Source organism: Nelumbo lutea, chromosome 1 (genome assembly GCF_056320005.1).
Source record: "Nelumbo lutea isolate HS-2025 chromosome 1, American lotus-T2T, whole genome shotgun sequence".
NCBI classification, from domain to species: Eukaryota; Viridiplantae; Streptophyta; class Magnoliopsida; order Proteales; family Nelumbonaceae; genus Nelumbo; species Nelumbo lutea.
Genome location: NC_142684.1, coordinates 148771453 through 148843541, shown reverse-complemented (window position 1 = coordinate 148843541; position 72089 = coordinate 148771453). Strand labels below are relative to the sequence as shown.

Below are 72089 nucleotides of genomic sequence, written 5' to 3'. Positions count from 1 at the left end.
GAGTGTTTAATAATAACAAGTTAATAACTACTGGTTTGGTATGGGAGGTGGCTTGTGGATCGAGTCGCAGATTGAAGGCCCACCACACGGAGTCAATTTTCCGACGCCATGTCCGGATGCACGTAACACCGTTGCATTAGCATTACGCTCAGCCCCACTGACGCTATTACGCTAATGGGCTGGTTTTCAGTCCCTCGCGTGAGGGGCCCATTGCCATTATTGATTGGAGACCCTTTTACTATTTAGCATGCAATGTATATGATCTCGCAACGTCTGTCCCCTGGGGACAGAAAATTTTCTATTCCAACCAAAGAGAATCGAACACGTTGCTCTCCTCCTTTTACGTATCAAACTGACTCCAGACCTGACGGCAGTCTGGACTCCAAAAAACCATGAAATTCAATCAATCCTTTTCCTTTCTTGTTTGTTCCCTCTCTCTTTTCTTATCCTCCCTCCCTACCGCCCCAAAGCTGAGAGTCAGAGAGACCATTGACCATCACCGATTCTCTCTCTCTCTCTCTGATATTTTCTTCACATAACGTTATTTGCAGTTGAACCCATTATCTTAACAAACCTAATATTCTTCTTCATCTGCTCTCTTTGCTTTTCTCTCTCGTATCCTCAAGCTCAAATTCAAAAGACGCAGTTTCAACACCAACCCTATGGCCTCCCCAATTTTATTCATCCTCTTCGTCAACTACAACGGTCCCTGCAGATTATCGATCTCTAGTACGACTGTCCCACTGGCCGCAACTACAACATAATCCGGGACCGGCTGGATCGACTTAAGAAGTTCAGTGGAGTGGCACCGACTAGAATGGTGTCAAAACACAGATTGTAGTTGGAATTGCGTCTTTCACAAGTTCTGGAACCGCCGCTTGTGCTGGACTTTGCGAAGTCGGATGTGGTGAATAAAGAAAAAGAGAATAGGGGGTGAGCAAGCAAAGTAAGACGGAAGTCGAATACAGGCATACATCAACGAAAGTTGTTGAATGGAATAACTACAATTAAGTCTCCGGTTGCTCTCCCCAATCGTAATGGTGTTGTTACCAAGAAATGGGGCTATTGTGTCTTCTCCGGATTCGGTCCTGGTGGCAGTTGAGGATCCAGCGGTGGCAGTTGTCGGTGGATTTGCCGTGTTGGGGAGTTTGCTTGCGATGGTTTTGCTTTAAACAACAAAAGCTTAAAATATATTAAAAAGTTTTCTTTCGGGTTTTCACTTTCAGCATTCTTTTTCTTTCCTCCATATTTACATGTAGTTAGCTTTCACTTATCAGGGAAACCTAGGTTTTTCATTTATATATACAGGGTTTGCAACTTTGGTATAATAGAAGTAAAAACGGCAATTCTGTGTTTCTATGTATGACCTCTCTCTATGACTGAGAAACCACCATTGAGATAACAAAATGCAGGATCCAAATCTACCTTCTTATACATTCACTCATCAAGCAATCAAAATCTAATTGCAAGTCCTTTGTCTGGTGTTCACATTTGTTGGTGGGAACTGTCACCTTTCAGAATTAATAGAGTACCCCACCTTGTACAGTTGTACATTGCATGAGTCCTGGGGTTCTAATCCAACGGTGGGTTGCTGGAAAATATGTCCTTTGCCGATGAGAGGGAAGAAATGGAGGGGCCGCGAGTTGAAGACAAGGAGAGAGGGAAGAAGAAACAGAACTAGAGCGAATGGAAGAGGGAGAACGAAAGAGGTAGACAAGAGGGTTAGGCGGGTTTACAAATTTTAAATTATTTTTGAGTCCAGACTGCCGTTAGCTGCCAAGCGCCAGGACTCCGTCAGTTTCAAAAGAAAGAGCGGAAGGTGGCGTGTTCGACTCTCATTGGATGGGACAGAAAAATTTCTGTCCCCTGGGACAAACGATGCAAGCTCCGCATCACACAGAAATGCTGAGCAGTGGTAGAACATCAACATATGGCCATGTGAACATGAGACGGAATCCAATTCAATCACAATTCTATGCCTCGCCTACCATTAAAGAGGAGCCCTGATTCTCTTTTATGCAGCTGGATGCGTGTTTCACTTTTCATGGGTGTATATACGATTTTGTTTTTAGAAGATAGTCTCCCTAAATTACGATTTGAGTTTTTTATTGTGAAAAATTCAATTTAGTTCGTTAAAGCTTGATTTTTAAGGCTCGTGAATCTAATAAGCTTTTACAAGTGTTATTTATATAATATTTATATATATATTTATATATATAAATATATAAATAAAAATAAAAGTGTTATTTATATAATATTTTTATTTTTATATAATAATAATAATTAGTTTTTATAATTCTTAATTTTTATATGTCAAATAAAAAATGATTTTTATATGTATAATTTTTATTTTTATAAAACATTGGGCTTATAGTTGAGCTCGAGCTTACGAGCTTTTGACTTGAGCCGAACTCAAGCTCAAGTCTTTAGTTCGAATCTAGCTCAAGCTCAAACCGGAATAGCTAGATATTAGGCCCTATTCAGTTTGAATCCACCCCTAATTGTATGTACATTCGCTTTTAACGATGAATGATGTTTTTCTTAGTATTTGTGAATGATGAATATCCTAACCACTAGCAATATCAGTGCCCTTTTGGAAGGCCCGAAGTACAACAACTTCTAGTTTTCTGAGGTAGGCCTTGTATGGATAACCTTAAGATATATTTGTGAAAAATCCTAAAAGCCCAAATTTAGGGCCCATTTTGTTCATGGAAATAGAGGTTTGGAACTGGAATCAAAAGGAGCCTTTTTGATGAGATAGGATTAGTTGAATGCTTTAGCTGTTTAGTTGGCTGTAGAACTAATAATAACACTCCACACCAGTCATAAAACACTCATAACCATTCAACCTCTTAGTATGGATCCTATGTATTTTATCATTGGTGTGGAGCATTATTATTGGTCCCACAATCTGCTATACAACTAAAGCTTTTAGTTAATCCAAATTCTATTCCCATTCCAACTTGGTTGGGCGGAATTGGAATCCCATTCTCATTCCTGATGGAATGGTATTCCCCCATTTGAGGGAGTAGTCATTCCCTTCCCCTCCCTTCAGAATGAAATCTCATTTCAACTGATTCTAATTTTCATTCCTATTCATGTTTAAACCAAATAAACTATGGAAATAGACCATTTCAATTCAAGTCCGATTCCAATTTGGACGGTGAATCAAATAGATCCTTACTATCAGTTAGTCTTTTTTTAGCATCTTTATATAGCTTTATGTGAAGTGCCTCAAAGCGGCTTAACCAACTTAGCCAAATGTTTGATTCAATATGTGTTTGGTATAGATTTTGTTTATTAAATAAATGTTTGTACTTGATATGTCTTCAAAATCAAGAAAAGTACTTGATAAATTGTTTATTGACAATTAGATGCCATTAGGCGCCAGATCAGTAGAACAGTGAATAAACTCTCAACTGTTGGGGGAAGCGTTAAAATGAAACTTCCCCCAGTAGTTGGTGCACACATAAATCAAAACCTACTTTTGTGAATATCAATGTATACAGAAGAACATGATGAGAAAAATGTTAATTTGGCGATGACATAACAACGTTTTGATAAATGCTTATCATGAAACATCCACGGAACGAAATGATTGTGCACGATCTGTAAGCTCCTAGTTGGAAGATGACCTGAACCTTAGTCGTGTAGCGAGTTGGAGTAGGCTGCAAGACAGAGGATCAGAGAACCCCGGGTGGCTAACTCGACGAGGTCGCTTCGATGATTAAGTCAATACTGGGTTGTGCGAGCTAAAAATTTGTATGCTAGTAAGTTAGTGAGCAAATAATCGTGCGTACCTGAGTCTTGGGGGTTGATGCCCTTATATAGTTGGGTTGTCGTAGGTCTCGCGAAACAGTCCCGGAATCTTCGGCTCATGACATATGGATCTGTTCCGCTTTGGTAGGAGAGCAACGCATCAGTTGATGAGGTTTATCATTTTCCTCCAATTTGGGCGGAGAAAAGGTAAGGCCTACGATTACGCAGCATGATCCTGGATAGTTCGGAGTTCGCTGAGAAGTTTTTAGAATTGATTACGTGGCACCTTAGTGTATACATGTACCGAAGTGATTTTGGCTCCAAGGCAACCGAGCACTCGAAATTCCAGATTTGTTGACATGACACTTCGTGCTGAGTTGTCATCCCAGTAACAGGCCACATCCAAATATCCTTCACTTATTAGGTCCTGACAAATACCCCTCATCACAAAACATACGCCTAATCCATCCCAAATGCACACTCAATCAAGAAATCAAGGAAAACTCTAAGCAGCTTACATCGAGAAAAACTTTGGCTCCACATCCGACAACCTGGGCTGTCATTTACCTCGACAGCCAAATTTTCCCTGCCTTAGATCTTGGCGTTTCTTCCAAGGGATCATATTGAAGTTGAGTATGGTCATTATGAAACCCAACTTGAGGATGAACTGTTTTTTCCTTTGGATTAAGGGATCAACCTGTTATCATGTTATGTCATCATCAATATAAAAATGTTTTAAAAAAAGAATAACGCAAAACCCGATAAACTCGTCGAACAGATCAGACGGGTTAACAGTTCAGCTGTGCATGTTAGACCAAGTCTCAACCGGGTCAACGGGTTTTTTTTTTTTTTTTTTATTTTTTTATAACATAATGGGTTAAAGGTTGAGATGCAAATGAGAATTGTGATCGGGTCACGAGAGGCCACTGATCCTATCGGTCAGGTTCACTGGTTCAGGTCAATGAAGGATAGATTGATATATAATGTGAATTGACCAAACAAATGTGGTAGTTGGAGACTTGGATCGGTTTGAAATTTCAAGTGGCGGTGACTTAAAAAATTAAAAGAAAATGAAGATTTTTTCTTTTAACTAGAAAAGCGATTTAAATGTTCTCACCTAAAAGCCAACTTAATGAGTTGTAGAGAAGAGAGTGCATATAACCAACCATTACCATGGTTTTTATTATTTCAAATCACCTGACCAAGGCTATGAGCATTATTTCATTATTTCTGCATTATGTGTTTTATTTAGGTGAGAATTGCGATGAGGTGAAGATGTTGCGACGTCATTCACCTTTGATCAATAATTAAAGTCATGAATATATTAAAAATTAGGGTAAATTGTGATGAGGGCGGATTTGGACCTCCAATGATATTGTGACACTTGATACCTCATGCCAATTAAGTGCAGCCTCTTGACAATTAGACAATTCGAGCTCATCACTTATAGGTAATTCGCCACTAGGTAGTTTGCCACCAGGCAGCTCACCATCTTGTAGCCTGGCACTTCAGAACAACTATGTGACATCCGAGACCACTTTGGCAACAACTTGCCTTTGCTAAGTTGATGGTGTCCTGTTAGGCGTAGCTCGGCACAGGCGCGGCCTGGCGCAGGCGCGGCCTGGCGCAGGCGCAACCTGGTGGCCTGACCCTGGTGCGACCTGGCCTTGGCACGAGCTGGCAGCCTGGCCCTGGCACGAGTTGGCGGTCTTGCACAAGCGCGACCTAGCGATCTGGCCCAGGTGCGATCTGGTGGCTTGGCCTTGGCACGTGTTGGCAGCCTAGCCCTGGCGCGATCTGGCAGCCTGGGCCACGCACCAACATGACAACCCCGAAGATCTCATCGTCGTACCCTGCGTTTTACGAGATTGTGACTTGTAACGGCTATATTAGCTCACCCACTCGTTGACTTAGGCGGAAATGGGCAACCTTACCAGTTGGTGGCTTTATCCCCCACCTAACACGAAAGCAGGTCCTATCACAGCGGGAATCCAGGAACTGCTCCACCAAACCCGCGAGGACTTCAGTGTATAAAGGCCTCACCCCCCCCCCCCCCCCCGGGGTGAGAGGTGATGGTAATCCCTGCTTTCTAACTCTCTCATTTTCTTATATCCTTTTCAGCTTGCTACTAAGTGCTGACTTAGCCATTGGAGTGACCTCGCCGGGTAAACACCTCTGGGTTCTCAGATTTAGTTCTCATAGGTCCCTCAGCTCCCGCCGCCTACAAAGATGAGCAGATCTTCGCCAGCAGGGAGTAGCCAGTTTAGTTCCCATTGTTGCTGGTAGCTAGATCATCTCCTGTAGGGAGTAGCTGGGTTGCGCTACGCTAGGGAGCTCCACTTCATCCCCTAAGTCACAGGCCACTTGGGAGCAAACGAGCTGACGAGGTACTTAGCCAAAAAAAATTGATACGTGACCATAAACCGTTACATCAATTGGCGTCGTCTGTGGGATCACGCTACAAAAAGTTAAGTTGTCATCCTACGAAAAGTTAAATCCTCTTCTCCTAGAAAGCTAAGTCCTCACCTTTTTAGAAATTGAAACTCTCACTTTATAGTTTTCATTTTTTTATGAACTCAAAGAAACTGAAGCTCTTGCTTCATGGCTCTAAGGCGCCCACTTGGCGGCCTGGCACATGCGCCGACCTGGCACGGGTGCCGACCTAGCGGCCTAGCCCAGGCGTGAACTAACAAACTGATAAAAGATTTCCTCATCACTTAAGACCCAATCGCCTCTTCGGCATGGGCAACCAAGTCCCAATCGCCTCCTTGGCATGGGTACTTAACACCTAGTTGCCTCTTCGGCATGGGCAAAGTTCAGGAGTGGACAATAAGTCACTCCCAAAGCCTAAGGGCCACAATACTGCTCAAGACCCAGTTGCCTCTTCGGCATGGGCAAAGTTCAGGATTGGACTATAAGTCACTCCCAAAGCCTAAGGGCCACAATACTGCTCAAGACCTAGTTGCCTCTTTGGCATGGGCAAAGTTCAGGAGTGGACTATAAGTCGCTCCTAAAGCCTAAGGGCCACAATATTGCTCAAGACACAGTTGCCTCTTCGGCATGGGCAAAGTTCAGGAGTGGACTATAAGTCGCTCCCAAAGCTTAAGGGCCACAATACTACATAAGACCCAGTCGTCTCTTCGGCATGGGCAAAATCCAGGAGTGGACCACAAGTCGCTCCTAGAGCCTAAGGGCTACAGTACCGAACTGGAAGAGACTTCAGCAGCTTACGGGCAACTCGCTTCCAAGCAGCTCCTAAAGCCTGAGAAATTGAATCAGCATTTACGAGCTCGTCGAATTATGGGACAAAAGGAGAAATCTACTCCCTTCGCTGAGTTACTTTCAGCTCGGGAGTGGGGGCAAATGATGAGGGCAGATTTGGCCCTCTAGTGACATTGTGACACTTGGCACCTCATGCCAATTAGTGCAACTTCTTGACAACTAGACAGCTTGAGTTTGCCACTTATAGGCAGCTTGCCACCAGGTAGCTCGCCACAGGTAGCTCGCCATAGACAGCTCGCCACAGGCAGCTCGCCACTAGGAAGCTCGCCACGGGCAGCTCACCATCTTGTAGCCTGGCACCTCAGAACAACTAGGTGACACCCGAGACCACTTTGGCAACAACTTGCCTTTGCTAAGTTGATGGTGTCCCGCTAGGCATAGCCCGACAAAGGTGCGGCCTGGCACAGGCGTGGCCTGGCACGAGTTGGCAACTTGGCCCTGACGCAACCTGGCCTTGGCACGAGCTGGTAGCCTGGCCCTAGCGCGAGCTGGCGGCCTGGCCCAAGTGCGACTTGGCGGTCTGGCCCAGGCGCGACCTGGCGGTCTGGCCCAGGCGCGACTTGGCAGCCTGTCCTTGGCACGAGCTGGCCCTAGTGTGAGCTGGCAGCCTGGGCCACACGCCAACCTGACAACCCCGAGGAGTTCACCATCATACCCCATGTTTTATGGGATTATAACTTGTAACGACTATATTAGCTCACCCACTCCCCGACTTAGGTGGAAATGGCAACCTTACCAGTTGGTGGCTTTATCCCCACCTAACACGAAAGCAGGTCCCGTCACAGCAGGAATCCAAGAACTGCTCCACCAAACCCGCGAGGACTCCAGTATATAAAGGCCTCACCCTCAGGGGCGAGAGGTGATGGTAATCCCTGCTCTCTAGCTCTTTCATTCTCTTATATTGTTTTCAGCTCGCTACTTAGTATTGACTTAGCCATCGGAGTGACCTCGCCAGGTAAACACCCCCAGGTTCTCTGATTTAATTCTCGCAGGTCCCTCAGCTCCCGCCACATAGAAAGATGAGTAGATCATCGCTAGTAGGGAGTAGCCAGTTCAGTTCCCGTCGTTGTTAGTAGCCAGATCATCTCCTGTAGGGAGCAGGTAGGTTGCACTACGCTAGGGAGCTCCACTTCATCCCCTGAGTCACATACCACTTGGGAGCAGACGAACTGATGAGGTACTTAGCCAAACAAAATTGATACATGACTGGAAACCGTTACATCAAATTGCAAATTGTCATCTTGTATTTCGGGGGTAGTGATACTTAACCCTGAACATTGTTTAAAATAAAAATTCCTTGAATTTTTTGGATTTCAACATTTTCCCTATCCGATTAGTGGAGTTGATGGAGAGGTATTAACTCGCCTGCTGGTAAAGTTTCTAACTAATTGTAGTATAGACTTGGGATTGAGTCCTACATTCACCTACGATGGAAGGTTTAGCCGTTTGGGGGGAGAAATACCGTGTCGTGTAGTCTATTACTAAGCACCACCAACAACGATAATAGTAGGCTAAGAATGAAGGTAGAATTACAAAAGTTGAATATTTGATGGACCTAAAAAAGCTATCAAAGCGATTGAGCATCTTAAAACACAGTATCTTTTATGGGCTGGGTTATTGTGCTTCCAAACCCTCTGACGATGAACTTTGTTTCTTTTTGGGCAAGGTTTTGGAAGTACAGTAATTGAATTCAAAAGAGATTGTGCTTTTGCATGCTTTTTTTTTTTTTTCAGTTTGATAGATTTTTCTCTCAGCCCATGGAACCTAAAATGCACGATTTAAGTCCCATTTGGTTTGTGGGAATAAGGGTTTGGAATTGAAATCCAATAATTGGTTGCGTGGAATTAAAATCTCATTCCCTTATTTAGTGAAATGGCCAATTTTTTATTTCGAATCAAATCCCATTCTAACTGATTTCAATTCCTGAACCAAATATATTATCAAAATAGATAATTTCAATTCCGATTCCAATTCTAATTCTAACTGCAAAGCAAACAAACCCTTAATTATTTTAACTTCACCGTCAATCCTGATAATGGAATAAGGGACAAAGTTATTCTGAAATCCAAAAGTTGAGGGGTCTTCACCGCAAAACAACTATGTTCAGGGTGTTAACGGGCTAAGTATCACGACCTTTTAAGTACAGGGTTGAGGGTACTGGTCTTAAAGTAAATGTTTTGACTTTTAAAACAGATAAAATACAAAACATGGTCTCCTTAGTCCTTACTTTTGTAAACAGGCCATTTTACCCTTCCATCCCATGATGCCATAATCTGATTGTATAGGATAAGTTGGGGCCAGTTAGTAGGGCTTCACGTGCTTCATTTCAAAACCTCTTGCCACGTGGAATTATGTCGTAGACTTAGAGTCTTACCTGCAATAGTTCAAAATTCAAACCTTTTGCCATGATGCTATATGCTTAATGTAGATATTTTCTTTTTCAAAAATTCCGTTAGACCAGATATGATTATATAAGAAAGTACAAAGCTGTCTGTTTCCGAAAGTTATGGAGCGTGTGTAGTCAATGTTCTATTTCAAGAACTTCGGACGCAATCACACAAGTACCTTACCCATTACGCCATTGATGCTATAGATGTGCAAGCAATGAGTCCGGATCTTCTCCACGTACAGCGCGCCTCACACCGACCTTCTCTAATTTAAAGCATAGTTGATTGGTTTTTTTTTTCTCTTTCTTTGTTTTTGCTGTTTTCTTTGTTTCTTTTTGTTGTTTCCTGTTGGCCTGTGTCATGAATACAATTTTTTATCATAATACAGCATGCCTCACAGCTAAGGGTGAGCAAAAAAAACGAAACTGAACTGAAAAATTAATTAACTAAATTGACCGTATACATATATTTCTATATTATATATATTTATGTATATTATATTATATATATTATATTATAAATTAATAAATATGTATTATATATATAAATATATATTCATAATTTTTTATTATATATATATTTTATAATATATTGGAAAAATTAAAAAACTAAAAAACCGACAAACTGAACCGACTGGTTCCGGTTACCGGTTACCGGTTACCGGTTTTCCAAAAACCGATAGTACTAATTTGGTTCTGAAAAATGCCAACTGAATCGTGAACACCCCTACTCACACTGACCTTATGTCTTGATCACACATCGGGATCTGCTAATCAAGCTTGTATGGCCATATAGCTGACCACCGCATGAGAAGATAACACCAGTCCATACACACGCAAAACACTTTGACATGTGTGGGAAACTAATGGAGCGGTGTTAAGCCTCATAGTTAGCTCCCAAAAATATTTCAAACTCAATTTCCAAAAAAGTTCTCTCTACTTCGTCCCTGAACCTCGTCTTTGTCTCCAAATACTGTTCATCTCTAAAATCTTAATCACCATCTCCTCATTTCTCCCTCATTCTCTCTTTGCATCTTTGAACTTCTCTCTCTTTATCTCTGAACACGATTCACCATTTAAAAATCTGAAACCCTAATCACTTCTTTGAACCTTATCTTCGCAACTTGTAATCCGATTATCTCAACTTATTGGAATTTGATTATCCCTGGCATTTGCAACTACCGTCATTCTACTCTCGTTGGTGCTACTATAGGCGAGTCTTTCAAAACTTTTCCAATTTCCTTGTTTAATTTATACTTTTACCTTATTTCCCCTCTTTGCTTTTGGTTGAAGGAATATGGTACTAGTAATCCAACTTCCCTAAATTTCTTTTATTGGATTTTAGACATCTCTTGTTGTCATTTCTTTAATGGATAACATCGATTTCGTTTTATTTATTCTTTTTTAAAATTTAAATGGAAATGCTAGATTGGTTAATTGGATGGTTAACAAACCGACGAATGCCTTGAAACATATGTGTCCAAGATTATTTACAATAATCTCAACCCTGAGAACAACAGATCCACTAGTTAGGTGTATATTTCCAAACGATTGAGAGTTGTCGTATAAGGACTTTATTTACACAAGTGCTCTGAGAAGCATTGTTCTAGAATAGGAGGTATGGACTTTTAATCATAGTGCTTTGAGAAACATTATTTATTTTTTATTTTTTATTTTTTGCATAACAGGTAAGAATATTTGCTAAGTAGTGCCTACAAGTCAGATTCCTTCAAGTTCTGGAGCATTTGCACTGAAATATGTGAACCATCACTGCAAATGTCCATACAAGCCAAACACTACACAAAAGATACCTAGCCAAGATAATAAAAGACAAGATGTACTTCATCTATGCAAGTAGAAAATGTAACTATTTTGGATGGGGTATCTCTTATAATTTTGATGAGCTGTTTGAATTGGCACATGCATCAAATAAATGGATAAATGAACTAGTAGAAGAAAGTGGATCAAAGAAAAAGAGGTTCTAGAACAATTTGAGAAGGAAATATCAGTATTAGAGGACAACTTTATAAAAGCGGTTTGGGAAGCATATAGTTGTTGTCATTTCATTAATAGTGGTTTTAAAGTAGTAGATTTTCACTACTGGCATGGTTTTATTGCTCCAATGGAATGAATGCTTTTGAGTGGTTGTTCTTTTTCAACACTAACACTTTTACTAAGCCACCACTCCAAATTCATCCTAATATATGTTCTCAACGAGTCCAATTTCCCGATCTAAATTGCGGTCCTCATTCCTTAGATACAATAATGGTTTCAAAATTTTAAATTAACCATTGTAAGAGCACCCAGAAAGTTGATTCATTCATTGCCCTAGGTTAACCCACTATGTGCCTAATTGTGCAAAGTAACATACTATACCGTTCCTTCCAAAATTATATAATTTCTCATAGAATTTATCAAGTTCCTACTTGTTCAAAATTCCAAATAAATGACTATAATACTAATAAAAATAATAAATCAAAGTAGGAGCTAGAACACCCTTTAGCATTATTCCATAAATTAGAATTGCTACATTCCCACAATTTAAATACAAAAGTGGATCAACTAATTTGAGAAATAACCTTTTGTTTTGATAATAAAAATTAAAGGATTATATTTTGGGATTCAAGGTACAAAATAATATCGTAAAAGGTTCCAATACAATCTTGGCATCTTTAATATCAAATCATTATAAGCAAAATGATACTCAATGTAAGGTAGAAAATAGACTTGATGTTTCATCTTTCAAGAAGCCCCAGCAGTTAAAATGGCAGTTAAATTGTAAAAAGTAACATTTTCTCTTTAATCATTCACTTTAGTCAAAATATTGCCATCTCTTGAGTTTATAAGCCAAAATGCATCGGATGCTTAAAGTGATTCAATTACTATGGCTTTGTTTGTGAACAAAAACCCCCAAAGTCCAAGTTTGCCTGTAAAAAATAAGAAAGAAATGTGAGAAGAAGCCAATAAAAACTATGAAGAAGACATAAATAAAATATATCAAACAAGGATATTGACATAATTGAAAATATACCTCAGTAAATTTGTCACTCATTTTTTATCTTGTTCTTCAAAACTGTAATGGCACATGGGTATCTGTTGGTATGACAATATGGTTATATAGTTTGTGTCCCATTTATTTAAGTCGTGACTAAAGAGTGATAAAAAAAGCTTGAAAAGTCTGGGCTCGTTCAAACTTTGGAAACAAAACATTTTTTTAGAGAGCAAAAAATCTTTTTCATTAAAAGACTCACCTGTAGTAGCTTTAATGGAGCAATGCGATGGTAGTTGTGAATGCTAGGAATGATTGGATTGCAAGTTTGGAAGATAAGGTTCAGAGAAGTGATTAGGGTTTTAAATTTTTAAACGGTGAATAATGTTTAGAGATAAAGAGAGAGAAGTTCAGAGATGCAGAGAGAGAATGAGAGAGAAATGAGGAGATGGTGATTAAGGTTTCAGAGATTAACAATATTTGGAGACAAAAATGGGGTTCAGGGACGAAGAAGAGAGAATTTTTTCTGAAATTGAGTTTGGAATTCTTTTGGGAGGTAAGAGTGGGGCTTAACACCCCTCCATTAGTTACCCACACATTCCAAAGTGTTTTGTGTGTGTATGAACAGGTGCTATCTTCTCATGCAGTGGTCATCTATGTGGTCATACAAGCATGTTCAACAGGTTCGGAATTTCTGACTCATTTTCAATGCATGGTGAGATGTGGTTGTGACGTTCATGTGAGGCTGCTCTGCAAGGAGCAGATCCCAATTTGCAAGTAACCATTTTAAGGATTGAATTTTATTTAATTTTTTTCAAACTTGATGTTTAAATTTTGGCAAAATCTATGGTGTATTTATTGTATTGTGCAGTAAAAGGCAATGTTTTCGAATCGCCATTGACCCGGACCATTAAACTGTTCAGCCCAGGAACTGTTCAAGCAATCGGTTCCATTTTACCCCAAACCCAATCTCTGGCCCAAAACCGTTGAATTGGTCAATGACCTATTGACCCGGGATCAAGCCATCGACCCATTTAGTGGTTTTTGGCCATTTTTTATTTTAATTATTATTATTTTTAAATTTTCATTAGAACTGGCCATTTGTTCGAATTGAACGATCGAACCATCAACCTAGAAACTGGTGGCTAGAACGATTCCAGTTCCGGGTCAGTTTTTAAAATATTTGTAAAAGGTGTGAGAATGTGATGTGAAGTACAATATAGGGTAAAAGACTTAAACCTCCCATAAGTTTCAAGATAAATACTATATATATACCCCTCTAGCTTCTCTAGGAAACTAACGGGATGGCTGATGATTCTATCAATTATGAATGAAGTACTTATAACCACGAACAAATAATTCACCTCCTTTTTTCATCAAATCTCTATATTTGAAGTTCAAATAAGTGAAATAATCCGAGCTTCAAAACTCTGTCTTCTATCTTCGGTTTTAAATTTTCAGGAACTTGTTGACTTAAAATCTTGGTCAATGTAGAGGTTTTAGCACTAATCACTGCTTTCTTTTCCAAATAAAATATATATAAACTTATTAGACAAAATGCTCTGCAAAAATACTCTTGTCAGGAATAAACCTTTAAGCTGTGTTTTGGTTTGAAGGAAAAAGTAGAGAAAGAAAGGGAAAGACAAGAAAACCTATACAAGATTTGCAAAGGTTTTCCTATTTTTCCTTTCCTTTCCCTACCTTTTCCTTTTTCTTTCCTTTCCTCTCCTTATGTTTGGTTTGAAGGAAAAGATAGAAAAAGGAAGAAAAAGGTATGAAAAGCCATACAAAGTCTACTTTTTCCTTCAAACCAAAACACAGTCGTAAAGAATGAATGTTAAACTATCAAAATCAGTAGAATGCTCTTCCATAAAGATCCATACAAATAGAGGACCAAATAGGAGGGCTTATGGTTATTAGATGTAGGGTACTTTTCTCTAGTTGGTAAAGCCCGTTGAGAAACAAACGCTATTGGGAGGAAATATGGTTTGAGTGCAACAAAGATAGAGATAAAAGCAAGCATTCAGGTGATCTTCAAAGCTAGCTTAGATCATATCAATGTGAGGGACCGGCAAAGCAATGCATATGTTAGAGATGATATCAAAGGGCAAATATAGTGGAAGGCAATGTCATAGGATTTGATTGCTGGTTATGGCCTTATGTGGATCAGATGTAAATTAAAGACATTTGTAAAGAGACAAGAGCCACGTTCTCAGTTAAAATAATTCATAGGCTCCACCAAACTAAGGGCCCATGTCTCTTCAGGATGAAATGAAGCTTGTCTCAGAAATGATGGTTCATTAGAGTCTCACAAAATGGATGTTATGGAACTTATGGGCATCTAAGAAAGTAATCTTAGGCATATGTTAGTTCTAAGTTGTAAATGAAAAGGGTAAGATTGGGTTTTAAAAAATTGATCCCTAACTGATGCCATGTGAAAATGGAATGAGATGGAGTGTTAATTAAGGGGAAGTTTTTGTCCCGTGTTACCTTATATTAAATTAACATGGAAGGACGTGAGCCAATAAAAAGTAGACTCTATTGGTTGAGATTTAAATTTAACATGCAATCAATATTTGGAAGTCAATGTAGTGAATGCGTGCAGCTTTCATGAAATAAGGAAATTAAAATTGATAAAATTTTACCCAAATAAAAAATGCATGCAATCATGATTTTTTTCATGACTTTTTCTAGCACAAAAATATAAAAGACAAAAACAAAAATTTCACTTAATTGTGTAGAATGCCCCTACTAATCACATGTCCACAGGTTGGAAAAAACAACCACAAATCTTAAATTATTAAAGCAAATAGATAATCCAAGACAAAAGAAAAGGAGATCAATAGTAGTTGTTTTCTTCCATATATAAGAAATGGGACCACAAAAGCGCATCAATCTATAATTCCAACACACTTTATGTTTAAACAACATAACCCCTCCTAAGTCCTAACATGCTTAATTCTAACACATTAATCTATAATCAAATACATATTGCCCTTTTGAAATATATAAAACTCAGTTTTACATTTTCTATAAAAAAAAAAAAACACAGAACATGACTTTAATTTTAATCCCCCAAATTTATAATCACATGTTATGAGGAGGCAATGACGTGAAGCCGCTAACAAGTTTTGGGATGACCATATGATGACAGTTCATGTTTATGAGTTTATCTGTGCATTATTGATGAATTAGTGTTGCATTATTTAGCTGGTGATGGGTCTGCCGCAGATACATACTAAGAATCTTTCACGTGCCAATATTGTTAAGGGGGCCAAACGGGACCATGTGTTTCCCTCCCTCCCTCTCTCTCTCGATGTATATATACTTTGGGATAATCTATTATATGGAAAAGAAATGGTATAGAAAGAGATCAAAACTCACTCATGAATTTTGATAAATAACACTTGATTCGTTACCAAGTTTATGATTCCAGTTGATTGATCAGATGTTTTTAGGATATCATATTTTCTTAACTATAAAATTGGCATTGTGCCAGCCTATGAGCAATAACATTGTATTTTCTATGAGCCCAATTGAGCCAATAGAGTCTTGATCTCAAAATTATTGTCCTTTTTTTTTTTTGTAATCCCTCATTCTTAACCTTCATACGTCATTACGTCCTTCGTAAATTATTGCCTCTAACTAAGGGTGTCAATGTCAGTACATTACAGATGGACCAAGTTCAATTGGTCTCCAGTCCCATTTGATCCAGTTTAATATGAGTTCATTACACATGGACCAAGTTCAGTTCAATTTGATGAATATTTTGAATCAATTTGGACTGGTCCAGTTCAATGTTTGGACCATCCAATCATTTCAAATTGGTTTTAATTTAGATTGGTTTTGATGTAACTGTTTCCGGTTACGTATCATTTTTTCGTGATGTATTAATTTTTTGGTTAAATATCTCATCACTTCGTCTGCTCCCATGTGGCTTGGGACTCAGAGGCTGAAGTGGGGCTCCCTGGTGGTGAACTTTCGGGTGGTGACCCACCTTGATGAGTTGCTTGGAGATGAGCCACCTTGATGAGGTGCTTGGAGGTGAGTTACCTTGATGAGCTACTTAGAGGTGAACTACCTTGATGAGCTTGCCTAGAAGTGAGCTACCTTGATGAGCTGCCTAGATGAGCTTTGTTGCTCTTTTAGAGGTCTGCAAGTGAACCAAATGTCAGAGGACCTAGGGGTGTTTACCCGGCAAGGTCACTCCGATGGCTAAGTCAGCACTTAGTGGAGAGCTGAGAATGATATTAGAGAATGAGAGAGCTAGAGAGCATATGTTATCCATCCTTCCATTCTCCTTTATTGCCTTTGGGGGGTGAAGTCTTTATATACTGGAGTCCTCGTGGGTTAGGTGGGGCAGTTCCTGGATCACAGCTGTGATGGGACTGGCTTGCATGTTAGGTGGGTGAAATGCCATCAAACGGTAAAACTGTCCCTTCTCATCAGAACCGGGGAGTGGGTGAGTTAATATAGCCGTTACAAGTCACAATCTCATAAAATGTGGGGTACGGTGGTGAGCTCCTCGAGGTTGTCAGGTTGGCGCCTGTGTCAGGCCGCCAGGTCGGCGCCTGGGCCAGGCTGCCAGCTCGTGCCAGAGCCAGGTCGCGCCAGGGCCAGGCTACCAGCTCACACCTGTGCCAGGCCGCACCTGTGCCAGGCCACGCCTGTGCCAGGCCACGTCTATGCCAGGCCGCGCCTGTGCTAGGTTGCCTGGTGGGACACCATCAACTTAGCAAAGGCAAGTTTTCGTCCGGGTGTCACCTAGTTGTTTTGAGGTGCCAGACTACATGATGGTGAGCTGCCTGTGTGTTGCATGGTGGCGAGTTGCCTACTGCATGGTGGCGAGCTGCCTGTGAGTGCTGCATGATGGCGAGCTGCCTGTGAAGTGCTACACTTAGTTGGCATGAGGTGCTAGGTGTCACAATGTCATTGGAGGGCCAAATCCGCCCTCATCAGGTTTCAAACTAAACTTGGTTTATTGACACCTATATTCTTATCTTCTATCAATAGATGGATATTGGTTCAATCCAATCCAATCCAATATAAATCTATTACAGATGAATCAGGTCCAATCAAATCCAATAAATACTTTGGACCGTTAAATCTGGACTGGTTAATTCAATATGTTTTATTAGTCTATCCAAATTGATTTTGATTTTGATATTGGTCCAACCCAAAACCTCCTCAATTGATTCTTGAGAAGTGAAAATCAAATGTCCATCTTGTAGTATGTAGAACACATATAAGACAATTCTTTAATTAGGCACAAGATTCAAAGTATCAACACGTATTGGCCCGTATCGGCCAATACGTATTGTTCTGGGACCCCTCTGATATGCCCCTACAGTCGGTGTATCAGGGGTCTGACTGGTTTAGGGGGTGGAAGAGACCTAAACCGCCGCCCTTGAACTAGTTGCGAAAAAAAAAAAGTATAAAAATGCAGTATCAATTCGCCCTACACCCCTACCAGCGTATTGGATGTATCGATATTTTGAACCTTGGTTAGGCATATAAAACCATATGAACTTGTAGAAGGGGAGATAATACTTTCCTCACAAAACAAGATAACATTGACACCATTTGGAATTCGCAAGGAAAAGAAAATAACCTCTTCATGCAACTATTGGAAATTTCACCATATGAACGTCATGATCTATACAAACACAAATAATGAGATGAAGGTAAATGGTAAACACGTCAGAAACCTCCTCACACTGAAGAAGGTCATGATTATATCTCATGTCTCCCCTATCTAAGAATACTAGTGAATGACCCCATACTAAGTAAGGGGAATCAATAATATTAAATTTACATTATGGAATCAATAATGTTAAATTTATATTCATTAATATTTTAAATAATTATAAAAATTTCAAGAAATATTTATTTCAAAAATAGCTTTTTAATAATTATTAGAATATGGATAGTTTTCTTTTGTTATGATGAGTAGAGGGTTAATGATTAACTTAGGTTGATAGAATGTAGGCAGAAGTGGTTGTGGATAACCACTTTTGTATTTTCTGCATTTTTTAGGAATGGATTGAAAATGTTAGTAGTGGGTTGTGGGGTTTAGTAGCTAGGGCTGTTCATAAGAATGCCCAATCTGACCAAACCGACCAACCCGGACCGACCCAACCCGAGTCGGCCGGGTTTTCATCCATATCGGTTGGTTTTGGGTTGGGCTCATACATAAACCGATATGTCGGGTTGGTTTCGGTTTTCTTGCATGAAAACTGAAATCAACCCGACCCAAACTGAACTAGTATCGTACTAGTTTGGTAGTTCCTACTTCCTAGTTTGAGTAGTTTCCTAATTCCTACTAGTCTTCTACTTCTAGACTTCTACTAGAACTAGAACTTTAGAAGGCCCATTAGGCAATTACAATTAGAATTCAATTAGGTGTCTTTTTTTTAGTTTTTTACCTAGATTAGAAGTTAGAAGGTTTCTAATTTTTATTTTATTGACCACTTTTGTCTTCTCTTAAAATCTTCTATTCTCTAACTTGGTTGGTCCGCCCCCCTCATTCCCTCAAGCTCAACTGCTCAAGTCTCATTCTCAAAGTCTCAACTTCAGTCATTCAAAGGTTAGTATTTATTTATTTATTTTTTAATTTAATGCATGTTACAAGTTGATATATTTTATTTGTGTTTTGTTTAAGTTTAAGCTTTGAAAAAATCCAGTTAATGATGATATATTTGCACAAAAAAACTTCAGTTTTGTATGAAAAACCTAATCTATTTAAAATTTTAAGTATATATTTTGGTTTTAATTTGAATATATTTTATATTTAAAACTATTAAATAAAGATATTTCAGTTTTACATAGAAACCAAAATATCTGAAAAAATTTATATCTAAAAAATATATATTCTGAAAATCTGAAATATATGAGATATATTTCCAGAAAATATATATTCCAAATTTCCAATATATTTTATTTGTATGTATATTTTTGTTTATATATATATTTTTAAATACATATTTCAATTTTAAATATATTTCTAGAAAATATCTTAAAAAATAAAAAAACTTCAGTTTTCAGTGATGATACTTGTATTCTTTACCTGAATTAAATTTAGATTTATCTTGGACTCTTGAATATCAAATTATCAACTAATTCAGATTTTATTCGGCTTTGTACAGGAGCAAAACTGAAACCGACCCAACCCAACTCAAACCAACCAGGTCGGTTTGGCCTATCAGTGGGTCGGTTTCGGTTCCCACCTTAGGTAACCCAATCAAGTCGGGCCGGTTGGGAAAATCGCAATAAACCGACCCAGCCCGACCCGTGAATACCTCTATTAGTAGCAACTCAGAAAATGTCACTGGATTGTGGGGTTTAGCAGCAACTTAGAAAATGCCACATGTCTAGCTTTCTAGAAAGTGTGAAGGCCATCTAGCTTTCTAGAAAGTGAGAAGTTGTGGGGTTTAACAACAACTTCTCAAAAAATACTATGTATCTAAATTTGAAAAAGCCACATGTCTGAATTGTGAGGACTGTAGCCTAAAAGCTTTCCTTTAGTATATATATATGAAGGTGGGCTTGGGTTGAGGTTTTATTTATTTTTTTGGTAAAAGACTTAAAAGAATACCCTAAGTTTTTATTTTTTTGAGTTTCTCAAAAGGATTTAAAGGTACTTATGGACCGGCCCTATTGGATTTAAACATATCCTAATCAATGGAACTTCAAATGTAAATTTATTTAAAATTTTTAAAACCCTATTTTGCTCTTTTAACATATGAGAGTCATGAAACCTTTCTTCTTTCTTGGCTAATAAATTCATTAGATTAAATCATCCTATTTTGTTTTCTTGTTTCCCCTCTTTATCAATTGTTTCCTTTTTCTTTTGATCTTTTCCATCACTTCGACTATAGAAAGCTCTAAATTTTGTGAAAATAAAGAATTCAAAATCATCAAAAGTGAAAGAACACGACATTAATTACCAAAAAATTAACATGGCAGGAAAATTTTCAATTGAGAAAGAAAAGAAAGAGAAAACTATGGATCCAGTCAAAGTAATAGTTTATTGTTTCACTGCTATATTCAGAAATTCTGCAATTTTTTCAACAATATTTAAAGCCATCATGAAGTTATAGAGCATCATATTGTTGGTATATCTGGAACCTTAAATTGGGTCTATGAAGTTATTGGAATTTATCATCTCTTTGGTTCTTTTTAAAAGCAAATAAAGGATAAAAGAGTCACAAGGTATCTTTAACTCTTTTTGAGAAACTCAGGGTATCTAAGTCTTTTACCCTTTTTTATTTGAAATTTAAGTATCTCTCAACTCAATGTTATATAGATTATTGAAATTGGAATCCACCTTGTGCTCTTAATTAATAGAGGTGTGCAACTTGAGTGGGCTAGCTTGGGTTGAGTATTTTCTAAATTTTAGATGTATCAAGTTCAATGCTATTTAAATTTATTAAATTTGTTGCAATTTAAGCAGGTTTGGTTAAGCTTTTGACAAACTCTTCTATTTGGGTACCTAAGTTGCATCATACCAAGGTCCCGTTATTTTGCTGGGAACATATTTACTCGGGTAACACTTTTCCAAGTAAATACATTTGTCCATGTTTTTTGTCAGAAAATGCTAATCGGGTAAGTGAGACAATTTATCAAAAGAGTCCTTGCTTTAGTTGGTTGACAGGGGCATTTTAACCCTATAACAATTTAACCAATTTTCTCGGAAAGTGATTTATCCATTTGTGAGAAGGGTAATACTTGCCTAAGGAAGTGATTAAAAAATTTATCCAACAGAAAATGCACTTTCCAATGATAAGTTCAATAGGTACAATGGGAAAAATGATGAACTTTATCATTGACTAACCTTTCCTTCCTGTGAATTATTTAAATTGGTTCTAAAACCAAAGGCCCTAAGATTGGACGTCTGGTAGGCACAATGCCATGGCCCAACATGGGCATGGCCAAAAGCGAAGTCAGTTGTGAACTGTTTGGGATGATCGGAATGTGCCCTAAATTCAAGACACCTCTGAAAGGGATTGCCGTTTTTGAGTCAGATTCCATGATTATGTGATGCCAGCTCTTATTATGGACAAATCAACAAAAGGGATGTTTGCCAATTTATGTGGTTCTGTTTTTCAAAACAAAAAGCAACTGTGAGAGCAAAAGCCCCTAAGGGAGTGCTCCACAATGTGTATGGTTTTGTCTTTGAAAACAAAAGCTGCCTTTGGTCCCTTATTTGAACGAGAACATGAAAAGTGAGACTTTGAAAAGGAGAAAACTTTCTTTCTTGAATCTTGATTGTTGTTGTTAAGTGCGTTGCATATTCAATTAATCTTTGTGCTCTAGCCTTTTAGGGTTGCAATATCTGAATTCATAAAGCAATTTATGCATTGAATCCAAGTTTTTACATACATTATAGTTAATTTGTTCTTGCTAAAAGAAGAAGAGACATGATATACATACCTTTTACATATATTATAGTTTGTTCATGCATACATGCATATCAAACAAAAGTTTTACAATTTCTTCATACATTTTGAGACCCAACTTATTTCTTTCATTAGTCAATTTATATATAGATATTTTACTTTCTTATTATATATTCATTTTATTATAGCCCTTACACTTTTGAAATTTTATTTTGTATTTATTCCATGTTTCTACATACTAGCAAATGTGATGTACTTTGTATGTGGCAATTTTAAATGATGGTGATGATAGTAATAATATGTGTCCAAAATTTTCTACACTTTTTTATATTTCTTAGAGACATGCATAAATGTTTTCTACAAGAATTATGTAATTTTCATAATTTTTGCATTTTTTATCTTTTTTTAATTGTTATTATTTATTTATTTATGACATCATAGGTTGACCCATTTGACATAGATGGTTGAATGTGCTTATTTACCACATGGATATGAGAACAATCTCAATTTTGGGTCAATTTTAGAAAGCATAGATTTTATATTGTTAAAAGTATTGGATATAGATCTAGTCAATAGAATTTACTGGTGAGAAAAAATACCTTAAATATAGGATTTAATGAAAGAGAAATAGAGTTAATACATCAAATATAAGGCTTAATGAAAGGAAATTGAATGAGATGAAAAGTAGAAGTTTAATTTACATTTTTCCCTCACAATGAGAGAGAGATAAAATAAAAAATATGGGTATTTTAGATAAATAAAAAATATGGGTATTTTAGATAAATAAAAAATATGGGTATTTTTTATAATTTTTTATATTTCTATGCATATAAAATAATTCTTATTTATCACGCTTATTTTTTGTTTAATATGATGATTATATAATATTAAAGATGTGCCAATTTTTTTTATAACTTATGTATCTTTTCATTCTTTTGTGTTTTATCTTTTTTTACTTTTATTCTTTAATTAATGCATTTGACCCAAAATCTTAATTTTTATCAAACATATTTTTTCTTTAATATGATCAATATAAAATAGAGATGTATACATTTTTTATGTAATTATTTCTATTTTAAAAGCTTCATTATTTAACTATGACATCATTAATTGACCCATTTTACCTGGACAATTGAATTGCTTACCCACCACTTGGACCATTCGCATTGAGCCAAATTGAATATATATATCTATATCTATCTATCTATCTATCTATCTATCTATCTATCTATCATATATATATATATATATATATATATATATATATATATATATATATATTTAAGTTTTATATCGTTAAAAAGTATCGGATATATATCCAATTAGTGGAATTTATTAGTGAAAAAATATCTTAAATATGTGATTTATAAGATATAGTAAGAATTAATATCTCAAATATAATGCTTAATGAGAAAGAATTAAATGAGGTGAAAATAGTAGTTCAAAAAACATTGTTGGCCCTCATGATTAGAGAGGAATTAAATTCAATAATAGAATACTTTAGTCAAAAAGAAAAGTTCCACACTCTCATTCATGATTTTAATAGTAGCATAGATATAAATATAGATGTATGCATTGATGTACTTATAGATGAACAAGTTCATTAGATGTCAAGTCGAATCATATATTGAATCTGAATCCATGCCTGAGTATCATCCCATCCAAATTTAATCCAATCCATTTGCAACTTTAATCATTCATGTCAAAACAAATCCAATCCACTAGCTAGGTCTCTCTAGGTAAATATTTCAAAAACCTAGTAGACGAGAACATACATTGAACTTTTGGGGGCTTGTCATTAAAGATTAAGACTGTTTTGGTAAGTATATTACAAATGCTATTATCATTATTGAAATTGAGAAGCTTCAAATGAAGCCCCATTTGGCATTTTGAAAAGACATGCCAAACACCACTTGCATTAATTGATGATACAGTTAATCCAGAATCTCAATCCACCCCGCCCCCGCAAAAAAAGGAAATGACAAAATGGTCCATTTTGCAAATTCATTTAGAAAAATATCCAAAAAAGGAAATGACAAAATAATCCATTTCGCAGGTTCATTTAGAAAAATAAGAACTACATGCCTGAAGGGTTACATTGTCCTCAAAAAAGAAGGAATAGTGATTTAGCCTGGTTTACAAACTTGTGTTGGTAGGTTCAATATAACTACCCACTGCATGATTTGCCAAACAGATGTGCCACCTGACCATGATTTATCCTTGAACCAGGTTAACAGGAATACGTTCTCATATCATTTTTAAGCAAACACATTCTAATTCTAATAATATACAAAAAGTCCTGCTAAAAAAATTATTAGATAGTATAAATTAGACAATACTTATTATAACCAAGTTGCGTTACTCAAAATTTATTAGATAATAAGATATAGACATGATTGTGTTTGGTTTGAAGTAAAAAATAGGGAAAAGAAAGGGAAAGGTAGGAAAATCTTTATAAACTTTGTATAGATTTTCCTACCTTTTTATTTAAACCAAACATAGCCTTAAGGGGTGTTTGGAAACATGGGTGGTTTGTTTTGACTGATGTGATACTGTGGTAGTTATTTTTGTTTTCAAAAACAAAACTAACCATGTTATCTAACACCCCCTTAGGAAGTGTTTAGTAAAATGGCAATGTGTTGTCGTTGCATTTTGGGTTGATCAATATAAATTTTGTGAGATTTTTCTTAGATCAATACAAATTGGTATTTCTACTTAAAACATCAAATTTGATGTTTGTCACACACATACATTCTTTTAGTTGAAGCATCATACATGGGACCCATAACCATTTATCTTCTCATTGTTGGCTCCATGTGTTTTATCATTGGCATGGGGTGTAATTATTGGTTCCATTTGAACGGCCACTAGTTCAGCTAATCCCATTTCATTTCTCACAAATTTCTATTGATCAACCCAAAAATCAATGGCAACCCAACACTACTATATCAAACACCCCATTAGGTGTTTATAAAATTTTTAAAGGAGATTACAAATAGGTATTATACTTTGGGGGTAGTGATACTTAAGGGCTTTAATTTTCAAGTGTGACAACCAAGTACCCTAACCTTTTGAAAATCAACACTTTTTTCTTAACACTACTAACTGACGTGAGAATGGTTGGATTCTGATGCAAGGCCAGTTTGGTAGAACTAGTAACAGCCCATTGTAAAATGGCCTTATAAAATATGTCAAAGGTAGTTTTGAGTTTTTAAAACATTTTCAAGTTACACATGACATCACATACTGCATATTGGTGATGGAATGCTAACTACTGGATTTGGGTGTTGATTTTTAGAAGTTCAAAGTACTTGGCTGTCACATTTAGGGGTGTCAATTGGACTGGATTTGATTTAATCCGATCCAGTCCAATGTGAGTCCATTATAAATGGATCAGGTCTAATCCAATCCAATGAATGTTTTGGATCACTTTGGATCGGTCCAATTCAATGTCTGCACTGTCCAATCTGTTCAAATTCATTTTGATTTAGATTGGTTTCAACCCAAACTTGGTCCATTGACACATATATTCTTATCTTATATCAGTGGACCAGATATTGGCTTAATCCAACTCAATCCAATATAAATTTGTTACGGATGGGCCAGGTCCAATCCAATATGTCTTGTTGGTTCGTCCAATCCATCCAAATTGATTTTGGACTGAAGGGGTCCAATCCAAAACCGGTCCATTGACACCCTTAGTAACATTTAATATTTTAAAATATTTTTTCAAACCATACATGACATCACATTTCTTAGATTTAGTTTCTAAGGAGTACAAATACAAATATGTAAAATGTAAATACATACAAAATAATAAAATATACAAGGTTTTGCACTCTACATATTTGTATCTGTACTCTTTCCAAACTGAGCCTAAGGCCGTGTTTGGTTACAGTGCAATTTTATTTACACCAATACAAATGCTTGGGAATACAAATGAAAATAATGCAAATTCTGATTTAATTTTGTTTTGAGTTTTATTTTATTCTTCTTCAAGTCTAAGGTTATTTCATTTATACTGCAATCAAAACAAAATAAGATAAAATTTAAATAAAAATAAATCATAATTTACATTGAAGTCATTTGAACTTCTATAGTTTTGCATCAGTGCAAATAAATTTGCATTACAATCAAACACACCCTAAAGATCTTTTGTAAAATTTCTTAGGCCCAAGACACCCTACCCAATTATACTTCAGTTGTGTCAGTTGGGCCTTGCATTGACTAGGCCTAAGTGACGGCACTAGCGAAAACATACTAATAATAAAAGTGTGTAACTTCTATCTAATTAAAATACCCCATTTTGTTGGAAAAATTCTGAATTAATACTTTGTACTTTTGGGCCTAGTGCAATTTTGGTCCCTGGACTTTAAAATGCAATAATTTAATTCTTAAACTTTCAAAATATGTCAATCCAATACTTAATTATCCGTTAATCAACTGGCATTTGAAAAGACACAAATAACTTTCGAGTATCATCTAATTTTCTTTATTAATCATCCAATGTTGGCAAAAAGTGAAGTGTCCCAAATCTTTTTTTCTTTTATTCAAAAAAGTTGGAGTCACATCGTTCATTTTTTGTCAACTTTTAGATGATTGATAAAGAAAATTAAATGATACTTGAAGGGCATTTGTGTCTTTTCAAATGTCACTTAATGGTTGACTGATTAATGGTAAATACTAGATTGGCACATTTTGAAAAGTTTGGATACTAAATTGTGCATTTTAAAGTTTGGCAACCAACATGGCACTAGACCCAAAGTACAAGTATTAATTTGGAAATTTCCCTTTGCCTCTTCTCTAATTATAAGGGCATAAGTGCAATTTGAACAATCACTTTTCCCCTCCTTTAATTTTTCTAATTTTGCCTTAAGGTATTAATTCCCATTAACATTGATTGATCCCTATTTTATCCCTTTCTAATTGTGGGGCATAAAATATAATTTAAACTATTATATTTTCCCATTTAATTCCCTGTCATTAAATTTTATATTTAGAGTATTATCATATTAATTTCCAATAAGTATAAAAAATACAAAAAGAAATTTATAGAAAACATTTAAGTATATTTCTATATTCATCATATTAAACAAATAAAAAAATAATTTTTACAGATTTAAAAATATAAATAATTGAGAAACATGATCATCAAAATTGTTTTGACGTGCACAATTACACATAGTACAGGGTGCGCTCTATACACACTCCCGTCGCCTTGAAAGCTGGTCACTTGGTCAGCTCTCAGCTGTAGCCTTCGCGCGCGAATCAAACATTATGGAGGAAGTGGACGAAACAGAAGTCGAGCCGGAGGTGAGTTTCTTACCTTAGTTCTGATCTCTGTATAGGACTTGGCTTCCTTATCTGATTATACTTACGATACAAAGTTATTTCGTTCCGAATAGTGGAAAGCTCATCCGAAATTCGATCACCTTCTCCGATAAAGACGAACATATTCTTAATTCTAAGTGCTTACTGCAAGTTTGGTCGTTTTTCTTACTAGTGCTTTTTTTTTTTTTTTTAATATTCTATTCCTTGCTTCTCTGAAAGAAGTCCAATGTGATTGAAATTAAGGATCACAATGCAGAAACTATGTCTATCTGGTTTGTATCTTCTCTAATTCCGATTAAACAGGATAAATTATACATGCGTTCAAAGATAAAGAAGAACATATTCATATTCATACATGATCTAAATGCATTTATGTATCTATGTATAAATAGGCTTTTGCTCATTCTATTGGTTAATTCATTTATTTGTTCGTTGATTTACATTGCAGGTTTACATGGCATGCATCATGCAAGGCCAACGGTTAGTAACTATTAATTTATCACAACTAATCACGATGCAGAGGTGTTATAGGGAAATCAGAACTCTACATAAGTCTTCTTTTGTTTTCTCCTCCGCTTAATTGTAATGGGGGTTCTGATAACGGGAAAACAAGCTTTTCTTCTTTTGTGAATAAGCCTTGTAAGTTGTCTCTGATATATTAAGATTTTCACTAAGATCCAATATCATTAACCTAAAAGAAGCATACTTGAAAATGGATTCTTAATATTGTAGAACTCGAATGATTCTTCATATTGATTTCCTATGTATAGATGGAGGCCTATGTAAAAATTGAACTCATTCTTGGAAACTTGAAGTTTGTTTGAGAAATGAATTGCTGTAAAGTGGTTTGGAGAAATCTCCCTTACACGGCATCTAATCCAGACCTTGGGGTTGATATGACTTGATTTAGCAATGCTTTTCCTGTGGTCCATAGCTCATATTCTTTCCAACTGTGCAAGGAATCTGAATGATATAATGACTCCAAATGATCTAGTATTTGGTGTGTATTCATGGGATGGCACCTTAGCGTATGGAGGATATCAGAATCGTTTTAATAAAATCTGCAGCCAGAAACCTGGTTTGGTTTGATCAATATGGCTGCCGAACCTATTTCTGATTCTTTCATATATGGTTGTTTTTGAGGAGTTACATGAATTGTGATTATGAAGGCGTCTTTCCACCAATCACTTAGAACAGAGAATGGTACTACCAAGGAGTGTGAGATGAAGAAAGTCATTATCCTAGTGAAATGATATTTATTCTCAATTGTAAGTAGATTTCTTACTCCTTTCTTTCAAAGCTAAGTAAAAAGAAAATAAATTAATCAGGCTCAGAACTAAGAAAAGAATATATAATCACAATAGTAACCATAGCACAAAAGGTTTGTCTTGACAATGGAGTAGGAATAGAAAATTGGAAACAAACATAATCAGTAGATAAAGATTTGGGGCAGTGAATAACATATAAGGATTTAAGGCTACCTACAGGTTTTGTATTGTATATATGACAAAAAGATAAAATGAGATGCCTTCACTATCGGCAATGATTGATCCAAATTCATTACTGAAAACCTAGTTCAAAAAGAAAAAAATTCTAACCAATATGAACCAAATTGCTGGCCTTAGCAATATAGTGATGAAAGGTTAAGATGAATTTGGCTCAGATGTTGGTAACTATATTGGTTGAATTCCAGCAGGTGCTTTTTTTGGCACTAATGAATTTGCAACTTCTTACTGCCAGAATTGGAGTTTCTTACTATGATTCTAGTATCCAACAACTGTATGTCCTGGAACTGTGGGAGGATGGCAGTGCAGATTTTCCCTTAATTGACATTGGTAGGTACTTCGTTTCTTGGTTGCTAGATTATCCAAGTGGATCCAACCCCTTAAATCATCTATTTTATGTCATGGTTCCCTCTCCTGCCTCCCTCCCTCTTTCTCTTTCTGATCAACCAACCCCTAAAATTCAATTATCCTGTAACATCTATTCTTGATAATTAGGAAGTCTTGATTTTTAACTCAAGGAAAGCCTTCAGTTAGATTTGATTTTTTTCACGTCAGTGGATTCTTTCTAGAACCATATGTGTCTTTCGTGTTCATTAGTTTATTTTATATTGTTCAGTAAAATATCAAGCCAAACCCTCGATCATTTATACTAGCACTAAAGCTGAAGAATCCTTCCTTGCTGCTTTACAAAGAAGTGGTATATTACTAAAAACTTGATTGAATATGACCAAATTCAACTTGTGGCTGTTGCTGACTTTGAGAAATGACATAGAAGGAATTCAAGCTCCTGTGGTGAAGCTCATGAAAAGCTCCATATTCAGCTATGAACAAGCATGGCACAGGTACAAAACATGGGTACCGTGCTCAGATGATGCTTTTTATATTCTTCTTTGTCAAGCTCTATACTTGATACATTTATGACATTACAATCACCTGGAGCTCTCTTGATAGGATTTTATGTGGACATCCTTCATAGAAATAGACTTCAGTTGAACTTACATATTATATCTCAGGCAGCAATAACAGGAGAACATCCATAGAGTGGGTTAGAAAGAAGTTGCTTCACCCAAATAACCTTCTTGTTATTACTATAATAGTAATACTTGGTCTTGGTTTTGTTTGCAGAGGCTTTATAAAAGAGTTCATGCATCTTCTTTGCAGTGTTGTATCGTTTAACTTATGAAATCCAAACTTGTTTTTGATAGTTAATAATTTCACGTATTCAAAAATGTTTCTGAACTACCATTTTCTAATATTGCATTGCCTTCTATAAATAATGCTTCTCTTAATAGCTTAATGCTGGACAGTTGATACATTGGATCTTATGCTAAAACGTGCTTATATGTGGGACTATAGTTATCTAAATTGCTTGCTTCATTAAGGACCATTAAACAATTTGGTTGCAGCTGTCTGAGATCTTGGGAGGGGTGGAATGTAACATTTCCAAATTGCAAATGTTATCAATTCACAACTCAGTTAGCATTATTTTGGATGATAGAAGAAAACATAAAATTTGGGTAAAGAAGTATAATGGAAGAAATTTAATTCTGAAAAGAGAAACTAAAAGTGGGAACTAAAAGATCTTCCCTTTACTTTGCATTGTTCATTTGTCTCAGATTTAAAGAAGTTTTCTATTATATATAAATTCCTGTTCTTATGTGCAAATCTTGTACAATGAATACACATGCACCATACCTATAAATACCAAAAAAAAATTATATTTTGTAAAACACCCATAAAAAATAATTCTATGGACTGCAAATTGAAGAACAAAGAGAAAAAAAAAAACTAAATATAATCCTACCACTGGTGAACCTGGTTTTCTTAGGGTTGTGAAATCATGAACCTTCGAGCTTGAACTTGAACCAAGTGAACCAAAAAAATAAGGCAACTACCCTGGGACTCATGCAGCAATTCCTCGACATAATATTGACACTCACATTGGAGTCATGCCCTGATAGCCTAAAATAACCTCTGCAAGATTTTGGATGTTGTAATTTGTTGGAATAATGTTAAAATAACTTAGTTGTAGTTGTTAGGGCCTGTTTGGCTAATTAAATTGTTTTTTATTTCGTTTTTAGTTCTGTTATGTCTATTATTGTATTCTCCTCTCTTCTCTTCTCTTCTCTCCTCTTCCACCTATCTCTGGCCGGCTACACTGTCAAGATGGTATCAGAGCGGGAATGCTGATTAAAAGAGAGCAGATCGATCAACCCTACTGTCAAGGGAAGATCGATCAACCCAAAGAATAGATCGAACAGACTAGCAGAAAGGAAATCTGATTCTGGACTACAGAATAGCTACGACTGGTACAGTTCTCCCTATATTTTTCTCTTCTTCACTCTCCTTGGTCATGGGCTGAGTGAAAACCCTATGAATCCGGGGCGGCTGAATGCTGTCGAACCTGTGTAACCCTAGTTTTCTTGGATCGTGTGATCCTGTTCATGTGTTAAGACAATTGTAGGTCAATGCTGACCTGTCTTCTCAATGGTTTGAGTTGACTATAAGCAAGAAGGATCTCTCCTGCTGATTAGTGGCTGTTAGCCATTCTGGAATTCTGGTAGGTGAGGACTGATAAAACCATACAGGTCTGAAACTGCCGAATATTACCTCAGTTTTGTCCAGAATTTGGTACTGTTTGTGCTCAATCTGGTTGGTAAACCCGAGTGTGTGGGTGTGAACTGAGTGGAGCATTGCTTTGTGGAGTAAGGAGGGGTCCTAAGTTCGATGTGTGGGACTGAGTAACTGCTTGACCATGTCGACTGAGAATTCTGCTACTTCAGAGTTCTCAGGGAGCCACAATGGAGTGAGTGGGGGAATGGATATGAGCTTTCTCATGGCTGTCATTCCCTTTGATGGTCTGAATTACCTTGAGTGGTCTAGGGGGATAAAACTCTACATCACTGCTAGGGGGCGAATAGGATACACCAATGGGAGTGTAAAGGAACCGAAGTATGGAAGTGCTGAGCATGATAGGTGGAACCAAGAGAACAGTATGGTGATATCTTGGCTCTTGGTTTCAATGCTGCCACAAGGAAGGAAGACCTTTTATGTGGGCTGAAACTGCTTGTGAGATATGGGAACAAGCGAAGTCCACTTATTCAGAACAGAGACAGTATGCCAAGATAATCAACTACAAGCTGAATCTTCTACTTGCAAGCAGGGGGAGAGGAGTCTCTCGATGTACTATTCTGATTTGACATCAATATGGAAAGAACTTGATCACTATCAGAATGTGAATTGGAAGTGTGATGAAGATGCAAAGGCCTATAAGTCACTTGTATCGCAGCAACGTGTGTTTGCCTTCCTCCTAGGGCTGAATCCGTCATATGAGTCCATCAGGGTATAGATCTTGGGTAGTAAAGACTTGCCATCAGTTCAGGAGGTGTATGCCTTGGTGCAGTCAGAAGAAAGCAGAATAAGTGTGATGAATGGTGTAGAAGCGGAGTCAGTTGCCCTAGCGGTCCGGGGAAATTCAGATACAAATGTCGTAGGTGGCTTTAAAAGGGGTGACACTCAGAAAATATCAGAAGATAAAAGCAAGCTTTGGTGCACTCACTGCCAGAAGACACGACACACTAAAGATACATGCTGGGATCTCCATGGAAAACCTAAATGGGCACAGGATTTGGGTAAGAAGTCAGCACTGGATCAGGGCAAGAAACCAGGCCAGCAGAATCAAAAAAGGTATAACTTATCTAATATGGCATCGACAATGTCTAGTCCTTCCGTAACTTAGGAGAGACATCCGGGTTCTGACCCTAAGGAAGATATTATCAACTCCTTCCGTGAACATTTGGAATTGTATGGTAGGACTCTCCGCCAGGTGGATTCTGGGCCTACTCCTTCTACCTCATTTGCGTCTACATCAGGTAATGCCACAGCCTTCCATGTGTCATCTCATACTACTGATTCACCTTGGATTATTGACTTCGGAGCCTCAAATCACATGACCGGTAAGTCAATTTTGTTCCAGACATATAACCTTCTCTCTGGGAGAGATAAGGTAAGACTGGCTGATGGTTCTTTTTCTACCATAGCTGGCCGAGGCACTATATCTCTCCCACTTGGCCTTACTCTTCCTAATGTCCTGCATGTTCCGAAATTACCTATTAATTTGTTGTCCATTAGTAGTATTACTCACTCTTTGAACTACTCAACCACCTTTTTTCCGTCTTCATGTGTGTTTCAGGATTTGACCTTGGGGAAGACGATTGGTAGAGGAAGCATGGTGGATGGTCTCTACGTGTTGGAGAATAATGCTGGTCTAGTGGCGACTGAGTCCACAAGTTCGTCGAGTGAGAGTCAGGCCTATTTATGGCATAGTCATTTAGGTCATCTTTCTTTTGAGTCGTTAAAAGTTATGTTCCCAAAGTTGTTTGAGTCCTTGTTAGTGAGTCGGTTACAGTGTCAATCATGCCTTGTTCCCTACAGCCCTGCATCAGTTATGTTCCCAAAGTTGTTTGAGTCATTGTCAGTGAGTCAGTTACAGTGTCAATCATGCCTTGTCAGTGAGTCAGTTACTAGAGTATAAGGCCCCACATAAGCTCTTGTTCCCTACAGCCCCACTGTCCACCATTCCGATGCGTGTTTTTGGGCGTCGTTGTCTTGTCCACAACCTGGCACCTACTCGTGATAAACTTGACCCTCGGGCTATTCCTTTTGTTTTTCTTGGTTACCCTTCATCTCAAAAGGGGTATTGTTGCTATGATCCCATTGCCCGCAAGTACTATGTTTCCATTGATGTCTCATTCTTTGAGAGTCAACCGTTCTTCTTGGTTTCTCCTCAAGGGGAGAGTAGGGTTGAGGAGAAACAGGCGACGACTCAGATTCAACTACCTCTTTTACCCGATCCTCCTCCGTTCCGGGTTTTTCATCGTCGCCATAAGAGCCAGCAGAGTTCAAGATCCGTGGAGCCGTACACTATGCAACCAACATCATCGGATTCACCCGAGGCAGATCCGTCTCATCAGCCTGGTAGCTCCCATTGCTCCTTTAAATGTTGATTCACCTGTCCCCAATGATCTTAATATTCCTATTGCTAAGAGAAAGGGTGTTAGATCTTGTACCACTAATCATCCTATCTCTAACTTTGTGTCCTATGAGCATGTTTCATCTTCGTACCGTGCCTTCCTCTCCTCTGTGGATAGTGTTCCCATCCCTAAGACCGTGGCAGAAGCTTTGTCAAAACCTGAATGGACAGATGCAATGTAGGAAGAAATTGATGCCTTACACAAAAATGGTACGTGGGAGTTGGTAGATCTTCCTGAGGGGAAGGAACCAGTGGGGTGCAAGTGGGTGTTCACAGTGAAACACAAAGCTGATGGAACTGTTGAAAGGTACAAGGCTAGATTGGTAGCAAGAGGCTTCACACAGGTATATGGAGTGGACTATGTAGAGACTTTTGCTCTAGTAGCGAAGATGAACTCCATCCGGATTCTCCTTTCCTTGGCAGCAAATCTTGACTGGGATCTTCACCAATTGGACATCAAGAATGCCTTCTTGAATGGTGACTTGGAAGAGGAGGTGTACAAGATCCAACCCCAGGGTTCTGTGCCAAAGGCAATGAACAAAAGGTGTGCAGGTTGAAAAAGTCCATATATGGGTTGAAACAATCACCTCGGGCTTGGTTTAGTAAGTTCCATGTAGCAGTCCAACAGATGGGATTCAAACAATGCCAGTCAGATCATACCCTGTTTGTAAAAAGAGGTGAAGGTAAAATTGCAGCTCTTATTGTGTATGTGGATGACATAGTGATCACAGGAGATTGGGAGGCTGAAATCCAGAGACTAAAAAAATTATTAGCCACTAAATTTGAGGTGAAGGATCTAGGCCCCTTACGATACTTTCTTGGAATTGAAGTTGCCCGCTCTCACAAGGGCATCTTTATTTCCCAATGGAAGTATGTACTAGATCTACTAGAAGATACAGGCAAGTTGGGGGTAAAACCATCTGATTCACCTATTGAACCTAATCACCATCTGGGAGACAGTCAGGGAGAGTTTTTGAAAGATGTGAAGATGTTCTAGAGACTCGTGAGGAGACTTCTGCATTTGTCTATGACCAGGTCTGATATTGCCTATGCAATGGGTGTCCTTAGTCAATTCATGCACAGCCTGATGACAACTCACTTTGAAGCTGCAGAGAGGATCTTGAGATATCTCAAGAAGTTTCCTGGAGCTGGTTTGTTGTTCCAGAAACACAGTCACTTAAAAGTGGAAGTATATACTGATGCAGATTGGGCAGGAGCAGTCAATGACCGAAAGTCTACCAGTGGTTATTGTGCCTTTGTAGGAGGAAACCTTGTCACATGGAGAAGCAAAAAACAAAGTGTGGTGGCTAGATCCAGTGCTGAAGCAGAGTATAAAGCGATGGCTCATGGGGTTGCGGAAATCATGTGGATAAGAAATCTGTTAGGTGAACTGGGTTTCGCAGTAAGCAATCCTACGTCACTCTACTGTGACAATAAAGCTGCCATCAATATTGCTGCTAATCCAGTTCTGCATGATAGGATGAAACACATTGAAGTGGACAAGCATTTTATCAGAGAGAAACTTGAAAGTGGAGAAGTGTGCTCACCATATGTCAGCTCGGAAGAGCAACTTGCAGATATCTTCACCAAAGGTCTTCATCATGTGCGGCACAAAGATTTGTGTGATAGGTTGGGCATGATTGACATCTATGCTCCAACTTGAGGGGGAGTGTTGGAATAATGTTAAAATAACTTAGTTGCAGTTGTTAGGGCCTGTTTGGCTAATTAAAGTGTTTTTTATTTCGTTTTTATTTCTGTTATGTCTATTTTTGTACTCAGGGGCACAAGGGTCTTTTCCCTTGTTATTTCTGTCGCCCTATATATAGTAAAATAAACACTTGCGCCGCCAGTACTGTTACATTGCAAACCTTCTCTCTTTCTCTCCTCTTCTCTCCTCTTCCACTTATCTTTGGCCCGCTACACTGTCAAGATAATTGTATGATCTGTCAGTATATGCATGTTTTTATGTGTATTTCAGCATATTTAAACTATATATGGCAATGATATAAATAAATGAGTGATAGAAGTGTTCTTTTTCATAAAATCTCTTGCAACCAACGAAATTTATATTAGCTAGAAATGGATGCAGAGGTTGTTCCAATAGGTAACATGGCGAAGAAGAGTCAACTAAAATAGTTTAGTCATGGTGTCATGTACAAGAAAGACCAGATTCCACCAGGAGGGAGAAGAAATTATTTGTTGCCAATTAAGAAGTAGAAGAGGGTATAGACAGAGGTAGTGAGAAGAAATTTAGTAACTTGCCTTGGAAGAAATGTACTTCCAAGTTAGAGTGGAAACGATGGGATTTATGTAGCCAACCCTGAATGGTTGGGATAAGACTTTGTTAATTAATTTATTATAACAATGCCACCATGTATTTGAAATTGACGGGTCATTTATTCATGAGCAGAGTCCATTTGTTGCTTGCTTTTCTAATACTTCCTAAATGTCTCGGTGGATAAGCCTGCATAATTATTTATATTAGAACTGAATTTAAAATTAAATAAGCTAAATTACATGGATGCCCTATCTTGAAATATAATTTTCACAAGTAAAGATGATCCAATTAAAAAATATATATTATTAATTTTAAATGAGCAGGTAAACAAGTTTGCAAAACTTAGTTTTCTCTTTCAGTAAATTTAAGGATTATTACTAAATTCCTTGTGATTTTATTTTTCTACTTATTTTCTATCTACAATATCTATTTGGTTTCCTTTGGATGCTAATGCAGATTGGCCTGTCCAAGTTTTCTTAAAATTTTGGATCCATATATATTTTAAATTTATTTGGTCACTTGGCCTTGCATAAAGGCCTCTGCTTTTAGAGACTTCCAAGAGTTATCTTGTATTTCAATTGGTGATTCATGATTGAAATTTTGTACAACAATCATTTAATCCATCAAGCTTTACTTTGAGGTGGACCTGTGACTTTTTATTTCATTGAATACTGTTGTGAATCTTATTAATTGGTTCTGTGTTAGTATGTTGTTAGTATGTTGTCAGCCTAGTCTATCTAGGTGCTGACAGCTAGCTTCTTTTTTTCTTGTTAGCTGTTTGTTATTTGGAACTGCCAGGGGCATTCTTGTAACTTCAGTTCTTATTACATTAAGTGAATATAAATAAGAAGCTGGGAACGACTAGCCTAGAGTTTTTGACTCTCAATCGACTCTCTCTTCTCTTCTCCTCTTTCTTCTCTTCTCTCTCTTGTCTCTCTCAGGAAGGAACACATGGTATCAGAGCAATAATTCTGGGCTCGAAAATTGTTTTTTCTCATCTGAGTCTCAGTTTTTTTTTTTTTTTTGTTCTCTTGATCTCTTGGACGTGGAAGACCAGGAATTCTATCAGACTGTTCAGAGTTCCTGCGGCTGTTGTTTTTTGGGTTCCTCCTTGGTTGTAACACCAAGAAAACCCTAACATAAGGAGGGCGATGCTGGAATGACTCTCCTCTCTTAGTTCAATGCAGTGAAAAATATTTTTCTGGGTTTGCACCTTATTTGAGGTGCTAGACAGGGGTATGTGTCCCCTTTTTTTCTCTGTGGTCTATGCTGTGAAGGGCTGAGAAGGCCTTGGTTTTGAGGTTTACACCTTCGTACAGGCGCTGGACAGGGGAATGCTTTTTTTTTTTTTTTCTCATGTGCTGTGGTCGAATTGTTAGTAGTTTCTTTTTTTTAATGACTGCTTGTGGTCGAACTCTTGCTGTTAGTAGACTATATTCAGTAGCCTGTTAGTAGACTAGTTGCTGGACTAATTTCTGGGCTATTCTAAGGGCCGAACTATTGCTGAACTGATTTCAGCAGTATCTTTCTCCTTTCGGAAGTGAAAATTCTTGGGAGTTTAGCATTCTGTTTGTGTGGAATCTGCTCTGGTATATTTATGACCCTTTTTTTTCCAATGGCAAACTATGATTCAGCATCATGTGGAGTTACACCAACTCGTAGTACAGCTAGTATGGGGGGTGAAAACATGATATTTCCCATGCCAACTACCCCTTTAAATGGCCTAAACTACCTGGAGTGGGCTAAAAGTGTGAAACTTTATGTAATAGCAAGGGGAAAAGCTGGTTACATAAATGGCAGAGTGAAAGAACCCAAGTGTGAGACAACTGAACATAATAGGTGGGACCAAGAAAAGAGTATGGTGGTGTCTTGGCTCCTTGCAGCCATGGAACCTCGTGTGAAGAAGAACTTTATGTGGGCAGACATCGTGAGTGAGATTTGGGAACAGGCCAAAACCACTTATTCTGAGTAAAGGCATTATGCCAAGATTTACCAGTTGCAAGCTAAATCCTCAACCTGTAAACAGGGAAATCGTAGTTTGTTTGCCTATTATTAAGCCCTTACGTCCGTATGGAAAGAATTGTATCATTATCAGGCTATAGAGTGGAAACATGACGATGATGCTAAGGCCTACAGGAAGTTTGCTTCTCAGCAGCGTGTGTTTTTCTTCTTGTTGGGACTGAACCTTGCCTATGAACCCTTGAGAGTTCAGATCTTAGGAAGCAAAAGTTGTCATCGGTTCAAGAGGTATATGCCCTTGTTCAATTTGAAGAAAGTACGCGGAGTGTGATGGTTACAACTGAGGGGAAGCAACAGGTAGCATTGGCTGCAATGAGTAATAACAATATGGGGAAGAAAAGTGATTCCAAGAAGGCTGATGATAAAGACAAGTTGTTTGGTACCCACTGTCGGCGCTCGCGACATACACATGACACATGTTGGGAAATTCACGGGAAGCCCAAGTAGGCAGTGAAGAACCAAGAACAAGGTAAAGTGCAAGGTCAGAAGAAGATGAATACAACACATAATGCAGCACATGTGGCAATTCAAGATACTTATGTTGATGGTACTACTCGGGACCACTTTACTAATTTTGACCCCAAGGAAGATATCATGAATTCCTTCAGAGATCACTTAGAGACATATGGTAGGGCTTTGCGACAGATGGATAGTTCAGTCACTGGTACTCCTACTTCATTTGCATCTACATCAGGTAATGCGGCTTTTGCATTCCATGTCACTACTACCATTGATTCCCTTTGGATCATTGACTCAGGGGTCTCTAACCACATGACCGGTAAGCCAAATTTGTTGCAGACTTATAGCCTTTTGTCAGAAAGGGATAAAGTGAGGCTTGCAGATGGATCATTCTCCTCCATTGCAAGCCAAGGATCAATATCCCTTCCTAATGGCCTTAACCTAAATAGTGTGTTGCATGTCCCCCAACTTCTTAAAAATTTGCTTTCAATCAGTAGCATCACAAACTCTTTAAACTGTAGTATAACCTTTTTTCTTGGTTCATGTATTTTTCAGGATCTAACTTCTGGGAAGACGATTGGTAGAGGAAGCCTAATGGATGGTCTCTATATTCTCGACAACAAAGCTGGTCTCTTGGTGTCGTTCTCAGAGTCATGTAATCAGTCGAATAAGAGTAAAATTTTTTGTGGCATAGTCGGTTAGGTCTGTTTCCTTTGAAATAGTGAAGTCTTTGTTTCCGTTTTTATTTAAGTCATGTTCAGTGTCAGATTTTCAGTGTCAAACATGTCAGCTGAGCAAGCAATGTAGAACAACTTTTCATTCAAGTAATAAAAGATCCAATTTTCCTTTTCATATTGTGTATTATGATGTATGGGGGCCTACCACTATAATCTCTGAGGGTGGGTATAAGTTTTTTATCACTTTGATCGATGATTTCTCCCAATATACATGGGTATTCTTGATGCGTAGCAGAGATGAAGTTCCAAAGATTGTGAAAGACTTCTAGAGGATGGTGTTTACGTAGTTCCATGTCAAAACACAGATCTTCCAATAAGATAATGCTAAGGAATATTTCTCTTGACAGTGTAGCCGGCCAGAGATAGGTGGAAGAGAAGAGAAGAGAAGAGAAGAGAAGAGAAGAGAGGAGAGAAGAGAGAAGGTTTGCAATGTAATAGTATTGGCGGCGCCAGTGTTTATTTTACGATATATAGGGCGACAAAAATAACAAGGGAAAAGACCCTTGTGCCCCTGAATACAATAACAGACATAACATAAATAAAAAAACGAAATAAAAAACACTTTAATTAGACAAACAGGCCCTAACAACTGCAACTAAGTTATTTTAACATTATTCCAACACTCCCCCTCAAGTTGGAGCATAGATGTCAATCATGCCCAACTTGTCACACAAATTTTTGTGCCGCACATGATGAAGACCTTTGGTGAAGATATCTGCAAGTTGCTCTTCCAAGTTGGCATATGGTGTGCACACTTCTCCACTTTCAAGTTTCTCTCGATAAAATGCTTGTCCACTTCAATGTGTTTCGTCCTATCATGCAAAACTGGATTAGTAGCAATATTGATGGCTGCTTTATTGTCACAGTAGAGTGATGTAGGATTGCTTACAGCGAAACCCAATTCACCTACCAGATTTCTTATCCACATGATTTCCGCAACCCCATGAGCCATCGCTCTATACTCTGCTTCAGCACTGGATCTAGCCACCACACTTTGTTTTTTGCTTCTCCATGTGATAAGATTTCCTCCTACAAAGGCACAATAACCACTGGTAGACTTTCGGCCATTGATTGCTCCTGCCCAATCTACATCAGTATAAACTTCCAGGAAACTTCTTGAGATATCTCAAGATCCTTTTTGCATCCTCAAAGTGAGTTGTCGTCGGGCTGTGCATGAATTGACTAAGGACACCCACTGCATAGGCAATATCAGGCCTGGTCATAGACAAATGCAGAAGTCTCCTCACGAGTCTCTGGAATATCTTCACATCTTTCAAAAACTCTCCCTGACTGTCTCCCAGATGGTGATTAGGTTCAATAGGTGAATCAGATGGTTTTACCCCCAACTTGCCTGTATCTTCTAGTAGATCTAGGACATACTTCCGTTGGGAAATAAAGATGCCCTTGTGAGAGTGGGCAACTTCAATTCCAAGAAAGTATCATAAGGGGCCTAGATCCTTCACCTCAAATTTAGTGGCTAATAATTTTTTTAGTCTCTGGATTTTAGCCTCCCAATCTCCTGTGATCACTATGTCATCTACATACACAATAAGAGCTGCAATTTTACCTTCACCTCTTTTTACAAACAAGGTATGATCTGACTAGCATTGTTTGAATCCCATTTGTTGGACTGCTACATGGAACTTACTAAACCAAGCCCGAGGTGATTGTTTCAATCCATGTAGGGACTTTTTCAACCTGCACACCTTTTGTTCACTGCCTTTGGCACAGAACCCTGGGGGTTGGGTCATGTACACCTCCTCTTCCAAGTCACCATTCAAGAAGGCATTCTTGATGTCCAATTGGTGAAGATCCCAGTCAAGATTTGACGCCAAGAAAAGGAGAATCCAGATGGAGTTCATCTTCGCTACAAGAGCAAAAGTCTTTGCATAGTCCACTCCATATACCTGTGTGAAGCCTCTTGCTACCAATCTAGCCTTGTACCTTTCAACAGTTCCATCAGCTTTGTGTTTCACTGTGAACACCCACTTGCATCCCACTGGTTCCTTCCCCTCAGGAAGATCTACCAACTCCCACGTACCATTTTTGTAAGGCATCAATTTCTTCCTGCATTGCATCTGTCCATTCAGGTTTTGACAAAGCTTCTGCCACGGTCTTAGGGATGGGAACACTATCCACAGAGGAGAGGAAGGCACGGTACGAAGATGAAACATGCTCATAGGACACAAAGTTAGAGATAGGATGATTAGTGGTACAAGATCTAACACCCTTTCTCTTAGCAATAGGAATATTAATATCATCGGGGACATGTGAATCAACATTTAAAGGAGCAATGAGAGCAAGTGTACCTGGTTGATGAGACGGATCTGCCTCGGGTGAATCCGATGATGTTGGTTGCATAATGTCCGGCTCCACGGCTCTTGAACTCTGTTGGCTCTTATGACGACGATGGAAAACCCGGAACGGAGGAGGATCGGGTAAAGGAGGTAGTTGAATCTGAGTCGTTGCCTGTTTCTCCTCAACCCTACTCTCCCCTTGAGGAGAAACCGAGAAGAACGGTTGATTCTCAAAGAATGAGACATCAATGGAAACATAGTACTTGCGGGCAATGGGATCGTAGCAAAGATACCCCTTTTGAGATGAAGGGTAACCAAGAAAAACACAAGGAATAGCCTGAGGGTCAAGTTTACCACGAGTAGGTGATAGGTTGTGGACAAAATAACGACACCCAAAAACACGCATCGGAGAATGGTGGACAGTGGGGCTGTAGGGAACAGGAGCTGATGTGGGGCCTTATACTCTAGTAGCCGAGAGGGCGTGCAATTGATGATATATGTCGCTCACAATACTGCATCCATCCAGAACTGTTTTGGCACATTCATATGAATTAGCAAGCCACGAGCAACTTCGAGAAGGTGATGATTTTTTCGTTCAGCCACACCATTTTGTTGGGGTGTCCTGGCACAAGAGCTTCGTTGAAGTGACCCACTCGAAGCAAAGAACTTCGTGAGATCACTATGGAAATATTCCTTTGCATTATTCGACTGGAAAATATGAATTTCCGTTTGGAACTGAGTGAACACCATGCGTTGAAAATCTTTCACAATTTGTGGCACTTCATCTCGAGATCGCATAGGGTAAACCTAAGTGAATCGAGAATAATTATCAATCAAAGTAACAAAATACTTATAGCCAGCCGTAGTAGGTAGAGTAACAGGGCCCCAAATATCATAATAAACAACATGAAATGGAAATTCAGATCTTTTATTTCTTAAAGGTAAAGAACTTCTACAATGCTTACTCAACTGACAAGTTTGACACTGTAACTGACTCACTGACAATGACTCAAACAGCTTTGGGAACATAACATTTAACGACTCAAAAGAAAGATGACCTAAACGACTATGCCATAAATAGGCCCGACTCTCACTCGACGAACTTGTGGACTCAGTCATCACTAGACCAGCATTATTCTCCAACACGTAGAGACCATCCACCATGCTTCCTCTACCAATCGTCTTCCCCGAGGTCAAATCCTGAAACACACATGAAGACGGAAAAAAGGTGACTGAGCAGTTCAAAGAGTGAGTAATACTACTAATGGACAACAAATTAATAGGTAATTTCGGAACATGTAGGACATTAGGAAGAGTAAGGCCAAGTGGGAGATATATGGTGCCTCAGCCAGCTATGGTAGAAAAAGAGCCATAAGCCAGTCTTGCCTTATCTCTCCCAGAGAGAAGGTTATATGTCTGGAACAAAATTGACTTACTGGTCATGTGATTTGAGGCTCCGGAGTCAATAATCCAAGGTGAATCAGTAGTATGAGATGATACATGGAAGGCTGTGGCATTACCTGATGTAGACGCAAATGAGGTAGAAGGAGTAGGCCCAGAATCCACTTGGCGGAGAGTCCTACCATACAATTCCAAATGTTCATGGAAGGAGTTGATAATATCTTCCTTAGGGTCAGAACCGTGATGTCTCTCCTGAGTTACGGAAGAACTAGTCTCTGTCGATGCCAGATTAGCTGAGTTATACCTTCTTTGATTCTGCTGGCCTGGTTTCTTGCCCTGATCCAGTGCTGACTTCTTACCCAAATCCTGTGCCCATTTAGGTTTTCCATGGAGATCCCAGCATATATCTTTAGTGTGTCGTGTCTTCTGGCAGTGAGTGCACCAAAGCTTGCTTTTATCTTCTGTTTTTTTCTGAGTGTCACCCCTTTTAAAGCCACCTCCGACATTTGTATATGAATTTCCCCAGACCGCTAGGGCAACTGACTCCCCTTCTACACCATTCATCACACTTCTTCTGCTTTCTTCTGACTGCACCAAGGCATACACCTCCTGGACTGATGGCAAGTCTTTACTACCCAAGATCTGTACCCTGATGGACTCATATGACTGATTCAGCCTAGGAGAAAGGCGAACACGCGTTGCTGTGATACAATTGACTTATAGGCCTTTGCGTCTTCATCACACTTCCAATTCACATTCTGATAGTGATCAAGTTCTTTCCATATTGATGTCAAATCAGAATAGTACATCGAGAGACTCCTCTCCCCCTGCTTGCAAGTAGAAGATTCAGCTTGTAGTTGATATATCTTGGCATACTGTCTCTGTTCTGAATAAGTGGACTTCGCTTGTTCCCATATCTCACAAGCAGTTTCAGCCCACATAAAGGTCTTCCTTACTTGTGGCAGCATTGAAACCAAGAGCCAAGATATCACCATACTGTTCTCTTGGTTCCACCTATCATGCTCAGCACTTCCATACTTCGGTTCCTTTACTCTCCCATTGGTGTATCCTATTCGCCCCCTAGCAGTGATGTAGAGTTTTATCCCCCTAGACCACTCAAGGTAATTCAGACCATCAAAGGGAATGACAGCCATGGGAAAGCTCATATCCATTCCCCCACTCACTCCATTGTGGCTCCCTGAGAACTCTGAAGTAGCAGAATTCTCAGTCGACATGGTCAAGCAGTTACTCAGTCCCACACATCGAACTTAGGACCCCTCCTTACTCCACAAAGCAATGCTCCACTCAGTTCACACCCACACACTCGGGTTTACCAACCAGATTGAGCACAAACAGTACCAAATTTTGGACAAAACTGAGGTAATATTCGGCAGTTTTAGACCTGTATGGTTTTATCAGTCCTCACCTACCAGAATTCCAGAATGGCTAACAGCCACTAATCAGCAGGAGAGATCCTTCTTGCTTATAGTCAACTCAAACCATTGAGAAGACAGGTCAGCATTGACCTACAATTGTCTTAACACATGAACAGGATCACACGATCCAAGAAAACTAGGGTTACACAGGTTCGACAGCATTCAGCCGCCCCGGATTCATAGGGTTTTCACTCAGCCCATGACCAAGGAGAGTGAAGAAGAGAAAAATATAGGGAGAACTGTACCAGTCGTAGCTATTCTATAGTCCAGAATCAGATTTCCTTTCTGCTAGTCTGTTCGATCTATTCTTTGGGTTGATCGATCTTCCCTTGACAGTAGGGTTGATCGATCTGCTCTCTTTTAATCAGCATTCCCGCTCTGATACCATCTTGACAGTGTAGCCGGCCAGAGATAGGTGGAAGAGGAGAGAAGAGAAGAGAAGAGAGAAGAGAGAAGGTTTGCAATGTAACAGTACTGGCGGCGCCAGTGTTTATTTTACTATATATAGGGCGACAGAAATAACAAGGGAAAAGTCCCTTGTGCCCCTGAGTACAATAACAAGCATAACAGAAATAAAAATCACTTTAATTAGACAAACAGGCCCTAACAACTGCAACTAAGTTATTTTAACATTATTCCAACAATTTCCATGGTGAGCTGAATGAGTTCTTTGCCTCCCATGGATCTATTCATAGGAGCTCGTGTGCAAAAACACCACAACAAAATGGTGTTGCCTAAAGAAAAAACAGACTCCTTGTTGAGGTAGTTGGAGGGATGATGTTACACATGAATGTTCCAAAGAGGTTTTGGATGGATGCTATACCTGTAGCTGCTTATGTCATCAATCGCATGCCCTCCAAAGTGCTGAACTACATGGCCTCTCATCAGTTGTTGTTCCCTCAGTCCCCTTTATTTTCTATTTCCATGAGAGTCTTTGGTTGTCGTGCCTTTGTCCATGATTTGTCTCCGTCTCGGGGTAAGTTACACCCTCAGTCCATTCCTTGTATCTTTCTGGGGTATCCCTCCTCTCAAAAGGGGTATCGGTGCTTTGATCCCGTTAGTCATAAGTTCTTTGTCTCTATGGATTTTTCCTTCTTTGAGTCTAAACCGTTCTTCCCTACTTCTCCTCAGGGGGAGAGTAGTGTGGAAGAGGAGAAGCAGGTTTAGGTTTGCCACGTCTCGTTTCCTTCTATTTCGGACCTGGCCCCCTTTCGTGTCTTCCAATGTACATGCTGTAGAGATCAGAAATGTGACAGAGATGTGGAGCTACCAATCATTGAGCATCTGACACCGTCAGACTCCCAGGAGGTAAATCTAAACCCTACTACACCTATTGATACCCCTGCTCATACTGTGGATGACCTTGACATTCCTATTGCTCAAAGAAAGGGAGTCAAGTCATGCGCTATAAAACATCCCATCACCCAGTATGTCTCCTATGATCACATTTCCCCCTCATACCGAGCCTTCCTATCTGTAGTTGATTGCATCCCTGTACCCAAAAATGTTGTAGATGCCTTAAAATACCCTGAATGGACAGATGCTATGAAGGAGGAGATTAATGCCCTCCATAAAAATCAAACTTGGGAATTGGTAGATCTTCCAAGGGGGAAAGACCTAGTGGGGTGTAAGTGGGTGTTTATAGTTAAACACAAGACAGATGGGACAATTGAAAGATATAAAGCAAGATTGGTAGCCAAGGGGTACACTCAAGAGTACGGAGTTGACTGCGATGAGACATTTGCTCTAATAGCTAAGATGAACTCAATTCGAGTTATTCTATCATTAGTTACTAATCTTGACTGGGAATTGCATCAACTAGACATTAAGAATGCCTTTTTAAATGGTGACCTAGAGGAGGAGGTATACATGGTTCAACCCCCGGGATTCTGTGCCAAGGGAAGTGAAAAGAAGGTGTGTAAGCTAAGAAAGTCTCTTTATGGATTGAAACAATCTCCCAGGGCTTGGTTTAGTAAGTCTCATATGGCGGTTCAGCAAGTAGGATTCAAGCAATGTCAGTCTGATCACACACTCTTTGTGAAGAGATGTTAGGAACATGTTGCTGTTTTGATAGTGTATGTGGATGATATCATAATTACAGGAAATTGGAGTTCAAAGATACAACAATTGAAACAGTTCATTGCATCTAAATTTGAAGTGAAAGATCTAAGCCCTCTAAAGTATTTTCTTGGAATTGAAGTTGCCTGCTCAGAAAATGGTATTTTCATTTCTCAAAGGAAGTACACTCTTGATCTATTACAAGACACAGGCAAGTTAGGTGCAAGGCCAGAAGATACTCGTATGGATGTTGATCATAAATTGGGTAACTGTGATGGTGAACCTCTGAAAGATGTAAAACAGTTCCAAAGGTTAGTGGGGAAGTTGATTTATTTGTCCATGACTCGTTCAGACATTGCCTATTCAGTTGAGGTCCTGAGCCAATTCATGCACTCTCCTAAGAAACCTCACTTGGAGGCAGCAGAGAGAGTTCTTACATCTAAAGGTGGGAATCTTTACAGATGCTGATTGGGCAGGTGCGGTGGATGATAGAAAGTCCACAAGTGGGTATTGCACATTTGTGGGAGAAAACCTAGTGACCTAGAAAAGCAAGAAACAAAGTGTGGTAGTAAGGACAAGTGCTGAAGTGGATTATAGGGCTATGGCACATGGGGTGGCTGAAGTTCTTTGGCTTAAAAATCTTCTAGGGGAGCTTGGGGTTGCTGTTCACAATCCTATGTCTCTTTATTGTGGCAACAAGGCTGCCATTAACATCGCAAACAATCCTGTCCTACATGAGAGGACCAAGTACATTGAAGTGGACAAACACTTCATAAGGGAAAAATTGGAAAGAAAGGAAATTTGCATCCCTTATGTCAACTCAAAGGAACAACTTGTTGATGTTCTCACAAAAGGACTTCCATACTCGCGGCACAATGAGTTGTGTGACAAGTTGGGCATGATAGACATATACAGCCCAACTTGAGGGGGAGTGTTGTGAATCTTATTTATTGGTTGTGTTAGTATGCTGTTAGTATGTTGTTTGGTTCTGTGTTAGTATGCTGTTAGTATGTTGTCAGCCTAGTCTTTCTAGGTGCTGACAGCTAGCTTCTTCTTTTTTTCTTGTTAGTTGTTTGTTATTAGGAACTGCCAGGGGCATTCTTGTAACTTCAGTCCTTATTACATTAAGTGAATATAAATAAGAAGCTGGGAACAACTAGCCTAGAGTTTTTGAGTCTCAACCGACCCTCTCTTCTCTTCTCCTCTTTCTTCTCTTCTCTCTCTCGTCTCTCTAAGGAAGGAACACAAATACCTTTAGATAATTTTTATTGTTGAATACTTGAAAACAAATTTACCCAACTTAACAAGGAGCCAGGGAAGGTTTGGTTATCTTACATTTTAGTCAGATTTCAAGCAAGGTTGTTTCAATCTTCTGGGATTTGACAATGTATGCTAAGTTTTCCAGGTCCCCAAGTCCAGTTTGGTTATTTAGCATGTTATGTGTTGCCCCCGAACACACATAGAGGGAAGGAAGTTTAAGAATCATCATTTGCTATACTTAATTTAGAAACCTCCTTCCTTGCTAACTCTTGGTATTTCTATTCAACAAACTAGTTATCTGAATCTTTTCTCAGAAATAGTTGGGTCCTATACTTTTGGTTCACTAGGGTTTAATCTCCCCCCTCCATCTCTTTCTCTCTTTCCTTTTTCAACTATTGCAGATTGGTATATCTTCAAGTCACAGGAATGGATGATGGGCTTAGCATCAAGGAAAGAATTTGCTACGTGAGTGCTTGACCTGATTATAATTGAGTTGCATATGTATTATTAATTATTATTCTTTTGGTAGACATTGCTGAGAACTTGTTAAAAAGAATGATAAGTCTATTCATTATCTATTTTTGTGGATCTTGTTATTATGATTAGGATTACAGATTTATTGTTATAAATACAATACTTATGAGATTTATGTTATAGATGCTTCTAGGATAGGGATGAAGTACAAAAATCCATTGATACAATACGACTCTACATTTTCCTACATTTCTTATTCACCCAGTATATTATTATCTTTTTGTTTTTATCTTATCCTCTTTCTTCTCTTAAAATTAGGTAAACTCCTTGATGTTTACATCCATCTGTGCACATCACATTTTTTCTTAGACTATGGTACTAGCTGATTTAGCAAGCCCACTTGTGTTAATTACTGTTTTGATGTAACTGGTATGGACTTGTTTATCTCAACATTCTCAATGTTTACTTTAAGCATTTATGTCCTTTTCCCTATTGCAGCTGAACTCTATGATGGATATTGGAAGTGATGTCCAAGTTCGTGCAAGTGGGGCCCTTCTTGCTATACTAGAGAATGAGAGGCTTGTAGATACCCTTGAACAGAAGGATTCTGGGAATTCCTCAATTACTATAGATTGTGTAACAGAAATTTCATTTTATCCTCCATCTTACCTCATACTTCATATATAGTTGCTATTGTTCTAATTTTATAAGTTCAAATTCCTTTAATATATCCATATAATGTAAAATGAACTTCAAGAAACAACCTTACATCCAACACAGACACAAATTCCTCAAACTGGATTCAGCAGCTTATGAGGCATTGCAGATTTTCCAAATAGACAAACATCCAAGCCATATGGGCATCGGGAGAGCAAAAGAAGGGTAAAGAGTGACAACATATTCTGAAGTTTTTTCCCATGGTCCTAATGGTGTGCACTGATATACTCAATACGCAGGTTCTCTGTGTTTGGGATGTTGAACAAGGTAAGGAAGATCCATTTGGATTTTAGGCTTGCAATGTATTTCTACTAAATTGGTCATCTTTTCTTCAGTGTATCACTCCAATGGGTAGACGTCTCTTGAGGTAAACTCATAATAAGAAAGTTGTGGTCCTATATTTTTGGCATTATCAGTTTACTTAGGGTACAGAATTAATTTGCTTTTTCCCCAGAAGTTGGTTCTTGAGGCCTATACTGGACCTTGAGAATTTGAACAGTCGTCTCAATACTGTATTCTTTCCCCTTCAAACTGCATTTAGATAATTCTCAACTTGAATGTTTATATTGGAGTGTTGGATTAAGATTTGGTTGACTAACTTCAAATGGTTGGCATATGATTTGGATGATGGATTTTCTGAACCTATCAGAATTAAAAAAGAAAAAAAAAATCTGTGTTTCCTTTCATAAGTCTACTTTGGCAAAAACTTGTTTTCCCTAACATGGAATTAGATATCATTCTTTCTTTGTTCCGAAGAACTGATGGCTACTTTGCGTGAAACATTGAAGTCAGTAAAAGATGTTCCCTACATACTGAAGGTGCATTTTCTTTTCTTTCCTTTCATTTGCTTTCCATTTTATCTTCCCTGTCTCCCTTTTCTTTTAACAATAAAGGTATCAAGATCTAATATTTTACTATTTTGAGCCAGCTAGCCAATATTTATTCAGTAAATATATTTGCAATCAGATGCTTAAGGATGAAATTGATGATGAATATTCTACCTAATTAGTGGATTTGATATTGATGATCCTCATCATGTGCAAGCAAACCTTTCATGATTCAGTTATTAGCACTTTGTGGTCATATTGGAAAATAGAAATAAGGTTAGGTCTTTGGCTATGAGCATTAATTACTTTATTGACCAGAATGAGTATTTAAACCAAATGTTTTGAAAATATGAAATCACCTCAGACCTGCACAAGTTATTTTGTTTCATTGATGTGGCATGTGCTATTGGCTACAATTTACTACTAGGTTGCATTTTCCACAGTTGATATTTCTACCATGTTACAATTGTTTGTTTCTTAGCAAACAAAGATCTTTTCTTCAACATCATCTCCTATGACTATTCATTCCCATTCCACATTGAAATCCATTTCTCCAATTTAAAACTTAATATTCTCATGTTCTATCAACATCACTTGATACAAGGAAGTACATAAGGTTATATACTTTTCATGTATGGCGTTGACCCTTTCGCACTTGGGATTTCTTTTCAACATAAAATTTTTAATGCTTTTCTTTTTTTTTTTCTTTTGTTGGGGTCATTGAAGAAATTCAACTCTCCAAGTTCCATTTGTACAAATGTTGATTGGACAGCCTTTTCAAAGGTAGATATACCTTTACCCTTTTCTATTTTTTTTTATGAATACGCTTTCATTTGTTACTTCCTTTTCCCTCCTTCCTAAGACTTTATAGATATTTGAAATTTTGAACTTACTGGTTTCATTTATTGGAGAATCACTGATACTATGTTGAAGAACTTCCAGTAACAATAAGATGTCTATTGTTGAAAGTAACCTATCCGTTGTACACAACATTCTTTATTAGGTTTATATATAACATGGAATAACTTGTTTGAAAAGATATCTTCTATGTGCTCATGTCTACAGGAACAACTTGATTTTTACATGGCAATTAAAATTGTTTCAATACCTCAACTGTACCTAACCATGATCACCAGAAGAATTATTAAATTGGGAATCTATCAGTGAATTAGTCAATCAGATAGGCAGAAAAAAGCTTGGGTGCATGTACTATTATTTCTCTACTCCAACAAATGATCCTCTCAACCTTCCTTTCTTTTACAATGATTTGCTTTTACAGGTTATAGAATCAAGCTACTATTAGAGGTTCATTAATCCAACATCCTGTAATACTTTTTATTTTTGCAGAGCATTTGTTCACTCTTGCACATGAACACCATATTTGAAGTTGGAATTTCCGAAAATCTAAGAGAGCATGCAAAATATTTGAATGTGGACATTGTTGAGAAGGTACTGAGCAAACTTAACTCATATGCTTATAGTTTCTCATTTGTTATTCAATAAATATAATACCTACATTTATATGCTCTCTTTTGCTGCAGGCTGGTTCTTGCATTACAACCGAGCTGGCTTATGTCTATGAACTGGTTAGCCTTGTGTTGTTCAAAAATGTTATCACCTCTATGCTCCCAGCAGTTTATAATGGCTGGAATTTAAAATATTTTGTCTAGCCCCTTACTATGTTCGATTCTTATGAAGTTTGGTGAAACATTGTTTTTTTGTAAATCTGTTTTTAGGTTGAACTGTTTCCTCTGAAATATACGAATGTTGTTTCTCACTTTGTTGTCAGCAAGAAAATATACATAACTATGTCTCAACATAGGCTATTAACTACAGCTATGGATTATGACATCTTACATAATCTTGGCAGTTTCATTTTTATAATCCTTGGTGAAACTAAATGGTCCATTGAAAGACTTTCCCATTTTGTGTCATAATACCTTTTTCATCAATTATCAGATTGATATTGGTGGATTTGTGATACTTTGACAAGATCTATAGTGGGAAATGTGATAATGTACATAGGAAAGTCTTCTCCCCAAGTTTCCATTAATACATCTTGTAAAAAGGAAAGTGCATTATCTCTCTATATTTAATGCACTCAACTTATTTTATCTGTGACAGTGTCCTTGCTGTTTGGTTTAGTCCTGGGTATTAATTGTATCTTATTAGTTCTTTTTTTTAAGCTACACTTGCAAAGCAATGCAGGAGTACCCTGCAGTGGGTTCAACTTTCCAATCAGATAAGTTAATCCATCAAACTATGGCCAACACTCCTCCACCTGGAGTAAAGTTAGGAGTTTAAGAAAAATTAAATTCTGTATAAAACGAGCATCCATCTTGTGCGATAACTAAGAGATCATTCACCTAACTTCCATCCTGTCACACTGGGTAGTAACCATACAGGAACAGAAACCTCCTGTTTTAAGATTTTTGACTCATGAAGTCCTGTTGGGGTGGTTACTTCTCTGTGAGTTAGTATCTAGTCTATTTAGTTTGGTTTCTTTTCCTGGAATTATCTCATCTATATACATGATGATATGCTAACATTTCCACTACAAATCTCCTTAGTTTCTTCTTGTCTTTATATTCAAGTCTGAGAGAAAACACTTTGTTCAAAAATTGCCAGAGGTTAGGTTCATATCCTCCAGTCCACCCCTCCTAAGACCCCAGAAAGCTAGGACCAATATTGGATAATGGCCTTTTTTGTTTGAAAGACTACTCCATAAAGGAATTTTTTTTTTTTTTGATAAATGCATAAAGGAAAAAAGTTTTCTGATTAGCTCTTTCCTTGCTGGTACCAAGTTTCCTTTTTTATTAAGCTATCATCTATAATATTCCATCAATGTTTTGAGTCAATGAGTTGTCATTGACCCTCAAAATTCCATGACTTTTTTAAAGTATTGCTAACATGATAGTTTTTGTCTATAATAGATCCTAAAATCACAAGACGATGAAATGTGAACACGGTTTGTCTACAAAACAGGGCATTATGGGGTGTTACGTCTTCTGTTGTTATTTAAGGTTTCTGTGGTGGCCAATCCAGTGATGCTAGCGTTTGTTTTTTTTAATGGACTTTTTTTTTTTATTGAAATGATATGTCGTTGAAAGTGGAATTTCACTTGGCTGTTATCTATGCCCAGTTTATCAATATTGTTAAGTATCTTTGACTGCCTAAACTATTGTTCTTTCAAACTTTGAAAGTTATGTTTTTTTTTTATTAGTGAAACTTGTTATTTGTAGGTAATGGGAGTTATTGATGTTAATAGAACTAAGGAAAAAGGGTATGCAACAATGGTGAAAGAGGGATTCTGTGATGAGGTTAGACTTCCTATTAGTGGTTTCTTTCATCTATTTAGATTTTATCCTTTCTCCATTAGTTTCTATATTTATGTTATGCATCTGGATACTTCCTCAAATTTTCTTCTGCCTGTCATTTGAGCATTTTATTATTTATTGCCCATTTTTGTTCTTTACCCAATGGATAGAATGTGAATTACCTCTTTCTTTTTATGGTATAAAGATGGGGAGCTTTTCACCCTTCTATTTTATCCTTGGATCATATTATATCTATGAGCTGTATCTATTAATATTTTCATTTTTTCCCATATGGTTCTTTCTCAGTTTTTATTGTACAGAATCATCGGTATGAATGGCTTGTTTTCATTTTAAATTATCTGCTTAAATTGTGATGTTCAAGTGTGGGAAGAAGCATGGTTATATTGCTTCTTCGATCTGGTGTTTATATCATACCAGTATTATCTGTATGAATATTAAGATTCTTTTGCATGCTTGTTGTCTACATAAATACGTATAGGTAACTAGTTGTTTGCGTATTCATGTACATACACATATGATGCTACTATTATCCCTTGATAGAGAACTATGGTGGAACAGAATTTGTGTAGCCAACCCCAAATAGTTGGGATTAAGGCTGACCTGAGTATAGAAGTGTTCGGTTAAATGATCATGGGGTATATTCATGTAGCCTACTTTTGCTAGCAATTTGAATTGCACATTTTATGGCCTACTCTAAAAGAAGCATACTTTTTTCTTTTGACATCTAGTTGGATGAGTTGAGAAAGATATATGAAGAATTACCAGAGTTTCTAGAAGAGGTACTTGCTTTGTGTTTTCATACATCAAAATTGAACAATTGAATGAAATGAAATTTATAAGTTTATGTATGATTATATCAATCCCTTTCAGGTTTCTTCACTTGAAATTGCACGACTACCTCATTTATCTGGAGATAAGCTTGCTCCTTGTATTATTTATATACACCAAATAGGTTTGTCTACATTCTTTAAACAATTCTATGCCTACAATATTTGGGAGATGTTGCAATTTAAATGTAGGTGAAGTACACTACTTATTGGAATGTCTAGTGCTTTATAGTTTGCAGTCCTCTAGTTTGTTTTTAACACAATAATAAAATGGCCATATTTAGTAAACACCCACAGGGATTGAATACAAATTGAACCTTATTAGTCGAAATCTCTTAATCACGATGCTTGGATCTAGGACATCTAAAGGTGGCAAAAGGATATGTAACATGGTTAAAATGTTATTACATTATGCTACCCACTACGGTCAAAGTCATAATAACTCTAAAAATTTCCAAGAAAACAAGGTATGGAAATGTTAAACTAAGGATAATCTGGGCAAGAGAGGCTTGAGAATTTCCTCTCCAGAACACCTCTTGTGCCAATAAGATTTAGCGGTGGTAGACCACCTATTTATCCATTGTAATTTCACTCTTAATATCTGGGATTTTTCCTTGAGTTTTTTAATCTGAGTTGTTTTCGTTATACCACCTATGATACACTTTCTGGGTGGCATCTCAGAGGACTAAACAGAAAGGGGGGTTTGGTTTTGAAGATCCACACTTCATGCAATTTTCTGGACTATATGGAAGGAGAGAAATAACAGAATATTTGAGAATAAAGTAGGCTTAGATTGAGGATGTTGTCTGGGAGGCTGCAGCAACTGTTATCTTGTGGGTAGGGGGTGTTGAAGGAATTGAGGGATACCCCCATCTTTGATTCTGTCTAGGGAAACTCACCTTTGATCTTATTGGCTTTTTTGTATGCATTTGAAGGGGGTTTTCTTTTTCTGATTTTGTGCAATCTCCTACCGTGTAGAGATTTTGTTGTTGAATCTCTATGTACTTAAGTGTTTCCTTGTTTAATGGTTCTAGATTACATTCACAAATTTATGTTCTAGTTCTATTAACTTTCTCACTTTATTTGTCATTCATAGGATATTTGATGTGCATTTTTGAAGATAAACTTGATGAAGGCACACTTGAGAAGCTTCAGGATTTTGAATTTGCAGTAAGTGCCAAATAGTTTGTTCTACTTGAATCAAGACAAACCGTTCATGTACTTATCATATATTTGCTTTTTTACATGAACTGCAAATATCAAACTAGTTTGCAGATGGGGATGGAGAAGTAAAGAAATTCTTTTATCACACTTCCAAGACACGGGAGTTGGACAACCTTCTAGGAGATGTTTATCATAAAATTCTAGGTATGTGTGTTAAAACATTCTTCATAGTATGCTGTTCCTGATAAGAATGCTGAAAGTATCGCTTGTAAAAGTGAAAAAGAAGGGGAAAATTCTAAAAATTATCATCATCATCATCATCATCTAAGCCTTGTCCCAACACCCAAATATATGGGGTTGGCTACTGTTAAAGTATATCTTGTAAAAAGGGTAGAAATTAGAATAGTCCTTTTTGTCTTCTTTAATTTGTTGACAGGGGCATATATGTAATTTCTCCTTTTCTCTTATAAGTAATTAAAAGATAGGTCGAGTGGTTGAGAGCTCAATGGACTCTCACCGTTTGAACCCTTTTTTTCCTTCCCTCCATTTTCTCTTCTTCTTTCTCTTCTCTATCTCCCTAACCAAAGCATATTTCTTTCTTCTTTTTCTTGTTTTCTCTATTAATCTAAGAAGCTTAAGTGAAAACACAGCTACATGAATCCTATTTTGCCATTCTGTTCTCTTTAGTGTCATAGGCATTGTTAATTATGAGCACTTAAATCATTTCTTGCCACTTCAACCCATGTCCTTTTTGGTCTGCCCCTAGCTCTTCTGGCCCCTTCAACTTGCAACAGGCCACTTCTTCTTATGGGTGCAACGGAAAAAGATTCTAAAGATACTGGTGGAAAATATCTCTTAATTCTAGGAGTTCTATTTCTGATGTTTCTTAGGAAATCTAAGAGGAAGTATAATTTGTGACATACATATAGACTTGGTTAACTATATTTGTATTATTAAAATCATTTATATTTAGAACTTGTCATCTTAAAACTCAAGAATATATTGGTAAAGTAACAAAAGTAGAAGCATATTATCTATAAGAGAAACTAATTTAATTGAAATATCCTCTAAATTAATTCTTCTCCTAATTGAGTTCTTTAATACAGATATGGAGAGAGCAATCACAAGGGATTTGGTGTCCCATATTCTTTTATTCTCACTACATCTTATCAAGGCAGTAAATTTTACAGCTGAACTTGACTGGTAAGAGGCATTATTACAGATTTGGAATATTTAATTACTTCTGATTCTCTTGCAGTATTTTTGTTTCTAACTATTATGTATTCCATTGTTACATTAGTCTGTTGTCTCTGGCATTGGTTGCTCGTCAGAACAATTATGTGAGGCCTATTTTGACCACAGAAAACTTGCTTGACATACAAAATGGAAGGTTAGAGGTGTTTAACAATTCAGAATACATAAATACATACATATGTACTTGCATACATATATACATAGGCAGTGTTTGGCAAGTCTTTCCATGCGGTCTTCTGGGCTTCGGTAAGCTCGGAAGACCAAAAATTGGTCTTTTTCCATTTGGTAACCAAAATGTGGAAAGACCAGAAGATGTGTATGCGGAAAGATCTGAAAATACCGAAAATGCCAAATTTCGGGAAGCGTCAAATGAAGCTTTCCGGTATTTCTGTGTGATAGCCTCTAAACGCATTTTTAAAATCCCGGTAGACTGAGTCGTGTGCCAAACAGTCTTTCTCTTTAAAGACAAGACCATAAAAGCTCAATACGTCTTTTGGCCATCTGGGCTGCTGGAAGATCTTTCTCAAAAACTTGCCAAGCAGCACCATAATCAGACATATATAGAATATTATGTTTACATGCTTAATTGCTTACTTCTTTGACACCACTCTATGATATGATAGTAACAAGTGGGTCATATGGGCACCAGGCATATTTTGCAGGAAATGACAGTGGACACATTTATTCCAAATGATACAAAGATACTTGATGATGGTAATTGATGTTTTATCTGTTAATGCATGATTATTTTTATTGCTAAAATTTGTAATTGTTTTGTGTCAGGGAGGATCAACATCATCACTGGTCCTAACTATTCAGGGAAAAGTATCTACATAAAACAGGTAATAAGTAACATTCTTTCTTCCATTGTCATGTAGTTTAGTACCATTTTAATGTATAAATATAATTACTCTACATGGGTGTTTCTCTGGATCTCCATATCAGACTACTAAGTTGCAATGCTTTCAAGAAGTTATAACCTTGTTTGTAAGCATTTAGCGTAACCATTGTTTTTTTCTTTTGATTTTTTTTCTTTAACTGCTACAAAAATAAAATTTCTTGTGCATTCTTACCATGTGTAAAAGACCTTTTAATGTGTTAGGGTATCTCTCATTGTATAAAGTACAGTATCTATAGGACATTGGACATACTCCAGGTCATTTATGGGATAGCAATATATGTTTAATATTTATTTATGAAGTTGGAAACTTTAACCAACTTTTTTGAGTTAAAAACATTATATTTCGATCATTTCATGTTAAATACATTAATACATTGATGGAAGAATTTTTGAAAATAAAAGCACTTATTGTCATAACTGAGAAGGCATATCCTTTCTTTGGTTAACTCATGGATGCTGTCAGATAAGAGTTCCTCTGGAATTATCTATGGCGGCCTTGGTAGAAATCTTAGGGAATTCCTAAAATCCTCCCCCTTGCTCTTCAACCCACTCTCTCCTTAGCCATAATACCTTCTACTACTTTCATTTTGCAATTTGAGAAATACTGGAGAAGGCTGGAACTTGGGGGGTATCTTGAGAGCTGATGGATTTCTGATTTGGGCTTTTAGTGGTCCTGTCACTGCAAGGTCCGAAAGGGATGCATCTGAAGCTGAAGTTCAAGCCCTTATAGAGGGTCTCAGATTTGGTAAAGACCTTGTCTCTGGCTCCTTGCTTGTGGAGGGTACTCTGATTGTGGTTGACTGGGCAATCAATTTTGGAACAGCTCCATGGATGCTGTCTCATTTCCTGCATGAAATTCATGATCTTTCAGTTTCCCTTGGCTGATGCTTTAGATGGATTCCAAGAAATCTGAACCAAATAGCTAATTTCTTAGCTAAATTGGGTCTGAAGAGATTTTTTTGTCTAGTGCTAACAGCTTAAATGTCTTGAGTGGGCTTTTTTTTTGTGTGTGTTTCAAAGCCCTCCTTTGTTGTATATCCTCTTTGTATTTCTCTTATTCTTTTGAATATAATAGTTACCTTTTATCAGGAATAAGAAGAATTAATACATTGAAGGAAATGTTTCAGGTAGCTTTGATTGTTTTCCTTTCTCACATTGGAAGTTTTGTTCCAGCAGAAGCTGCTACAGTGGGTTTGACTGATAGGTTAGTGACTTGCATATTTGCCCAGATTGTTCATATATGACATTCATTAAAAGAGTAGTTACATGACTAATCAAAATTTCCTTAAAATAGGATATTTTGTGCAATGGGAAGCAAGCTCATGACTGCTGAGCAATCAGCATTTATGATTGATCTACATCAAGTGGGAATAATGCTTAGGTATTTGCTAAAGAGGCTGGATATCTTATATTGTTTACTACCTTATAAAAAGCTCTTGTGATCTCAAATACTACAAATCCACAATCCATGGTGTTTGAACTGTGCATCTGTACACAATCTCCACTTTGATTATTAAATCTGCATGTTCAACATTGAGGATTGTTTGGATCCCAGTGAAAAGCTAGAAGGGAATTTTAGTGTTTGTAGTTGGTTGATGTTTCTTCTGCCAAAACTGCCGTCACACCTAAACCAATTCCCACTTTTGTTTATCATAATATATTGATGGTTAAAGTTACTTATAGGCAGGCAACATCACTGTCATTGTGTTTATTGGATGAATTTGGTAAAGGAACACTTACAGAAGGTTTGACACTCAAACACTAGCAGTTTTCTGTTTCTTGGCTTGTCAGACTATCTTTCACTTTTTTTAACCATATTTTAATTTCTATACTTGGTGATCTGTTTCATTGTTTATTTCAGATGGCATCGGCCTCCTCAGTGGAACTATTAATCATTTTTCTACTTGTAATAGCCCTCCAAAGGTTTGGTTTGAGTAATTACATGGTAATTAATGTTATGCAGTAACTGATGGTTTGTAGATGGGGAGTCCGTTTTCTAGCCACTTCACATACCAAAGAAACTTATTTTTAAAGAATTCTTTAACTACCCTCAAGTTTGCAGTTTTTTTCTTTTGCCATTATATTTCATTGAGAAAAATGATAAAATTTCTCAAATGTAATATTTACATAAATGATATACCTATTAATTTGTCAACTATCTGCAGCAGATATACCTAAGTCTCATCTATTATGGGAAAGCAATGTGATGTATTACAATAATACAACCTTCTAGAATAATGTTTCCTTTTCATCTGGGTGTTCTTTGTGGTCTTAAAACCTACATGTAAATCTGATATATCAGTGTGAGAAACTTGTCATATGGAGTCTATTCAACTGATTTGCAGGTTCTTGTCTGCACACACTTGACTGAGATATTTAGTGAGAGTTGCTTGCTGAAGGTTTGCTCCATTTTAATATCTATTACATCCACTGTTCAAAAATCTTCTGTAATATATATAGAGAAAGTGATTAGTTTATGAATTGACTTTTGCAGACTGAAAATGTCAAGGTCTATACAATGAGTGTCCTGAGACCTGATGCCAACTGTTCAGATGTTGAAGACATTGTATTCCTATATCGGTACTTGCACAGTGCCTCTTAGATTTATTAACATGAGAGGTCAATGATATCCATTATTTGGATCACTGGGAGTTCTATGGTTAACCTAGAACTACATTGAGGGAGTTGGTTACACTAGCCAATGAGCCTCACCAGGGAATGCAAAAAAATGATGTGATTGTGTGACTGACCATGTGATGTTTCCTGTGCAAATGATCATTAAGCAAGCTGATAAGTCAGTTCTACTGAATGCCATAACATATGACTAAAATATCCTAGAGCCTTAAATAATGTAATTCAAGCATGCTTATTCCTCCTTTTTCTTTTAATTAATTTTTATTTTACTATGAAAAATAATGCAATTCAGTGATTAAAATGTTCTGTCAACTTCAGATAAGTAATCCTAGGTGGGATAGGTTGGATACCAAGTAACTCCCTTGTTTGAAGGAGGAAGGATTAGCTGCATTTGATAGCTGTTTTACTGGCTGTGGGATCAATCATTTTGCCCCACACCAGCCATAAAGTGCATATGACCCAATGGCCCACAATTACTCAATATCTCACTTGCATTTATGGCTGATGTGGAGAAAAATTTTGGTCTAATAGCCAGTAAAACAGCTATCAATTCAGCTAATTCACTCTCCTTGAGAACTATACTTCTGGTAGAATGTCATTTATATTTCTATACTCATGGAATCTTATTGGATGGGACCTCAGTACCTCAATATTCTTGTCATGCAGGCTTGTTCCTGGACATGCACTTCTGAGCTATGGTGGGTCTATATTATCAGTCAATTGGGCTTAATATCCCAATTTAAATTTACAATTGAGTTAACGTAATTTGATTACTTCTTGCAGGTTTGCACTGTGCCCTACTTGCTGGTGCGTCTCAAACTCAAATAGAATTAATAATTCATGATTATATTTCTTTGATCTTGTTAACTGTGGTATATCTTGTAACAGTTGATAAATTCTTTGTTTTCATGACGTAATTTCTATGCACGTAAGGTTTCATTCAAGTTTCTTGTTTGATGACATATTCATGGATCTTAGTGCAGAGCTTGCTCTAACACTAATTGAAATTTCAAAACAAAAGGAAGGGAAGAAAGTAAAAAAAAAATTGATATGTTTTATCTAATTATAAAAGTTTGAATTTCAAGAGCATAATAAATGGATAGAAAGCAAGTATGATATAATCCACCATGAAATCCGGTCCAACATCTCAGGATTGATATTAGTGAAGGGATAGGATATCCATCACATGGATGCCCAAAGATTGCGGAATAAGGGGGCGAATTTCAAAAAATTTTTCTCTCCCTTCAATTGGGAATCAAATTCCCTATTTAGAAAATCATATTTTCAAGGATCATTCTTGAACCATGAACTGAACCAGATCTGAACCAAAAGGAGTAGGAAGGGATTATACCTGATACGGAGAAACAGAATCTCCCAATGGAGGTGTTCACGCCTAAGGAAGGATCCAAAATCTGCTCCCACTGAAGATGGCGCAGTGCAGGGTGGAGTAGAATCAGTAGTGTTCTTCCAAAAGAACTTGACCCTTCGCAAGAATCAACTTGATGGCTTGTGAATACAGCTCCAACCAATCTTTCTCCAAAAGATTGGTATCAAGATCGAATCTTGATTACTCCTGTAGAGAGGAGGAGATCGAACTGCTGGAGGCGGCGGCTGCAGGAGGAGGCGACAAGAGAGTATTCGTAGGGTGCAGAATTCTCTCTTCTTGTGATTTCAGCTCTGAAGACAGGAGTTGTGTACTGCATATCTAAAGGCTGCCGCCCCCTCCTTTTATAATCTTAAAGGGATCAGCTCCTAATTCCATTAGGAGTTGTTAATCCAAGATCTAAATCTTATTTAGATCTTGGATTCTCTAAGTGGATAGGGTCTGGGCCCAATTCTATCAGCTGATCCATCTCAGAAATCGCTCCTTTAAGTGACTAATCAAATCAGCCCAGTTCGAAATGGGCATAAGGCCCATTTAAGGTTATGTATTCACTTAACCTTCCAAACAGCTGCCTAGTTGGGCTTCCTTGTATGGCGTGGGACCCAAACATTGATCTACACATCAGCCACATGGGTTCGGTCCAGCCTTTGTTACAAGGCCTGGCCGAATACACTGTTATGGACATTGCACCCCTCGAAAACCCATCTCATGGGCTCTATGGGCCCAACACTTACCCTAAGTGGTCCCTGGGCCAAGCCACCTTGTAACACCCAGGGACTGTGGGCAGATGCAAGATTAGTCCATCAGGTATTATCCTCAATGGTCTTACACTTAACCTCTCAGCCCATAATGATCATACACTGCTCGACAAGAGAGGACCTCTCCCTCGGCTGCAAGGAACAATGTTGCACTCTCTGCTTATATGGATCCCGAGAATTAAAACTTTTTGCAAATCGTTTCGAAACCATAATATATGTACTTTCATATCTCATATAAATTATATTTTGCAAAACAAATCTCAACAATTGAAATCGGTTGCCGGCAGTCTTGGTTTCCATCAGTGAGAGTGCATCCCCGATCATTACCTTTATCCGACAAAGGGGCTGATCCTGTCACTATGATCACCCACTCAGATGAATTCTCAGACTGTCCCAACATACCCAGGTTTTGAACCCCGCTAAGGATCTCACTGATTGGTACATCAAAGACAGTTCAATCCGACACCTAGTGCAGTATCATAATCGAGTCTACGGGTCGGGTGTAACTTTCCAGTTTTGCCCATCAATCTCCAAGGTCCAGGGCAATACTGGAAATCTGGTCCAGTTCAAATATTCAATTAATTCTACACTGTATGTGCCTAGGGTCTCACTCTGACAGCTGAGATAGGCCACCCCAACTGACTTGGTAGCACCACAGTGTCAGCCTTGTCAGGATAGGTCTCCCCAGATCGATCCACTGGCTGTGAACATTGTAAACTAACACGAGTCTCATTAAGTGTCCAGTTTAAGGTTATTACACAGAAACATACCAAGGGAACATGAATCAAATATGCACTTTTATTCATTTACAATAAACTCATAAAGTATATCATCATCCTTCTACTTACCTTGAACCCCTGCAGTGAGTTACACGCATGAGTTGAAGCCCCGGAGTCAATACACCAGGACGCAGAAGCTACCATTAAATTGGTTTCTATAACACAAGTTTCAAAATTACCTTTCTTGGATTCCAGGTAGGCAGGACAATTCATTTTCCAGTGGCTGGTCTTCTTGCAGAAGTGACAGGCATCCGATGCTTTGTCTTTCTTTTGCTTCTTAGGTTTGGCAGCCTTCTTCTGGGGTTTTCTCTTTGCCTTCCTTTTCTTGCCCGATTTGCCAGTTTCAACAAGCATGGCAATGGACTCATCCTTTTTAATCAATTCTTCGGCCCTCTACAACATATTGCTGAGTTCCTGCAAGCTGACATTCAGCTTGTTCATGTTGTAGTTCATGATGAATGGATTAAAGGACGGAGGCAGAGAGTTGAGAATAGCATCGATCTGTGTTACCAGATCCAGCCCGGATCCAAGAGCCTCCAGTTCGTTGATATAACCCATCATCCGGAGACAATGATCATGAACTTGTTGGCTCTTGGACATCTACGTGGTCATGAATTGTTTCAAGACCTTTTGCCGAGTAGAACGATTATGCTCTTCGTATATTGTCTTGAGACTATCCAATACGTCCTTTTGGCAAGTTCGATCTGACCGAACTGCCTCTGAATTGGATTGTCCAAGGAGGCAATGATATAGCAGCGGGCAAGGGAGTTTTTCTCCTCCCATTCTTGGTATTCTCTTCTACGGGCCTCAGAAGCCCTATCTCTTGGACGATCCGGGGCAGGATTCTTAGCTACCTTATCCAACTTTTCAGAGATTAAGACCAACATAAGTTTCCTGTACTTGTCGGCATAGTTTGGGCCCTTAAGCTTGTTGTCGTCAAGAAACTTTGCAAAAGATCCGTTTGCCATTTTCTGATAAAAGAGCAAACATCCGTCCACAACCTAATTTGATTCATGTTCATTTCATAGATACAGATTTTAATCTACGATCCATTTCCATTTATTCATCTCTGAGATTTCCCTCCTTTCTCAGTGACAGAGACTACGGGTTGTCTCTGGAAATGTGGGAAATCACATAGGGTGCATGGAGCCAACTGTTTCAGCTGCCTAACCCCACCACCTTTCTGTGAAGGATCATATCCACTCATCATATGAGCTTTCCCTTTGGCCTCTGTTAGGCAAGGTTCAGAGCCGTTTTCAGGTAAACCTTTTTGTCCAGTGAGTGCTTACTCATCATATTCGTGAACGCCAAGGTACCGTGAGAGAGTTCCCATTTTCTGGTGAAGCCCCTCCCACATCGGTTTATGACGCCCCTATTATCTTATGAAATACTTAGACAAGCCCAACAACAAATGGATAGCCCATTTTTTGGTGCGCTTCCTCATTACTGAAGGACCCATCCTCATGCTAATGATGGAAGGCCTTTAGAGAGTTCATCATATGAATCTCCCTATCACATGCACTCATATTAGCTGGAGGGAATAGTTATTACGCCCTAGTTTGATTTAGGTCAAACCAAAGTGGCTCCCACTGACTTCCATAAAGTCAGGTTTCGGTGGGTCTTAATCGGCTAGGGTTCCGCACGTAACCTCTTGATGAGGTGTGGGGCCCACCACTGAGGGAGGTCATCCAATGACCAAAAGGGACACCATGGCAATGATGCGCATTCAGCCATGGTGTGCGCAAGAGCCACTGTCGATTGAGCATGGGCCAAGCACTTATGGCCCATGTACGTCGCACATCACACATCCATACATCTCATGCAGGGATAAAAAGATCCAATCAATTAATCATCTGTAAGGCCCATTTGAAGCCCGTTTTAAATCCATAATATTAACCATTAATATTATCTAGGTATATGGGCCGAATGGTTCGGCCCATATAGCTTTAAGAGTTAAGTGGGCTTTTAGCAGTTTTAACTATTTAAAACTGGGCCTTTACAGGTTGGCCGAATTAACCATTTAATTAAATATCAATCCTCAGGCCCATTAATGGGAAAATTAGGGCTGACTTTCAGCCTTGATTAAACCCTAGATTTGGTCCAAACGGTTTGAACCAATCTTGGTTCGAATGGGTCTAGGGTTTGATCTTTAATTAAATCTTTAATTCAAGAAAATAATCTGAAATTAAAGAACTGATAAAACTAAATCAAGAATCAGTCAAATAGGGTTATTCGCACAATCCATCCTGCAAAACAGAGGTTAAATCATAGATTGCAGTTTCACAAACTGCAAATCGCAGGTAGCGAATGTCCCATCTGCGAAATCTCCTTCCATGCGCCACCATCTTCGATCCAAAAATAAATAGAAATAGAAAACCTAATTTCTATTATAATTACATCAGATCGAATGTCTAATACAATGAGTCTAAAAAAAAAATTATTTACAGAACAAATGTAATAAATAAATCAAGAAACTGCAAATCTTGCAGTTTTCCCTACGCAAACCAAAAACTCGATCTCCTCTTGTATGAACAGCCCATAAATCAAGAAAATCATAAAGAACTATTCTAAACAATAATCAGATTTATATAAAATTAATTTCAGATTATTTGCCCATCAATTTTGGGAACAAATTTCCCAAAACCCATATCTGCGCAAATTGGGTAGAACGCTTTCTGCCCATCTGCGCAGGTTCAAATCTAAAATAAAATGGTTCAAGATTTGAACCATGGCTCTGATACCACTGAAGGGATAGGATATCCATCACATGGACGCCCAAAGATTGCGGAATAAGGGGACGAATTTCAAAAAAAAATTCTCTCCCTTCAACTGGGAATCAAATTCCCTATTTAGAAAATCATATTTTCAAGGATCATTCTTGAACCATGAACTGAACCAGATTTGAACCAAAAGGAGTAGGAAGGGATTATACCTGATACGGAGAAACAGTATCTCCCAATGGAGGTGTTCACGCCCAAGGAAGGATCCAAAATCTGCTCCCAATGAAGATGGCACAGTGCAGTGTGGAGCAGAATCAGCAGTGTTCTTCCAAAAGAACTTGACCCTTCGCAAGAATCAACTGGATGGCTTGTGAATACAGCTCCAACCAATCTTTTTTCCAAAAGATCGAATCTTGATTACTCTTGTAGAGAGGAGGAGATCGAACTGCTGGAGGCGGCGGCTGCAGGAGGAGGCGGCAAGAGAGTATTCGTAGGGTGCAAAATTCTCTCTTCTTGTGATTTCAGCTCTGAAGACAGGAGTTGTGTACTGCATATCTAAAGGCTGCCGCCCCCTCCTTTTATAATCTTAAAGGGATCAGCTCCTAATTCCATTAGGAGTTGTTAATCCAAATCATATTTGGATAAGTCCTTTTAAGTGATAAGGGATAACCCTTATCTTATTTGCAGATTAGATCAGCCATCTCCTAATCTAATTAGGAGGCTTCCAGATCTAAATCTTATTTAGATCTTGGACTCTCAGAATTCGCCCCTTTAAGTGACTAATCAAATCAGCCAAGTTCGAAATGGGCTTAAGGCCCATTTAAGGTTATGTATTCACTTAGCCTTCCAAACTGCTGCTCAGTTGGGCTTCCTTGTATGGCGTGGGACCCAAACATTGATCTACACATCAGCCACATGGGTTCGGCCCAGCCTTTGTTACAAGGCCTGGCCGAATACACTATTATGGACACTACACCCCCCGAAAACCCATCTCATGGGCTCTATGAGCCCGACACTTACCCTAAGTGGTCCCTGGGCCAAGCCACCTTGTAACACCCAGGGACTGTGGGCAGATGCAAGATTAGCCCATCAGGTATTATCCTCAATGGTCTTACACTTAACCTCTCAGCCCATAATTATCATACACTGCCCGACAAGAGAGGACCTCTCCCTCGGCTGCAAGGACCAGTGTTGCACTCTCTGTTTATATGGATCCCGAGAATTAAAACATTTTGCAAATCATTTTGAAACCATAATATATGTACTTTCATATCTCATATAAAATATATTTTGCAAAACAAATCTCAACGATTGAAATCGGTTGCCGGTAGTCTTGGTTTCCATCAGTGAGAGTGCATCCCCGATCATTACCTTTGTCCGACAAAGGGGTTGATCCTATCACTATGATCACCCACTCAGATGAATCCTCAGACTGTCCCAACATACTCAGGTTTTGACCCCCGCTAAGGATCTCACTGATTGGTACATCAAAGACAGCCCAATCTGACACCTAGTGCAGTATCATAATCGAGTCTACGGGTTGGGTGTAACTTTCCAGTTTTGCCCATCAATCTCCAAGGTCCAGGGCAATACTGGAAATCTGGTCCAGTTCAAAGATTCAATTAATCCTACACTGTATGTGCCTAGGGTCTCACCCTGGCAGCTGAGACAGGCCACCCCAACCGACTTGGTGGCACCACAGTGTCAGCCTTGTCAAGATAGGTCTCCCCAAACTGACCCACTGGCTGTGAACATTGTAAACTAACACGAGTCTCATTAAGTGTCCAATTTAAGGGTATTACACAGAAACATACCAAGGGAACATAAATCAAATATGCACTTTTATTCATTTACAATAAACTCATAAAGTACATCATTCTGATTGAAGCTAAGGGCATACAAAACTGTCTAACAATTAGAACCTGGTATATCGAATCAAACACAAATTTGACCCCACCTGATCCAATTACGATCTGAGCTGATTAAATTTAATATTTTTATATTTATTAAAATTTACTATATGTATAAATTAAAAAGTAATTATTTAAAAAAAATTTGACATTTCTTTATTTTAAACACAACAAGGCAGATTCAGATGAAATCCAAATCCGATCCGAAACTGATATTTCAGACTCAGATTTTAGGTTCCAATAATTGGATCAGATTTGGATGTGGCTGGATCCAATCCAAATATGACTCGATTGCAGCCCTACATCAAACTGCTGAACCAGGAACTGGGAATTTAATGCCAATAGTTCAATATGTGGTTCAGTTTTTGAAACTTGGGATGGTAGTCACTGCTCAAAAGTTGCAACCCCTGAGTGTGCAGTACATGGTATTGAAGTTGTAATTATAAGGCTCTAGCCATTTTGTTCCTGGTCTCTCCCTAGCTCTGTATGTTGACAAAGGTAGCTAACTAAGCCAGAATGCAGTAGATTTTAATCATACAGAAGCAAATCGAACCTCAAATAAGTACTTTTTTGAATAGTGGGTACTATTCATGTCACTTTAGCAGTGCTAAGAGAAGCAAATATAGAGACAACTAAGAATAGAAATTTCAGAAATCATGATTTAAAAAACTTTTTTTTTAAATTTCATAACACTCCAATTACTCAATAAGCCAGTTCCAAAAATGGAGTACTTGAGATCTCTTAAGTTGTCTATATAGGTTGAACTCTATCATACTTCTATTAGGGCTGGAATAAGACAACAATAATCCCTAATCTAAGATGTACTTTCACAGCAAGTTTAACTCTACTTTAGACTCCTAGTTACACAAAATCAGAAACAAAGTAATAAGCAATTAGTAAACTCCAAGAATAATTTAGAAATCTATTTCTAAATAAACTACAATTCTAAATTAGAAATACAAACAACTCAAGCTCAAACAGCAAATATTAAACCAACTAACAACTACTAAAAGACTGTCAGTAGTAACACTCCATAAACACCAAAAACTATTTTCTTGAAGATCTGAGCAATTCTTTGGTAGCTTCAAAACTCTCTACAACAATGCTCTACACTGGTTGCTAGGTAGTTCCAAAAATAGAATTGCAGTTTCCAGTCTGATCAGTCTTGTAAAATACTGAGGGACAAATATATGAACCCTGAAGTTACATGGGCTATTTTCTGAACATAAAGGTCAATCTATATTATAGACTGAAAGCTCCTGTACCAGTATGGAGGACTGGAGGATCGATTATCATCACATCATTCATGCAGGTTTGCCAGAGGATGTTATCAAGAGAGCAGTCTTTGTGTTGGAGGCCTCTGGGGCTAACAAGAACATTAAACGACTATGCAGCGAGAAAATAGCAGCTAGAGATCAGCAATACAAGGTGATGCCCTTTGATATTAAAATCCAACCATAATGTATCACACCTCTATTTTGTTTTTGATGGAACTTTAGACTAGTTCTCTAAACTGGATGCAGGATGCGGTGGATAAATTGTTGGCCTTTGATGCTCTTAAGGGTGATCTCAACCTCTTCTTCCAAGATATATTTCCTTCTGAAACCTAAAAGCACCAAGGTTATTTTTTGCTTTCCTATTTTGTTATAGCATGCATGGAAATGGCATCATCAAAATTCTATGCATGAACAGCTTGGCCTTTTCACTTCATTTTATCCTAGCTGGGATTCAGTTTACTACATTGGTCTGTAAGGTTGGTGAACTGTTGGAACTGTACATTAGGTTCACCAAAATGGATACATAGAACTTACGACTTAAATGTGAGCCACTGCCCTCCTGGCTCAGCTTTTGAGTCTGAAAATTTTATTGTGGATCCTCCAGACACTTGACAGATTAACTTTAGGCAAAAGGAGTTAAGGTGTAGATTCAATTGGCCTAACCCGGGCCTGACCCAACTCAACCAAAGATTTTGCATAGGTTGGGGTTGAGTTTTCAAACTTCAAGCTGGACTTATGCCAAAAAACTGAAGTCTAACCTCAATTTAGGTTGAGCTTGGGTTGAGGGCACGGGTCGCCTGAGCCCGATTCGATCAATTTGAACCCACCCAACATTTGTGATACCTATATCTACATATTATCAATATATTCTACCTAGAAACTGGGCCACAAAGCTCAACACAACCAATCCTAAGCCCAACCCAAGATGTTGGGTTAAAGCTCAGGTTAAGGCTAGGTTGGTAAGAGAAAAATTATTGGTAATTTTCAATAATTACTGATAATTTGCTAATATATAACAAAAATAGAATGACAATAATTACTGGTAATTTACTAACCCAAGACTGAGTTTAACAATCCAAGATTAAGCCCATGTTTAACAACTTATGCCCAACTCGAGCTTAACCTAACATCTTGAGCTAGACTTGGGCTTGGGTGTATTAAGCTATGTAGCCCAGTCTATCATAAAATGTTGGCATGAGCTCAAATGGGTTGGGTCGAGCTTGAACTACCTGAGGTCTCAACCCAAGCCGAACATGAGTTCTAACCTTGAGGCTTTTTTGGCCTAAACCCAGCTGCCAGCTTAAATTTCAAAAACTCTAGTCCAACATGTGCGAAAGCTTTGGTTGAGCTGGGTCGGGCTTGGGTTAGGCCCACCCAACCCAAGCTACAACCCTAGCTCCTTTTTCTTCACTCTTTTAACAAAACTCATGCATCTTATGGGTCCCCGCTAGTAATTAATAGCACTAATTTTAATTTATAGTTATTAACAATAATACTAATTACTAAAAACAATAATATTTTAAGGTATTTTTAATTATTCACGAAAATAGTTAATAATTCTTTTTAAAATTTATAATTAATATTTAAGAAATTATGAAGTAAATATATATTTATTGTTAATAATTCTTAATTATGAATTAATAAATCTTACAATTCTTATTTTATAAAAAAAATATTACTGTTGTTAATATAGTAATATTATTAATAAAAATAATATTATGAATTATTTAAAATGTAATAAAATAACTAATTTAATTATTCATGTAAATAATTATTAAATTTTAAAATTTAATCTTAATAAAATAATTAATTATTATTGGTAATTAATTAATTTATTGGTAATATTTTGGTATTAAACTTTGGTAATTCTAAATTAATGATGAATATATATAATATATTTTTAATTGAATATTGGGAGTTTTAAATTAATCCCAATATTAAAATAGTAATAAAAATAATTAATTTAATTATTCATGAAAACAATTATTAATTTTTAAATTATAATATTAATAAAATAATTAATTATTATTGGTAATTAATTAATTTTGGTAATATATCACTAATTAATTACTAAAAAAAGTAATATATTTTGGTAATTATTAATAAAGCATGGATATAAATAATAGATTTTAAGTGAATTTTGGTATTTTGTAATTAATCATGAAAATAATTAATTAATGTTGGTAAACTATTAGTAAATTGTTGAAAATATTAGCAATTAATCCTAAAAATATTAATAAAATAAAAATTATTAATTATTAGAAATAGTAATATTGTTTTGGAATTTTTAATTAACCACGAAAATAATTATTTCATTTTGGCATGAGTTATAATAAAATGAAATGAAATTATTAATTATAACAATTTTTAATATAGCATTCAAAGTAAATGGGTCGTAACTAGGTTGGATTAATGAAAACCAAACCCGATCAAGTAGTGTGGAGAGAGAGAGAGAGAGAGAGAGAGAGAGAGAGAGAGAGAGAGAGAGAGAGAGAGAGAGAGAGTTGTGTCTTAGTTAGAAGTAGGGATGTGGGGAATTGGGGATTAATTAGGAGTGTAAAAAAAATTAGTTATGAGCAATATTTAAAGAATGAGGGGAGGTTTTAGGAATTAGAAGATGATGTTTTTTAAATAATTGGAAAGTTGGGTTAGAAAGGGAGAGAGAACAAGGGTAGGAAAATGAAAGTTTTAAGGACAATAAATTAGGAGTGTGGAGAGATTTTAGGAGAGGGGATAAAGAGAGATTTTAGGAATGTTTTTTAGTAAGGAAATTTTAAAGATTGATGACTTGGTAGTTTGGGAGTGGTAGGAAAGGGAAGGAAGAGAGAATTAAGGAGAGAGCAGCATAGGGGGTTTGGAGCAAGGAGAGGGATGGCGACGTGGACCACCTTGCTTTAGATAGATAGATAGATGTGTAAATATTATATTAAATATATAATATTATTTATATTATATATATATATATATATATATATGAAATATATTTAAAATATTATTTGCATATGAATTTTCCTTTATTTAATAAATGCCTTTATGGAAATAAACTTTTAATTAAAAAATGTGGGGATTCATGTCCCTGATGGGGAACCCATCTCCATCAGGGATCGGGGATCCAAGCTAAATTTTTCCCAATAGGATCGAGGTCAAAGACAGGAATTAACTTAAAACTCAATATTGGGATAGGGGTATGTTCCCCGCTCTAAATCCACCAATTTCCATACCCACTCGGGGTCATCCCCCAAACCCATAAATATAGTTCTAATAATTATGGTAATTATAAATGTAGTATCAAATACTTATGGAAATTATTAAAATTTTCCAATTATTTACTTGAACAATTGGAAATTTTATTATTTCACTTTCACTAAATTGAATTACCAAAATCAGTAATTTTTAGTAATTAAATTACCAAAATTGTAATAAATATCAAAATTAATGAAAATATAAAAAATAGATTTATACTTATTGAAATTAATTTTCCACTAAAAAATAAATTAC

The 72089-nt window shown here is 37.5% G+C and overlaps 1 protein-coding gene across 13 annotated transcripts; it reads left to right on the top strand.

Annotated features, from left to right (window-relative positions):
- The first annotated feature begins 26998 nt into the window (after nt 1–26998).
- On the top strand, nt 26999–69175 carry MSH5 (MUTS-homolog 5). 13 transcript variants are annotated; one of them, XR_016101338.1, is made up of 34 exons: nt 27005–27127; nt 27594–27625; nt 28886–28980; nt 29267–29347; nt 29423–29492; nt 48029–48092; nt 48600–48754; nt 48882–48983; nt 49058–49085; nt 49154–49185; nt 49273–49330; nt 49550–49636; nt 50372–50428; nt 50993–51094; nt 51187–51231; nt 52888–52965; nt 53712–53762; nt 53854–53935; nt 54907–54980; nt 55079–55178; nt 56081–56177; nt 56275–56364; nt 56878–56942; nt 57012–57070; nt 58257–58333; nt 58424–58510; nt 58817–58874; nt 58991–59052; nt 59475–59528; nt 59624–59709; nt 60430–60461; nt 60547–60570; nt 68627–68742; nt 68838–69175. XR_016101338.1 is itself a non-coding variant. In XM_088952094.1 (34 exons), exons 1-34 carry the CDS (start codon nt 27092–27094, stop codon nt 68922–68924), a joined length of 2442 nt encoding a protein of 813 aa, XP_088808220.1. In that variant the 5' UTR covers nt 27005–27091; the 3' UTR covers nt 68925–69175. The 13 variants fall into 13 exon arrangements, 11 of the variants coding, with proteins under 11 accessions (XP_088808277.1, XP_088808220.1, XP_088808214.1 ...); XM_088952094.1 differs by having other exon boundaries at nt 29426–29492; nt 58991–59074; XM_088952088.1 differs by having other exon boundaries at nt 49276–49330; nt 58991–59074.
- Nucleotides 69176–72089: the final 2914 nt, after the last annotated feature.

Bases quoted from the DNA above. Each gene is read 5' to 3' on its own strand.
- MSH5 (XM_088952082.1), top strand. From the start codon at position 27,092: ATGGAGGAAGTGGACGAAACAGAAGTCGAGCCGGAG. The intron at 56,178-56,274 runs GTAAGAGGCATT...TTGTTACATTAG, and splicing joins TTTACAGCTGAACTTGACTG to TCTGTTGTCTCTGGCATTGG. The intron at 57,071-58,256 runs GTAATAAGTAAC...GAAATGTTTCAG, and splicing joins AAAGTATCTACATAAAACAG to GTAGCTTTGATTGTTTTCCT.